Source organism: Syzygium oleosum, unplaced genomic scaffold, assembly GCF_021117445.2.
Source record: "Syzygium oleosum isolate NSW1041296 unplaced genomic scaffold, Sole_v2.1 Sole_v2.14, whole genome shotgun sequence".
NCBI lineage: Eukaryota > Viridiplantae > Streptophyta > Magnoliopsida > Myrtales > Myrtaceae > Syzygium > Syzygium oleosum.
In genome coordinates, this window is record NW_026607498.1 from 5,621,213 (window position 1) to 5,693,301 (window position 72,089).

The window sequence follows — 72,089 nt, forward strand, 5'->3', positions numbered from 1 at the left end:
ACATATATTATATTCTATCGTGGGCACTTTGAAAGAAGAAGTTGAAGGTGCAGAGTGTGGTCTTTGTGCCGTTCGTGTCCAGAGAAGAACTGAAGCACCGAATCGAGTGCTTGACGTGAGTCTTCGTGGAATTACATCCTGGTGTTTTCTTCGTGCGTGAGTGATTTAGCAGATTAAATCTTGTGGTAAGTTTATTGAGATTCGGTAGTGATCGAGTTTAATGGTACGATTAGCAAGATGAAGTAATCAGCAGGTATCTGTTGCAGGGAGACTTACAGAAGAGAATGCCAAGGTTTTTTATTGCTAGAGATCCACCAATGAGTCGCAACTGTAAAAAGAAGGAACCTTGCTGGCATTATGGACTCAGAAAAGCAATCCGCGAACGAATGCACACAGATTAGTATAACAAGGTTGCTTGTTTACAACCTCAGCTGTTAAAATACTAGGTGGATCGTTTACCGAACATATGCAGGCCATATAGATATGGAGATCATAGTAGAATAACAAGAGACCCGAAGCAAGCAGTCGAAAATATTCAGTATGGGCTGGTGTTAGAACGCTATTACATCCAATACATCCTCTATCTGTTAGTGAGATTGTGTTTGACACTGATATACACAAAGGAACAAGTAGAAGTATTGTGCCAGGGTGGTTATCTGTATATTAAGGTGGCAACGAGTATAAGTATTTTGAGCATTTCTCATTAACAGCAGTTCTGGATCTTCCCACTGCAAAATGCTTTTGAGAACTTTGTCTGTTCTTTTCCCCTCTAGGCAATCTGTAGTCTTGATAAATGTACTTCGGCTTGGTTGTCTATCATACGTTGATCATCTCTCATTGGCCGAGCTACGAGTCTCTTGTTATTCTACATTGATGAACATCCATGGCGCCAAAGGTGGAAGCGCATTTTCAAGAGAAGAATACAGTGAACTAGCTGCTTCATTCATGTCATTTAAAGGCATAGAAAATTACCTTACACTAGCATTTACATATTTTACATGTGCATTGTATCGTCAACATATGCTATAGTAACAGTCACACTCTCACTCACATGTACATGGCAAACATTATGCACGTACTATACTCAGATCAGGAAAAGGGGCTCAATCCTTCACTTCCAGCATGGAGGGAACTCACTGCTCCTCATGCTAGTGCCTTGGCGAGGAGAGGCGTCGCCCTCGAATGATTTCTCCATGGATTGGACATCCCAGCCTCCATCTCTCCAATATCCATAGTAAACTTCTGGAATGTGTGCAACCTTCTGATAATCCTCATCCTGCTCGTCTCTCACAAATTTCTTGACCAACTCATCAGGCATGTCAAAGAACTCAAGTACTTTGAGCTTGGTCAGATACTCAATGCCTGATGGCAGCTTCTCCAGTAGCTTGCAGCGCTGAATGATCAACTTTTCGAGGCAGGGCATTGCTCCTTCCTCCACTTCCACGGATCTGAGTTCGTCAAAATTGTCGAGACCCAGAATTCTCAGCTTCCTAAAACCTTTGGATTTGAAGCATAAGGTCTTTCCTTCGTAGACCTGGAGCAGCTCGAGATGCACGAGATTGGGCAGACTTTGCAGTGATACAAGTGGGTCATCCTTCAGCCGACTCCATCGTAAGTGCAACTTGACAAGACTATTGAGACTGGCTAACCAGTTTGGTAGTATCTCGAGACGCCCTTTCAAGTAGATCCTCTGTAGCAATTGAGGTGGAGATGTAAGGTTTTGCAGATCCAATATCTCGTCGTCCTCAACCGAAGCCACAGATATTGCACAGAGGTTGGTTAATTTCGCTATGGATGAGCACAAAGCCCTTCCATCTTCTTTCCTTAACTTCAGGATGCCCAACCTGCTTAACTGCGTCAGCTTCCCGAGCTCTCTCATTATGTTGTCGTTCCTCTCATCGTCCGCCTCTATGTAGCACAACTTTTGAAGGGACTGCAGAGCCCCGATCTCCGTGAGTGCCTTGAAGCCATACTTGTAGCACAAATAGGATATGTTTTCATACCGATACACCAAGAGATGCCGGAGTTTTTGCAGCTTCAAGATTTCAACAGGCAATCGCGTCACATTTGTATGCTTAAGATCTAGTGTCTCTAGGTTCTGAAGCCTCCCTATTGAAGTAGGAATTGTTTTAACTTCGGTGTGCCTGAAGCTTAAATATCTTAGGAAGTACCAGTCAACAACTTGAACTGGGAACTTTGACAAAGGTGTGGCTTGCATGTCTAAGACATTAAGCAATTTAATGTCACACCCTAGGACAAGGTCAATGAATCCCCTGTCTACACCGAACATGTATAGTGAGCGCAGATGAGAAAGTGACCTGTTTTGCTGTGCAGCTTGCAGGCTGTTGTGCAATGAAAGGCGGCGAACTTTATCTGGCCACATGTCGGTCTGCTCTTTGGCGATTGTTGCAAAGCTTTGATCTCTCGATTTTGAAGTTATTATTTCGACGCTGAGAGAGAAAGCGTAAATTTGGAACAACTCCAAAGAGCTCGAAATTTTATTCAATAATATCTTGTGCTCTTGATTACAAGACGGACATCTTATATATAGAGATATGACTCCTAATACTAATAGAAACCGAATAATTAAAGAAACTGCTGAATGGTAATATAGGAAGCGCCTTACTGGTAATATAGGAACTGCCTAAATGATAATATAGGAAAAGCTACTCTGGTAATATAGGAAAGCTGCCTAAATGATAATATAGGAAAGCTGCTTGAATGGTTATTTTCCCCAAAATCGGAAAACTGCGAGATTTCCGGTGATTACGGCGATCACATTGTTCAAGATAATCACGGGTTAAGCTGTTCTACATCATTCCCTCCTCTTCGGGAAAAACTCGCCTCGAGTTATGATCAGGATAGAGGGTGTATCGTAAGCATGATACTCAAATAAGTCTGCCACATTAAATGTAGGGGAAATGTTGAGATCACCGGAAGTTCAACTATATAGGCATTATCGTTGATCTTCTTTAGGATGCGGCAAGGACCAATCTTCTTGTGCTTGAGCTTTATTATAGGTACGTACGGGAAAACGCTCCTTTCGTAGGAAAACCATTACCTCATCGCCTCCTCAAAATTTTCAAACGTCGCGTTTGTCAAGCATCCTCCTTATACTTTGAATTACTCTTCGGTCTCAAAGTAATTTTAGTCATTTTCCACACAAAAGAATACGTATTCTCCCTAGCTCGGTGTATAGCATCAACATCGTATTGCCATGGTCGACCCGTAAAACATGACACGCATCCATCTCCACGGCATCACGGACAATAGTATCTTGATATGATTTTCCGATTGAAATAGGCAAACGGCATAATTGGTTTAGCTTAAGTTCTCTGCTCCCTTGCGTATCCACCCGATCGTGTAGGGCGCGGGATGCGGCTCCGTCTTTAGTTGCAAGTGATCCACCAAGGCCTTTGACACTATGTTCTCTCCCGAATATTAAGTCGCAAACCATTAATGTACCTAGCGGTTTGTTGTGCCTCGGACTCATCCAGATTATTACGAGCGGTGAGTCGAAGGAACTCTTCCGTATAAGCTTGGACCGATCTATTCGATTGTCGGCAATTTTGGAATTGCTGAAATAACGATTGCTCATAGTCCGTTGGGAGGAACCTCTTCTTCAACTTGTTTCATCGACCCCAAGATCGAATAGGAGCCTTGCCTTGTCGACGTCGCGTCAATTGAGTCTGTTCCCACCAAGGTGAAGCGCCACCTTTCAACTTGTACGCCACAAGTTTCACTTGGCGATCTCGTCAATATCCATAGCGTCGAAGAATTTTTCAACCTCCCAAAGCCGTCAAGGAAATCTTCAATATCCAAATTCCATTGAAAGTAGGGAGATCTACCTTTAGTTGATCGCTCGGGATCTCGTCGATATCCTCCTTGACGTCGATTCCCACGAACATACTCCTCCGGAATCCCGGTATCGGCGACCACCACGAATCGCATCTCCTGGAAATCATCGTCTTCGTCTTCCGTATCCTCGACATAGTCTTGACGCCTATGTCGGGGAATTCCTCCACGCCCCATAGCATCTTCGGGATCACGAACGATAGGAATTCGCTCGGCTGGAAGAACGCCCGGGCGCATGGTTTGTGGACAAACGCTGGATGGCATCAAGGATCTCTTGAAATCTCCGATCGGTTTGATCCACGAACCGATTGAACTCGGCCGCGTAATAGGCTCGTTCTCACGGCCCCCAGCGAGCGGGAGATTGACATTCACGTTATTCACCATCGTCACAGGAGAAACCTGCTACGATATCAAATGGCCAATGAGAGAGAAAGTGTAAATTTGGAACAACTCCAAAGAACTCGAAATTTTTATTCAATAATCTGTGCTCTTGATTACAAGACGGACATCTTATATATAGAGATATGACTCTAATACTAATGGAAACCGAATAATTAAAGAAAGCGCTGAATGGTATTATAGGAAAGCATCTTCTTGGTAATATAGGAAAGCGCCTAAATGATAATATAGGAAATTGCCTTACGGTAATATAGGAAAGCGCCTAAATGATAATATAGGAAACTGCTTGAATGGTTATTTTCCCCAAAATCAGAAAAACTGCCGAGATTTCCGGTGATTACGGCGATCACATTGTTCAAGATAATCACAGGCTAACTGTTCTACATCAATTTCCCTCTGGAAATCATGGATGCGGCACAACTTGACCCTTCTGTCGGTTGTCGTTTCGGCCACTTGCACTAGGCTTCTGTTCAGGAGCTCGCTGAAGTAGTCCGTTCCAACTTCTTCGAGTGTCTTGCCTTCCTTTCTCTCGACAAACCCTTCCGCTACCCAGAGCCGGATCAGTCTCCTGTGCTCGATCAGGTGACCCTCGGGAAATATACTCAAGTGCAAGAAACAGGACTTCAGGTAGTACGGCAAATCGCTGAAACTGAGCAAAAGCACCCTCTTCAAGTTCTTGAGCCTGTCGTTTCCGTCAATCTCGGCACGAAGGTTGCGTCGTACCACATCCCATTCATCAATCCTCCGTTTGTCTTTCGCGGCCAGAACACCACTGATGGCCACGATTGCCAGCGGTAGTCCTTCACACTTTCTCAAAATGTACTTACATATCTCCTCCAGGTGGGAAGGGCAAGAGTTCCCCTGAAATGTCTTCCGACAGAAAAGCTTCCACGACTGTTCCGGATCGAGTGGTTCCATGTTTTTGACCAGCCCATTGAACTCCTTGCAGGAGGTAGATGCCAGATCAGCATTCCGGGTTGTGATGATCACCCGGCTTCCGTGCCCGTTGTTGGGCAAGGCATGCTTGACTGCATCCCATTCTTTTATGTGCCATGCGTCATCAAGGACGATCAGGTACCTCCTCTGAAGAAGAAGGTCCTTGATGATCATCTTCAGCCAATGGCTATTCATAGTGTTGGCTCCTGGAGGGACTGGTTTCCTGATCACCCTCATTATCTGATCAAGCATATCTTTGAGTAGCTCTTCGATCTTGCAGGAGCGAGAGAGAGTGATCCAAGCGTACACTGCAAAATGCTTCTTCACAGAGGGGTCTTCATAGACTTGCTTCACCAGAGTGGTTTTGCCCAACCCTCCCATTCCCACGACGGAGATGACCTCCCGCCTGTGTGCCCCGTCAAGTAACTGCCCAATCAGCTCGTTCTTCGGCTGCTCAATGCCCACTACATCAGTTTTATCTAGAAGAAGGGCATTGCCTCGGTGGTCCTGCCATGTGTTGTCCAAGCCAGTCGAGCTCGGATCTTGTTGAGCCCTGCTGAATTTGTGGCGCAGCCTCCGATGCCCATCGCATATGCCCTTTACTCTGGAGTTGATGCGCTGTATCTCGGACGTGACACGGTATCGACCCTTCAGGTTCTTGATGCAGCAGGACATCCTGCTGATGAGGGCAGTGAACCCGACTCCGTGATCGTGTCTCAGGACCAGCGAGAACTCATCGAGCGCATCCTCCATGTCGTAGGCTGTGTTTCTCAACTGCTTCACCCACACTTTGACTTCCTCATCGCTTTCCTCGAGGGAATCTGCGACCCTGAGGAAGGCTCGGACTCGCTCCAACTCTCCTCTCACTGAGAGGGCTTCTTCTCGAACGCCTGTTAGGAACCGCACCTCATTCTCAAAGAATTGTGCGAGCTTGTTGAGTAGGTGAGTCACTGGGCTCTCTGCCATGCCTCTACTCTGGTGGGTGGTGGTGAGGTTTTTGATTTATGTAGTGCCTAGAGGCTGTAGACTGTGGTTGCAAAAGTTGAGGCTTTCACAGTGTCTCAACCGTTGAACTGCTTTACTCTAGTGAAACTTATATTTATAGCTTCTTTCTGTGGGATCTATGTCTGCTCAGCACATTGTACAAGTTTGGGTTTATTTTAGTGATATCCCTTTTAATTTTGCATGATCCTGTTAAATATTTCTGCGTTTGACAGCAAGCTATTTAATTTTCTTGTTTCATGTAGAAAAGTCTGCTAAGATTCATAAGATCAATCGTCTAGTACTTTAGTCATTTGTAGTTTCATCTTATCTGAATAAGCTATTTGTCAGCAGAAGTAACTTGTATAACGCTGTCTAAATATTATATTTGCAATGATAAATCACGGGAAGTTTCCATGGAACTTTCGACTTTTATTTTATTGGAGTAGATTCGTATCTGAATCCAGGAACAGCTAATTCAGATGTGTTTGTTGTGAGTTCACAATCATGGCATCTTCTCCATGTAGCTTATTGAAATATATTTCAGCTACCAATTCCTGCTTGATCACAGCATTATGTCGACATTAATTTTTCTTGAAAAACTTGCATTGCAAGGTATAAGAGATGATTTTGAGTAAGATCGACAGAGAAAACTTTCAATCACTTCAGAATATCCTGATGGTCAAAAGTTCATCAGAATCAGGACTTCAACACCAGAGGCCAGGACAATCCATCTGTGCCTGAACATTCAAGTGAAATTCGCGGATTTATCACTGAGCATCACAAATGCCAAATTTATTTCTTGACCAGGTTACCTTAAGGGAATTCAAGCAACATTTCATAGCTAGGAAGTAGAAGAATGAATCAAGCAGTAAGGCGATGAACAAGCAAATGAGCTCAGATTATTCGTGAACTTCACTGTACACTGCTCTGATTTTTCCGTGGCGTTACCCTATCGCATCATCTCAAATATGAAATGGTCAAGATTGCATACAAATAACCTGTTAATATAAATCTGTAGCCATATATACGTCTTGTTCTTCTACTGGGGAAGGAGAAGGGCCCGAATTTGAGTGGAAAAGCAACACCTATCGAATTAGAAAATGGACTATCATTGCGTATGAAGCAATTAACCAAATAAAGTGAAGAGTCACAGTTCAATCACTAAGGACAGATAGCATTAACCAATAGAGTGGCATCAGCTAAATCTTTATAAAACACGAAATTATGGCGCCTTTTCGATAAGATTAGAGTGGCTGTCGCCACTATTATGTGGAGTTGATTAGGATTCCATGAGGAGGAAAAGCTGGCTTTGTCACGCCACTATTCCAAGTCAAGACAGGAACTCCCTCCTAACAAGTTTTGAAAAACATGCAATTAAGTCAACAACCATTTGTTATATCCATATTGTTAGGTCACTGTCTCTTATTTTAGTGGAAGTATTTCGCTTTTGGATCAAACCATAGATCATACCATCAATGTTCTATCGATAATCTTGTATTGCTATTCCTATGCCTGATCAAGACAAAGGAAAGATTGCAGAGGAAGGAATTAAGATCCGACTGTCATCGAATCAAATCGAAATTAACACATATACACATACATAATAGGGAACAGGAGGGACCAAAGATGCATAGGTTGCTGTATCTGCTTCTGCAATTTGTTAAACTATGCTTAAACAGTGTCAAATTATTTTTGTCGTGCAGAAACTACACGTTTAAGTTTGAGTTATATTTCATGTATATTCAAATTTGGCCTCGTAAACCAAATTTAATCATGGATGTAACATGAGTTAGGACACAAGACTGATTGAACCGGGTTGTCGATCCATTGCTAAAGTTTGAGATTACAGCAATATATCGTTGATGTAGCTATAACGAATTCCATTTTACCTCGACGCGTGCCGTGCATTTCTCATTTTTTCGACCTCTTATTGCCCTATTTCGGCATCAGGGAACATGGAGGTGCTGGTGCAGAATCAAAGACTCCCCCAGAAAGTTTGTCCTTTTGACTGACCAACATCAAATGAGCATTTGGACCTCAAGCGAGCACCTGTGAGACTTTCAAACAGGGTGAATACATTCTTTCTCATATAAAGAAGTCAAAAATAAATCTGTCTCTATTGAATGGATAAGGGCAAACCTTTGACCCTGAACTTGATCTTTGATGGCCCCATTTGGAGACTTTGTCCTTGTAACGAGCACCAAGTGTTGTGGATAACTACAATTTAAGAAACAGAAGCTAATTTCCTTGAAGTTTCATAGCTGTTCTGGAGATGGAGCTTACTAGTTACTATAGGAGATTCGGGGGATTTCGCTATCATTTACCTGCGAATAGCATATCAACTGATTATAACCAGAGTCATCGTTTATGGTCCAGGTTTTGCTGACATTTGGTAGTTAAGTTAGTTATCTTGTGTGCTGCAATCGATTGGAGGGCCACGTGTCGAAAAGTCAACAAGGGTTGTCTATCAATATCCTGGATTAAAAGAAAAATATGAAAGTACACGTGAACGCGAAAACACCCGGCAATACTTCCTCTATTCGATTACGTTCTCGCTCTTTCGCCTTCCTCGAAAACGAGGGCGCAATCATTTCTCGAACTTGTTGGGATCCGCTCGGACCTAATTCATCGTCGAGCCGCACATCAACTCCAGAAGTTCTGCTCTGATACTATCTATATTGGCTCAACTCGATTTTGTTGGATAACTTGGCACCTTAAAATATTAATGCTAGAATTTTCGACTTCATATGGAGTTTGTTTGCTAATTGACCAAAAACATTACTTTGCTTACTGCATTATTTATTCGAAGTGCCACTATTTCGATTTATGTTGTGTGGGATTGTGCTTGATAAGAATTTGCGTTATGCTATCCTATAAATAGGCACTGTGCACTTTGCAGTAAAGGTTCCTTGAACCACATAATATAGGATTAATATCACGAAAAACTCATAACTAGTACATCTACGACAAATTTATATTTAACTAATTTTTTTACTACCGAAAATTCCAAACTAGTACACTTGTGACAAATTTACTCCGAATTAATTTTTTGATCATAAAAAACCCTAAACTGGTACATTTGTGATAAATTTACCCTCTATTAGTTCCCATTAAATTAGATTAATACGACGAAAAATTATAAACTAATACACCCGTGACAAATAGAGAGTAAAACCCCAAGCTGGTGCACTCGTCAACTGCCACGTGTCATCCAATTCGACAATTTGACGGTTAAATTTAACGTAAACTAATGGGGGGTAAATTTGTCACAGGAGTACCAATTTGGGAATTTTTTATGGTCAAAAAATTAGTTTAAGGTAAATTTGTCATAGGCGTATCAGTTTGGGGTTTTTCGTGATATTAACACTAATTATTTATCATTGTTATCATGTAACTCTACTTTTATTTTTCACTATACAATTCTTCAATTTTTTGCAGGTTTACTTTTCTCTCAAAAGATGGTTTTTTTTTTTTTACCACATGTCAAAGTAGATCCAGTGCAGCTAAAACCAAATTTCTTGCTTGAGAGTGTTCGAATCGTTCTAGACCTTGTCTTCAAGATCCAAGATCGACTTCTTGCTCCATTCTCGATGGCAGTTATTTGTTTAACGCACGAGGACTACTGTTGCATCGAAGTTTCCTGGCATTTCTCCGACCCGAGTAATATTGGCGTAGACAGGATCAAGCTATCAAAAGGAATATTCAAACGAGACAACTTGAAATGAAAACCGGATAGAGATACTTCATTTACTTATGATACTCATCACACATGGATTTAACCTTATAAGTCTTGCATTTTATATCGGGGGAACAAGGCTTTAGCTTCTTATAAGAGTCATCTCGTACTGGATCAACTTCAATTCAATTACTTTATTTTTGGTATTAAGAGAAGTTCAATTTAATTTGCAGAAATGCCACTCAAAGAGGATTGCAACAAGTTTCCATGGTCTTTCGAGTGTTGGTTAAACCCGGCAAAACATATCAAATGTCGGCAAACATTCAATCAGCTCAGCAAGATTACAACTAATAATGATAACCCGATGTTGGGATTGCGTGAGTACATTCACGATAAAAAAAAATTGACTTCCCACCTAATTCTGTTTTTGAAATTGAGATCGCTTCCTCACGCATTTCGTTTGCTCTATCATAGGGATAATATCTGTTTTTATCAACTTAAGAATGTCAACTTAAGGAAGAAAAAAGACGAGGTACTTGCTGGTCTACACATATTCTCTCACCTATTGATTGGCTTAACATCACAAAATTGAAAAGGGAAGCTATCATCCGATGGCAATTCGTATCATGTCAAAAAGTTTGCTTCAGTAAATCGTGCACATTAAAAATTAGCGTCATGAAGATTCTGCGATTCACATCGGAATGTATTTTCCTTCATTTATGATTGAAGGAAAATTCTCTTCAAGCATGCCTACAATTAGTAGATTACAAGTTAGGATTATCACCCACAATACAAACTTAACCAATATCAAATATGAATGATGTCCATGTTTGTAACACACCAATTAGAGACATGTTGGGAGGAAAACATGGCCAATCATATTTTAACATGAGAAGTATTTGTATCAACATGCTACAAAAAGTGCATAGATTTCATTATTTTTCTTTTCCATCAACGTTCTTTTGTGTATTTTTTTCCCCGAAATGTTCATACTTATCAGTAACTTATAAAAATCATATTGTCAAAGAAAAATCAAAGTAGACAGTATAGATGAAGGGCTCCTAAGTTATTACGCACATATTTTAAGCCGTAGAAAAATTAAATTAAGTAAAAAAATTTCGTCTGAGCATCCTTCAAGCAAATCTATATCATGACTGAGCAAAAGTACATTCTTCCTGGTCTTTATCAAGGGAAAATGACACAAACAGTCTCTGAACTTTGGCCCAATATACAATTTGGTCTCTGAACTTTTAATTTGTTCAATGTAATTCCTGAACTTTATCCTAATATTCAATTTGGTCCCTAAACTTTTAAATTGTTCAATGTGGTCCCTGAATTTTTTGTGTATGTTCAATTTAGTCTCCGAATTATATGAAAATGTTCAATGTAGTCCTTCCATTAATTCAAGTTCAGGGATTACATTGAACATTTTCATATAGTTCAAGGACTAAATTGAACATGTACCAAAAGTTCAAATACCACATTGAACAGATTAAAAATTCATGGATCAAATTGAACATTAAACTAAAGTTCAGGGACTACATTGAACAAATTAAAAGTTCATGGATCAAATTACACATTGAGCCAAAATTCAAGGACTGTTTATGTCATCATCCCCTTTATCAAAGCGTACATCACTTGTCGTTCTCATCTATGTTTCTTTCTTGTTTTATATTCATCCTTCTTTTTCTCCGTCGTTTCACAACTTGGCAAAGCTCCCTTTTTTTTTTTTTTTTTTGGTCAAAAGCAAAGCTCCCTTAAAAGCCCAAATTTCACAGCCCATTTAGAAGTTGACTACCCATCAACCTCACTCAGAACAACAAGAGAATAAGTTACGACCACTTTTGGTAAAATGCGTCACTGATGATCCACGGGATCGCAGTTTCGATTCACATCGACATGTTTGAACGCACCGCTTTGCTTAACTGAATAACATTGCAACATATCACGTGTGGAATTTCTAACTGTTAGCATCTTGATGGGGTTGTGATACTCACCAATCTCACTTTTTTATGACGAGTAATATAAAATAGTTTTGATTTGCGGATCTAAGACCCTTATGCTAACTTTTGGAGGAGGGGCCGCTCACATCTGAAGCATCACACTCATTCAATTTGCTTTTACATTCAGAGTACATATGATATTTAACCAAACCGAAAAATACCATCAATTGTGCTTGCGGCATCACATCCCGCTTATATGTCCTCCTGCTCCTGGACATACTCATTCCGAACGATCACAAAACACACTCACGCATGAAAGTAGCAGAACTTCCCTACTCGCTGAAGATCGCAACCGACATCAGACAAAATAACAAGCCAATCTGGCCAACAGCACACGACGAACTTCTTTCGTAGAGCCACCTGTTCCATTTATCTTGAATGATTATTGCTCTTTCAGATCAACTATGTCAATACATATCATGCCGCCCGTTTCACAGCATCCAAATCCACGTAAAACTTCAGAACCAGCGCAAGTTTGAAGTTGAAGGCTCCTGTAGTGAATCTGTCAAAGCCGCACACACCGAAGCATAAATGGGCAAGGAACAATAATCATATTTGGGGCCTCTTTGAGTAGAAATCTTCTCCATGGGAAGCATTATTCATGTTTCAAGTCGGCCGCTCACAACCGTGTGACACAGTAGGGTCGATCACACGTATTTGACGAGGAGAGACCTTCCTGTCAAGTTTGCTTCAGGTCATGGGAAAGGAACCCAAGTTGGCTATTTCACAAAGAAATTGGATTATCATCATCCAAAGAAGATGCCGGAGGTATTCATTTCTCGAGTCTTCACACCAGCACAGCGGTCCCACTGCGACGACATTCCTGCGTTAGCTGGATTTGTTACTTCACTAAAAATTAGCTGTTTTTTTTTCTTTTCTATCATTGAAGTTGTAGAATTTGGCCAAAATGGGATGATTAGAGATTCGGAGTCGTTTGTCTTTATATATTTTCGCGAGAAAATTACTGTCTCAGTTTTCCGGCTAAAATTTATAGTGTCATTTTACTTTTCAAATATTATCAGATATTATATGTAAATTTACATGCCGATATTTATGTTTTTGAAAGGTTTCAGATCCTTAAGCATAAGTAAATGTGTAAGCCGTCAATCTGAAGAACAAAAGTGAAAAGCAAAGGTACAGACAAACAAATACATGGACACTAGCTTTATAGCCGAAGCAAACTTGGCAAGCTGAGTCTAACAAGATTTAACTAAACCCAATTCCAAACTAAGTGATGCTTATACTCTCAATTCTTTGTTCTGTTCGAAAAGTAAATATCTTTCATTGCAAAAGCAATCAATGTGGGAGGAGCAGCCCACTAGTGTCCGTCATCAATACAAGTAAAGCAGCAAAGAGCTACTTAAACAACTGAAAGCACTTGGGCAAGAAGCAAAAATCAATACTAAATCAATCAAAATCTTATCTTCCAAAGGTCTGCAAAAGCTTTTAACTTAGCTCCGAAAGTGTGCTCTTGCCATCCTGCAACTATTCCAACATGGAATGGGACATTGGCAACAACTCTTTGAGAAGTGCAGCTTTCAAGATCCAAGCAAGTTAAGCAGACCAGCCACCAGCTGGCCTGATGATGCCAAAAAACTGCGGAAAATGCTTGCTTTGAAAAGGAGCAGTGGAAGAACGAATGATCTTCTGATTCATCCTCCAGTTTGCATAAAACACAGCTTCCATCAACGCAACTCCATGTCTCAATCCTTGCAACCTACTGAGTAGGACTGGCCAGTTCATGAAAGCTATCTTAGGCGGATTTAGTTTCAACAAGCGAGACAATGATACCAACTAATTTTAAGTCCTCTGCATCTTACCAAATTCCATGCTGCAGCTGAGGTGAACTCCCCATCTGCCTTCTGAGTTTGAATCAGGAGATATGCAGCTTTGCCAGCCACAGAGTGCAGCCATGTATGTCAACCCACATTTCAGACAATTTCTCCAAGTCAAAATCACAAATTGAGAGCTTGGGTTGTGGAAGTATCACAAGTTTCACGTCTGATCATCGGTTGTCTTTAGAGCGTCACGGTTAGATTTGCTAGCCGTTGTGTCCACCTTGGTTTTCCTTTTAAGTAATTCAGTCATTACCTCATAATAGCAGCTTTCTACATCTCTTGGAAATCAGTGTGGTCCTTGCGTATTTTCAAAAATTGGGATTTAGTTCCCATAATTGCGAATATGATTTCTTGAATAGTGATAGGTCAAAGTAAAGAAGGCTAGAGTTGCAAAATGCAACTTTAATTAAGATTTGTCCATATTTTTAATGGAGGGCCTATGTAAAATCTTATCCAACTTTTTACCTTGATGAAAACTCACAATCTATAAACCTGCCCACCTTGGGTAATAACATTCGGACATGTGTGTGGACCTGCACTCTCGCTGTTAGTATTAACTATTAAGTAAGATCCGGGACGACATGTGGGGATTCAAATCCTTCACCTAATGGACGGCAGGATGAACATGAAATTATTTTATGGGGTATGAAATACCTATGCTTGAAGTGGTGAGGCTGGGCTCGGAGATATGCCGTGACTGGCCATGCCCAAGCCCACTAATAACCTACAAAGAACATATATATTAAAATCTCTAATAAACGAAGTTGAGCTTAAAGGGCCAAGTTCCCATTTGGGTCGGGCTTGATGGGCAAAAACTTGTACCCAACTATTTTATGGAAGATAAGCAAATGTACAATGTTTCATCCGTGACAGCTCCAATAGTTGTTCTTGACAGGACCTCCAAAACTATTCATACAGACTCAGCAAGTTACAACATGATTCCCCGCCACCAGAAGTTGGTCGCAAGACTGACAACTTCATTGGCCGAATTCAACGATTGACGAGTGTTCTTTCAAAATTGGTTGCAGGTAATCATCGAGAAAACAATGTCGTTGGATTCATAAATTATAAAAGGACAACAAGTATATAATTTTGCAGGCTATCTCTTCGATTAATTTCGGATATGGCCGGTAAACTACCTTGTTAAATTGTTTTGGTCATCTTTGATGATGTGGGGTAAACTTGGACAAGCCCTCCATTACCATTCAGCCTTACAAAAACAAGGATTAATCTTGCTGGTCGTCCTTAGCCAAATCACCATATGATCAACATCCTTTGAAACATTCCATATTTACTCAAAGATTTGGCCTGCAAAATACTTTAATTAATTTAATTAATACCCAAGTTCTCAATCATTACCTACAACCAATTTTTAAAAGGCAATTATTGATTCTTACAAGGAAGCCAAAAAAGAAAAAAAATTCATGGTAGGTAGCTCATTAACTTTGGTCGGCCGTCTCCATCTTCGTTCAAGATTTTTTACTTCTCTTGTGAAAGGAACCGTTTTTGGGACTTTTATTTGGTACAATGCGGATGTAAAGAAATCATAGCAAGATTCAGGTGCTGATATGTCTAAGTTTTCTTTTATTTCGTACTTGCCTCGTTGACGAGTGTTCAAGCTACTTTCGAGCACTTGAGATTTTCCTCTCTTCTCGAAGCAGGTCGTAGTATTATTCAGGAAAAATGTGATCAAACAGTCCGCCATCGTCTCCCCTCTTGCTTCTGACACCAGCTTAGGAACCTTTCGACAGAGCACGGACAACCAAATATGCAGTGGCAATTGTCGAAATCGAACAGACGTGTTTAACATGTATTTTTTTTCGCTATTGCGATGTTTTAGTCTTACAGTCACTGTTAATGGTATATAAGGATGTTTATGAAATTCAACAAATAAAGACAAAAAACCCTGAGTTTGAAACGTTCATCAGTCTATTTAACAGACAAAAGGAAGAAAAAATTATTAGAGATATTTAGGATAATTCTGATGGTATTATGTATCTTTTAAGATTGTGTGAATATCTTTCTTTGATGCGGCCGTTGCAGTTGGCATCGAAACACAACCATCAATGAACTTGACTAAGCGCTTCCTCATATGAGAGGGCTCTGCAAACTATGCGACAAAAGTACATTGGCTATCAGATGAGTTGAGATCAACGTTGACCGGAGGATATTAGGACTTATTGAAAAAAGAAAGAGAGAAGCAAAATTAGATAAGATGGACACTAGAGTGTGCACCGATGCACTTCAGGATCGACTTGCTCTAATACCAAGTTGAGAACAGGTACATTTGCAACGTTGGTCTATTTTCTGTTTTTTGGCCAGAAAAATGATCCAATTGACAAGCCTTCTTTTTAAAAGTTACAAATAACATATTATTATAAGCCAACACTTCTATGAATAATTGCTTGAGAATATCTCTAAGTATTTGAAAAATGCTTGACTTTGATTTACCGCAACTCGTACATTGTGATTTGATCTTGTCTATCCTCTGCAATAGGTTATCAAGTGAGATATCAGCATCTGTAACTCCATAAGCTCCCATGTACGCTTCCGGTCAAATACACAGAACTTACGTTTTCATTTTAATTTCGCAGATTTTTCGGCTGCTTCACATGATTATGCCACTGTTGGTACAATATAGATGGACCATTTTGTTGCTGTAATCTGAAAGCCTTCTGTCCTCCGTCGAGCCGGATCCTGGATGTGCATCCCAATCGGCCACTACACGTGCCGACAATCGCCTGACTGCGCCGCTACCTCCAGGCCTATTGGCTTCCCACACGGCCCATGGCACTACCCAGACATCGTTCAGTCACGTCAGTTCTGATGTCATTGGCAAGCAATTGCCTGCTGCCTGTACGCGTAGGGGTGTCAATAGGTCGGATCGGGTTTACATGATGCCCGACCCGATCCGATCCGAAATATTGGACATGTGTGCTCGATTCGACCCGAAACAAGATCCGAACAAGATATCACCGCACAATCGGGCCGGACTAGGTCGGGTCGGACCGTGTTTCAAATAATGAATCCTAGATTCTACTTTAGTCAAGTCTCTTCAACTGTTCCCACGCGCTCGTCTTCTTGCATCACCGAGTCCCATCACCTCCTCCTCCTCCCCCTTCCTCCACCACCATCGCCAGAAGACCATCTCTCTCCCTCCCCCCCTCCGCGCCTCGCCTCTCGCGATGTCGTTCAAGGCGGTCCGCCATGCCCGGCCTCCCAGTCCTCCTCCCACCAATCACAGCGCAGGCAACCATCCCGACGGCGGCGACGTGCTAGTGAATCCATGCCTCGCGAGCCTCCTCCTTCCTGCGTTACATTGCTTCGTCTTCCGAGCGTCCTCGTTTCTTCTTCTTCATTGTTTCCTGCTAGGGAAGTGGCGAATCGCGAATTTGAGAACGTGACAAGCATTTATGCTCCGTTCGTTTGGCGGAAAATATTCTCCCGGAAAATATTTTCCGGGTTTTCGGTGTTCGGGGCGGAAAACGTTTCGTGGGAAAATATTTTCCTTCCCTCTCACAAAATAGCTATTCTACGGAAAATGACTTCCGCTTCTTCAAAAGCGAAAATCATTTTGTCTTCTCTTCTTCAATAAGGTCGCACCGCCCGCCGGCCGCGCGCGCCCGCCGCCCGCGCCGGCCGGTCGCAGCGCGCCGTCGCCGGCGCGCTTGCGCGGTCGCGCGCGTGATGAAAAATATTTTCGAAACTTTTTCATATTGATCGCGAACACCGAAAAATTATGTTCGGAAAACATTTTCCAGGAAAATGACTTGGAAAATATTTTCCAAAAGGAGAATATTTTCCGCCAAACGAACGGGCCTTAATGATCGATTCAATTCCCTTCCATTCCATTCCATTCACTCATGTGATCTTAAAATCAGCTGCCGTTTTTGTCCTTTCCTTCTTCGGAGACGGCGAGAGGCTCAAATGGCGATGGTGGTGGAGGAAGAAGGAGGAGGAGGAAGAAGATCGGAACTCTCTCCCGTCCGCCGCCGTAGCTCTGCAGATCCCGCCATCCAAGGAGCCCCTGATCCATTCCCCCGATATTCGGCGATCCCGGGATCTCATGTCCGCCTAGCATTCCCTCGAGGTCTCCCCTCAACGGGACCGCGAGCCCAGCGCCAACGCCGCGGACGCTGCCTTCGCCAAGCGGGGCTGCTGCTTCTGGGTGTCGTTCCTCAGCTCCTCCTCCGACGACGAGGACCTGCCACCATAGCCCCGCCCCCTTCCCCTGCCACCGTAACCCCCGCCCTTGTTCCCCCCGCCGGTGCAGCCGCTCCCCTGCACCGCGGTGCCACCGGGGCCGGTCATGCCGACGGCCTTGGTGCGGTTGCTGTCGAACTCAAGTTGGATGGAGGACAGAAAACGCAGAAGAGGCGAGAGAGTGAGAGAGAAAAGTGGAAGAGAGGTCTTAGGGTTTCATTGTTTGGGTTATTGTTTGGATTGGGCTCGGGTACCCAAGCCCAATAAATCCAAACAATACCCAATTGTTTTTATTATTACCCAAACAAGTTGAGGCCCAACCCGACTCAATATGAAAATTTTCGGGTCGATTTGGTTCGGGTCAGGTCTTGTCTTGTTTGGCCGGGTTATTTTGACACCCCTATGTACGTGTACAACCATGTTAACTGAGTCAGTGAACAACATCAATCGCTAATCCTCTGGGTTCACATAAATCCCACTCACTGAAAGTAAAACTAAAATCTCTCAAATGAAAGATATTGGGATCTTAGCGCACAAAAACATTTGGAGCTGACCACATTTGTGTGCTATCCTGTAAGAAGTTGCAACAAGTAGATATACAAAGCTGAAGAAAACGGAACAACCCTACACATTCTCTCAACATTTTTCATATTCTCTTATCCAGTTAACCTTATTCCCCTACTTTCTTTCCTTTTTTCCAAAAGTAAAGATGCGTTTGGTTCAGAATTTGGAGAAAGCGATTGAAGAAATACAAAGGCCTTTAGCCTAAAGAGATTTGGTGAAATGCAATTACCGTTTGATAAACATTAATTGAAGAGTGCCTTGGCAAGTAATTTTGGAGAGCTCCCCAAAATCCTCCAAAAAATGAACCAAACGCCATTTGCATTTGGCCAAACCCCTTTAGAGCCCCAGAGCCCCTTCCAAATGTTGAACCAAACGCATCCTAAGTTATTTCGTTGGTTAGCATAAGAGGGAGCACTACACCCCCTATAAGGCCAAGGCGATATCAACAACACACAAGCACAAACGAACAACATTCAAAAAACAACTCAAACTAACAAATAGCCCAAGTGCAAGGACTATCATCTGACAGTACATCTGCAAACCAATTTCTACGACAAACGGATAATATTCATCACACAGATTTTCTTCAAACTGACGATTAGCTTTTCAAATACATTGCTACTGTCAGTCCCCGATTCGTCTATTCCTTGCAGGTTTATGTGATCTACTGGTTTACAAAAAGAACTTCCGAGTCTCTCAGTTTTTTAGTGTTAATTGATGAACTGGTCACTGTTCCATTCGGCATAAAAATATCTAAAAGAGACTAGACACTTCAAAAGTTCCTTGGCGGCAACTTTTCATCTTTGGCAAACTATGTGGTAGATCCATATTCTGCAACGGCGACTTACGAATCTGCTGAAAAGGGACAAGTACATATGTTTGTTACTAAGAAATATGACTTCCACAGTTTTGAAAGCTATATTGAAGGCTGCATTGGCTGTGATACTTTTATAGCTGCGTTTGTTTTGCGGAAGATGAATGACTTAAAAAATATTTTCCTAAATATGATCAATTGCATTATTCACAAAAATGAAATAACGCAAAATATGTTTATTATTAACGAAAATGTTTAGATATAGACTATTGTTGATAATGAAAATATTTGCAGTTAATTAATTTTCCTAAACTGCATAAACAATTATGTCTTAGATTATATTTTTCAAATCATTGATTAACGTGAAACAAATGAATCGTAAGGAAAACCTCCTTAACTTATATAAATCTCTTCTTATGCAATGAAACTGCATTGAGCCAAAAACTAAACAAATACATATAGAAGCCTTTTATGCGATTGAATGGATATATTTTTAGCCCTAACTTCAGAAGTATTTATGGGCTCAACCCATATAGTTTCGAACCTTTACAATTTTGCAGGCCCAGTTGACCCATTAATGCTATTTTCATTAATTTCTACACTTTCGAAGTCTCTTTATGGGCCCATGCAGTAGTGACTAAGCAATATAGGCCGGAGACCATGAAGCTTAAATCAAGCAAAAGAGTCCAATTACTTCCAACTTAAAGGGGTGATACGGTCTTTAGTCATAAATGAATATATAAAAGTATTGAAGATTTCAAATTAGTGAATGGAGGAAAGGAAATTAGAAGATGAATTAATCCATGAACAATCAAGTGTCTAAATCAACACTGACTTATTATCTCTTGTGTGCAAGGGAGACAAAGTTTATCAACGAAATGAGGACAGCAGCATGAGGAACACTTGGAAAGCCCATGGGCTCCTTTTGTTTAGGATCTCATTTCCGGATACGCTTTTGAGTCATCTTGTGGAACCGATCTCATCGCATTGGGATCGAGGGTAGTAATTTTTATCATGCCATGTCATAGCGTTCGTCTCATTAATCGGTGTGTGCCGATTTCTAATAATTGAGGCTTGAGTAAAAAACATGGCCCAATAGGATCAAATATTGGTTCTTGTTGAAATATGTCAATATGCGTCTCTTGTCTATATCGATGTAATCATATTTGCGTCGAGTCAGATACAAAGCTTCTCTCAAGTGACAAACTGATGTTATCTCATCTTAAGTGCAATTACTTCCCCTAATTGTATGGAAAACAACTTGTTCTTCACTGACTCAACCGCTTCTTTGTTTTAGCATTAGTTCCTTAACTTGTGGCATTTATGATGGCATTACCCGATGGCAACGGTGACAGTGATGACGAATGATACATAGTTGAATGTAAAAAAAGATTTTTGTTAACAAGTGCTCCAAAGGCAATAGTTAAAACACAAATTCCATAGGGCAGCTCCATTTCGTAATCCTATCAAAGGTTTGCAGCCTACTGAATCGGACTGGCCAGTCAATGAAAGCAATCTTAGACGCATATGCTTTCGACCAAAGGAGACGACGATGCCAACTGATTTTAAGTCCTCTGCATTTGACCAAATCCCATGCTGCAGCTGAGGTGAACTCCCCATTTGTCTTTTGAGTTTGAATCAGGAGATATGCAGCCTTGCTAGCCACAAAGTGCAGCCACGTACGTCAAACCCGCATATAAGACATTCTATAAGTCAAAATCGCAAGCCGAGAGCTCAAGTTATGTATCAACCAATTGTCTTTAGAGCGTCGCTATTAGATTCACGAGCCTTTGAGTCCATCTTGATTTCATTTAAATGCATACTCTGTTTAGACTGGTCCATCTTTTCACGGAGAGCCCATAAAATTGTGTAAGTTCACTTACCCAACTTTTTGCCTAGGTGAAAACTCGCAATCTATAATTCCTCCATCATTGGGGAATAACATTTGGTTATGTGCGTGTACTTGCACCGGCACTAAGTAAGATCCAGGACAGACATGTTAGGATTTGAATCCCCCACCCAATGAATGAAAGGATGAACATGAAATTTCTATGTCGAGCTCGAGGCAGGGTCGCATTACATTTCTATGCTCGAAGTGGTTGTGCTAAATTGGTCGAGTTCCCATTTGGTTGGACTTGATGAGGCCAAAACTTGTGCCCGACTATCTTATAAAAGATAAGCAGATGGCAATGTTTCCTCCGAGGCAACTTCCATAGTTGTTTTTGACAGGACGTATGGAACTATTAATATGATCTGCAGCCAACAAAAGTTGGTCGCAGGATTGAAAACTTCATCGGGCAAATTCAATGATTTACTCGAAGTCCGATCATGACCAGGGCTTACTAGCCTTCTCATGTATTCAGGAAAATTGGTCGAGTTCACATTTGGTTATTACATCTTCAAGTTTAGTGCGTAAAGTGAGATTCCACAGTGATTTAAGTCTTCATGAAAATTAATGGATTTAGTCGCTCAAACTTTCTTCCTAAAAGACGCGCTTAAATAAAGACCCTCGGTGTAATGGAGCAAGTCCCACTTCTGAACAACCAGACACGACTAGATAATGTGATCCCTTGCTGATCTTGGCAACCCATGCTCGTCAATTGAGGCAACACCAGCACTGGGAAAACAGAGGCAGGGAACCACACAAGCCACGAAATAATCAGGCCCCCAAGTAAAACCTTCTCTCTCTCCTTGTGCTTTGCTAAAAGTTAGCTTTCACTGACTTAGTCCTTTGCAAAGGCACATGTACGATGCGTCCGGAGTGCTCATACGTAATGGTATCATCAACCCATCTAGAGAAGCCACGGTCTTCGCGCTACAAGCACAAAATGCACAAATTGTCTACTTGCAGCCCGTGATCGAAAATAGGTTTATGCCCTAAATCTCCAAAGATGGGCAAACTTCACTTACCCCATGCCTTTTGCAGGGAAGAAACTGCCTCGCAGCAAGAAAGGAACGCTGTGATCGTCACGATGCGCTTTTTACCGTCGGGATGAAGGGATATTCGGAACAAGATAGTCCCAATTTGGGAAATTTGTTTTTTAGAATTCTTAAAGTAAAAATCATAGGATATTTAATTCTTAAAAAAAAGGAAAAGACAAGACAATGCTCTGTGAAATGACCAAGACTAATAGTAGGGACCATTAAGAGATAATTGGAGGGGGGGGGGGGCTTGGGGGTGTTGCTGTGGTTGTCGGTGGCGCAAATTTCAGCATGTCGTCAGCCAATCCTTGCGTCCATAACTGGATGCCAATCATGCCACCAAGCTATTGATCTCCCATCACCAGCAGTATTCTCAACTAATCTACTCATTCAATCGAACACTTCACAACATCAAATTCAAGTTTTGCTCTCTGCACAATGACGCACAAAAGGTTGCACGCATGTGAAGCATCAAGCTTATTTTACATTCAAAATGAAAACGAAACAATAGATAACCACACTCGAAGAATACCGTCAAGGGTACTCACTACCACACATCCCACACATATGTCCTCCTGCACCTGCAGGCTGCAGCTGCACCTGGACATCTTTATTCGGAACAATTACAAGACACACACAAGAAATAAATAACAAAGCATTCCAAACTTGATGAAGACCACATCTAGCAAAGTACGCAGACAACGAATTTCTTTCGTAGGGCTGCTGATTCCATCCGTTTTGAATGACTTTATGCTCCATTAGATCAACTATCTGGACGCATATCAAGCTGGACTTGTGGATATGCAATCATCATGCCCATCTAGTATTGCCGTTGCTAGTGCCACTGCAACAAAAATCACAATCCTCAGCTTCAAATCCATTATAAGAGTTTACGACGGTACGTTGTGTAAATTTGAAGCTGCAGGCTCTTGGATCCTAACTATCGCCAACAGCAAAAGCATAAATGGTCGCATTTATACGGAAACCTATTCTGTTTCAAGCAGCCATTCATATATCAGGTACATGTACAGAAGGAAGAAAGTGAAAACTAACAGAAAATCGTCATTGGGTGACGCAGTTATGAGTAGTTTGAAAGAGATACACTCATCTGAACATTGACCTGACTAGTTCTATGCGAGGATTTAGAGTTTATGTTTTTAAATTTGCTTCCACAAGCATTGGGTTAATAAAAAGTAAAAATTAACTAAAACATCATTTTTCTTTTTTCGAAAAAAAACAAAAAGGTTTGTATTGAGATTAGTCTTGCAATTATTCAGGCAAACATACCTACACATTTTCCTTTTAGCTTTGAACATTTAGGCGCTATCTTAAGTGCGTTGAACACCATTTGTAATTAACCTAGGAAAATGACAGGTATATAAAGCTACTGGTAATAAGGAAACAAGAACAAACAACTACCAAAAGCTCAAGAAGTAGCAAAGTGAAAAACCGCATATGCAATTGATGTGGTTTCATTTCAAGAGGCAGATCCATTACATTCTGTTTCTTCGAAGGCGAAATATAAAGTGTTCCAACCTTGACCTCAGACAGGGCTGGGAATCTCCCATCAATCAAATCTAAACAACAATTGCTGAATAAGACATTATTGGACAAATGGAATAGGGATACCTGTTTATGCAGTGATTGATTTAATCTCATTAGCCTACTTGTCCTCCACATTTAAAATTTTAGCTCATCTTTAGTTGGAATATGGCTTACCTGGAGCCTTCAATGGAACTATTTCATGCATTGACGAAGCACCGAACGGATCCCTGTGCCCCGCGTTGGGAGCTGTTGGACTTCCTCTAGAGCTGGATCTTTCCATTCTTTAAATTTAACCTTCATGTGCTTGCGAAGTTCTTCAATGAATACCTTGATCGCCTTATCAAATTCCTCGGGCATACCATAAAGTTCGAGGCATTTCAATTTTGTGGGATGTGTGATAAATGGTGGCACTGTTGTCAATGAATTGCATTGAGCTAGGAACAACCTTTCCAGAGCCGGCAGTGCACCTTGATCAACTTGTATGGATTCAAGTTTGTCAAATCTATCCAGGCCTAAAAAGCGAAGTTTTTGAAACTTCTCTACCTCAAACCTCATGTCAGTTACATCAAATGCTTGTTCCAGTTCCAGATGCTCCAGACTCAGTAACTTTCCCAACTGTTGGAGTGCATCTATTGTCAATTCACTCCTCTTGAGGACCAATTTGACCAAAATATTAGAACGGAGTATCCACTCAGGTAAAGTTCCCAAGCATCCTGTCAAGTGAACCCGCTGAAGACGTTTGAGTGCTTGCCTCATATCTTTTTTTGAAAGATCTATTTTCGCTTCTGGTGCGGCAATTAAACGCAATGCTACTAGATTTGTCAACTTCTCAATGGAAGAGCAAAGACGCTCCGCATCTGTACTTTTCAGCATTGAGAGACCTAGCCTTTGTAAATTGGTCAGTTTCTTGAGTTCTTCTAGCAACTGTTCTCTTTCGTGTTGACTTCCCCCCTCAACTGCTTTTAGCTCTATCATGCATAGCTTCTGCAACAATGTCAAGTCTCCTAATTTTGATGGAGCCTTGACACCAACCTCTAGACTTCTGTTGGATCTGACAGCAAGCGTTGGATCCGCATCTGCAGCCCAACTTCTGTTGGATCTGGATACTAACAGATGGCGAAGTACTTTTAGCTTCAAAATACCTTTAGGTAATTCATCCACGAGGGTACCTTTGAGATCCAAACTCTCCAGATATGCAAGATCTTCTATTTCGTTTGGAATAATCTTTATGTCAGTACCCCTTAAACTTAGGTACCTAAGATATTTTGACCGGAGAATCTTTCGAGGAAAAGTATTCAAAGAAGCTGGAAAATACTTTTTTTCCTCCCCGGTCAAATATCTTTGAAAATCTAGCACCTTAAGCCTCTCAACCTTCTCCAATAGATTTTTCAAGGATGGTGGGTGCACCTTTTCGAAGAAATGTAGGGAGCGAAGTTGTTTGACGGACGTGCCATTATCTATTTCGCCCATAGGGCTGTGAAAGGATAGGTAACGTACATTCTCAGGCAATCTTTCTTCCGGGTCAGCAACAATCATCGTGAACGCTTCATATTTTAACTTGGAAATAATGATTTGATGCAGAAGGTTGTGAACGCGGCCGGTTTTGACCCTCCCATAACTTGTTCTCTTTTCCCGAATTACATTATGCTCCAATAGCTTTTCCAGGGTTTCCATTGCTTTTTCTTGAACCGGCTGGGAACCCTCCTGCTCAATAAATCCTTCTGCCATCCATAGCCGCGTCAATGTGGAGCACCTTATGGGACGATCTAACGGGAAGATGCTCAAGTACAAAAGACAATCACGGACATCATCGATAAGGTGGTTCAGGCGCAGAATTATCTTCCTTCCACTTGCGGCAACTACGTGCCCTCTGGATAGCAGTTTTTCCTCAAGCCTGCCACTCCAATCCGTCCATTGAACAGCATCGGGAGTGGCTGCAACATTAAACTGATTATTACTTTTCAGCAGCCTACAGGTCGCCAGAATCGCAAGTGGCAATCCTTGGCATCTTCTTAAGATGCGGTCAGAAGCATCTTTTAAACTGGGAGATCTGTCGCACTCTAATTGAAGATCCTCCATCTCCCGGTAAAGGAGAGAGCGAGAATCATTCTCGGAAAGGACAACATGCTCGAAATTATGGAGATCATATTGGGCCTTTAAATAATCCGGGGAGCTAGATTTTAGGCTCCTGACCCGAGTTGTGACGAGCACAGTCGGAGGATTTTCAATTAAATGACTCCGGAGGGACCTGAACACATCCGCTCTGCCTACGTCATCCAAGACGAGAACCCAATTGAACTTGTTGGCCGTCGAGCCGACGTTCTTCTTCATGTCTCCGAAAGCCTTTGCGAGTTGAATTAGGCTTCTTTGGCGGTTCACCTGGGTCAAAGTCCACATCGTTGTATTTGCCGCCATGAGCGCTGCCTCTGTATTGTCGGCCAACTCCCAGGGTCCTAAATCCATCCATACACAGTATTCAAAGTGACTCTTCACATTTTCATTGCGAAGCACGGCAGCCACTAGACTAGTCTTCCCTACTCCTTGCACCCCGTGCACGAAAATCATTTTCGGCATCGAAGATTTCCCTGTTAGGCATTGAACCAGCTTATTCATTGGCCCTTCGATGCCCACCAAATGGTCTGTCTTATCAAAAATGGCGTCGGATGATGACCCATGGCCAGCTGAGCTGGACGGCTGGGCATGGTTGATGGTTAATCCATTAAAAGTCTCTGCAGGAGCGGTTATCCCGAGATCAGCTGTGAAATCCTTCCACATCTGTTTGATATCTCTTGATTCAACAGTCAAAGTTCGCTTATTCTGGTGGTGGCGGAAGGAGGAAGCAGGACCTTTTCGCTTGCCCTTCGATTCACGTCGAAAGTCCTCGATAGCGTCTTCAGAATCAAAGAAAAACTCCCATATTCTCTTGATGTACGGTTTGAGCTGCTCATCGGTGACCTCCTTCGAGTAGGCTTCATTGAGGAGACGCCCCATCATTTCGTTAAACACCATGAGGATACGAAGCTCTCTTTCAGCATCTTTAGCCAGTTTCAATTCTTCTTGCACCATTCGCCATCCGCGAGTAATCAGCTCCACCAGATCACGCACCGCTGAAGTGTACGAGGAGGGATCCATTTTCCCCTTCTCTGGTTGGATCGCGGGGGGAAAAAGAGAGGATGAGAGGGGGAGAGGGGGAGAGGATGTAATAGTCGCCGATGGAAATGGCCCAGCTGGACCATCATGTCAAAAAATTAATTGTGTAATCCGGCTTTTAAAGTGTGAACATCATGTCAGAAAATCTTTTAAATGAAGTCCACTAACACATGCATGCAAAATAAGTTAGTATTAACATGATATTTAAAATAGGTAAAACGATCTGAAATCTATAGATTTTCGAAAAAATAACTTGGTATAAAATTAAATTTCTTCCATGCTTTAATTTTTTTTTAAATAACAGTGTGCTTTTGTTTGTTGGTCGCACAAGTCTACCAAACCACCCGCATAATTTCCATGTGTCAAGAGGGTTTGAGATTAATCCGTTTGTTTGCTAAAAAGTGAACTCTAAGAGTATACTTTCATCGGTTTTGATGCTAAAAATTCACTTAAATTGGAATGTTCACTTTGGAAAATAAGAAAAATAACTTTCTTTCTTGAAAAACGGAAATTAATTTTCGCACTCTCCCATGGCACACCATCCTTCATCGCTATCTTCTTTGTAAACCTTATTCACCCACTACCACCGCCGCACCACCGCTATCGCTGGCCACCACACTTCATTGAACCACCGCTGCCACATCATCACCATCTTCTTCATCATCCACGGTCATCTTCAATCAAAGATAAAAATAAAAAAATTGCCGCCACCATAGCAGTTTCCTTTTTTTTCGCAGCCCCTCTCATTGCCATCATCATCTTCTACGATCAACCATCCAAGACGCCGCCGCCATTGACCATCGCTTGGAACCACCATCAAGAATCCGCAGCCACCACCGTCCACGATGCCAAGGGCTATGAACCTTCACCACGACCTGAAACTGTCCGGGCCCGGAGACTCAATTCCGCGTATCATTTCCAACGCCACCTTTGTATCAAACTTTTTGGTTTCGATCCAATTACCGACCCCCATAAATTCATTACAATCTTAAAATTCTTATCTAGCGTTTGGACAGAAATCAAATTCCCACATTTGGTTCAACGCGGTCAAGAAATGATATTCAACTTCCTCCATTTGTCATGTTTAGAGAAAAATAAGAATGTCAATTAGATTCCACATGACATATAAATTTTCTCAAAAAAACGTGGAATTAGATTACCTAATAATAAGGAAAAGTATACTAAAAGTTCCAAATCTATTGTACATTTATCAGTTTAGCACCACAATTTTTCGATTGCTTGTTTAAGTTCCTAACTTTCAAATTTCGTTCATTGGAGTGACTCCAACTACTCAGATCGTCTGAATTGGTGACGTGACATTATTTTAATGATAAAATTGTTGTTGCATTTTTGAATAATGCCACGTCAGCTATTCCGCAAAGCAAGTTGCTGATATATAACTTAATTAAACGAAAATTGAAAGTTAAGGAGCTTAAATGAGCGATTGAAAAGTTATGGAACTAAATGCAGCTATGTGCGAAAGAATTGGAACTTTTAGTGTACTTTTCCATTAACAATAGCTAGTTTTTATATTTTAATTCTACGTTCCTACCACCACACAACTGTCAACAGCCCAGATCCATCATCAACATCGCCCACCACCACTGGTCGTGGGTGCTGCTGCCGATCATCGAGTCCCCACTTTCATTGGTCGCCAGCCCATAGTCGCCGATCACCTATCGGTGTCGCCAGTGAGAAGTACTCTTTCATAGAAGATCACATTTCTTTTCTTTTCTTTTCTTTTCTTTTTTAACAATCCAAACAATTGAATGGAAATCTTATTCCACTGAATGATATCACTTGGAATGGGAAATTTACACGGGGATTTTTTGTCGTGGAACCAAAGGAGACCAAAATACTTTAGCAAGGTAGTTCAAATTAACAAATCACCCACAGATATCTATCAAGTGGAAAAGTGTCAATAGAAATTTTAACAAGCGATTCCTAGAAATATTGTGCATGCAGATTGTAATATAGTATATGAATTCGTGACATCTCAAGTCTCACACTAGTTTAGAGAGGCCATATTGAGTGATTCATAAGTCAACATATATCTTTAAATGGTCATCACTTTGTGTATTTACAAAGAAAACTTCTTTTGGGGTCTTAGCCAATGTGGAATGAACTAAGTCGTTAAAGATAGTATCAGAGCATGATCTCCTCTTGTAGACGTGTGGTTTGTGGATAGACTAGGTGCATACCCAATCCAGTAAGTGCGGGACAAGGTGCCACTGTAAGCATGCTTCTAGGACAAGAGAAGGTGCAGGAATGAACGAGGCCACACCTCATTTATGGGGAGTACTGCTGGATGATGTAGGCCGAAAAAAAGAGTAGTTTTTGGTCATGCAGTAAAGATAAGACATTATTTCTTCAATTATAGTGAAGATAAGAAATAATATAATGTGCTTAAGACATTTAAATCACTAACTTATTTGTTAAAACAAAAGTTATAATGTTTAAATAAGTTTCTTTTGGCACTGAAAAGTTTACTCCGTTTATTGACCGAGATCAGAGATGAGGCTCGTTATAGAGTCGACCCAAGGTGGACGGAGGAAGGTCAGCATTTAGTCCAAACGTTCCAAAAGATTAGTCACGGCCCCTCGCAATGACAGGAAGTTAGACAAGGATTCATTGACTGCGCGACATTCACAATGGATAAGATCGATAGATAAAGTTGAAGACAGTTGCTCGAACTGTCGGTGGATTTTTGGGGCCAAATATGGACGGAAACAATTATAAAATGGGAGAACTGCAGACGAATAGACAGGCACAAACTCCTGAAGGACAAGATTTTCTTCTTTCAGTGTCCTTGATTTCCTTACAATCTATTTCTAAATAACTCCTGCAATTTATTTCCACTCATTTCAGTTGTTTATTTACCTTTGCCAATCAAACACTTACTCTTCCCTATAGAATGATTTGTGTTGTCTTTAGTGACATCATTTCATCAATTTTTCAAACTTGATTATCAAGTTCTTGTTCCTCTCTTAGTTTACAATAGTCTACTAAGTTGAAGCTCAAGAACTGTGATGTTTGGTCAGGATGGTTGATTGATTAAAGGCGCGATAATTTCCATTGTCTCAAGTCGACAATTCAAGGAGAGTGATTTTTGAGCAAGAAAAATGCCTAAAAGAAATCAGAAATGTTAGCGCGAGTTATATATCACGAACGCAGAGAAGGTTACTTTCGTGCACCAAATCATTAGCGTACCAAAATTGGAACTCTCGTGCTAAAACTGCAAAACGCAAATCTCTGTTCTCAGAAAATTTGGAAGTATACGAATGAATTTCGAGGTCAAATCTCATTCTATTGAATGAGTAGAGAGAGCACAAAACCCGATTCACCATTTGATATTGAATTACCACAACTGATATTTATTCATAGCATATTAGCATGCTGATTTCTATCTATGCGGCAATTTTCGCCAAAAATTCTCCATTCATGAACAACTTCCCATTCTCCACTCTTCTGGTTCCTCACAATCTTCATGAACATCAATTGTAGTGATCTGTTATGACGAGATTGGGGAGTGATAGTTGGGACCAAATAGGTCCTAACAAAATGCAGATCTTGGAAAGCCTCTTGGATGGAAAAAGAAGTAGGATTGCACCAAATTGTACAAAGGAAGAGTGTTTCTAGATTGCATTTGTTAAATTAAAATTGACTCACAACATGCGTGTTTGGGTGCAACAGTATTCTTAAGCATTCGAATGCAATTGTTAAGCATGCTTAGACAAGTGACTACTTGGGTGAGTCACTTCTTCGGTCACAGATATTCTAAGGTTGCACCCTTCCATATTAGCAGTGGAAAATCTCGATTCATGAACAAGAAAATACTCTTAAACAATAGAAGTGGAAAATGCTCTAAAAAATTAGAAGTGGAGCCGCGATGAGAAATCAAAACACCTACTAAATAATAAATTTAAACTTTCTTAGGAAAAATTAGACAAACGAAACTCATGAACAAAATTTAGAAACTGGCAGCACACTCAACATCGACACAAAATCCACGGTGACACCGAGTTTTCGTTTCTACTCGAACAAGTTTTTTTTGAACAAGTTGAAGTAGATATCTTTTAGATTGATTCCATCAGTGCTTTCCACCTGATGGGAACAATGGGCTTCATCAGTGCTTTTTACCTGTTGAGAATAATGGGCTTCACCAGTGCTTTCCACCTGACAATGTTCCCAGTGGCCGGCCCTCCATCGTGTGAAATAGACTTCAGGTATGCCCTTAAATATTTGATAGTCATCTTTCTCATGGTCCGCCCGTACCTTGTCGTAGAATTCATGAGACATGTCAAAAAAAGTGAGCTTTTGGATATTGCGAATGTGTTCGATGCCAGAGGGCATCCTTTCCAACCATTGACAGCGGCTGATGGTCAGGTTTTCAAGACACGACATTGTTCCCTTCTCCAAACTCACTGATCTAAGCCCCTCCAATTCTTCAAGCAACAAAATCTTGAGCTTCCGAAAATGCTCATTCTTGAAATCCAATTGGCTTCCATCATAAGCCCGACGTAGTTCCAGCTCTACTAGATTCGGCAATTTCCCGAGGGTTGCAAGGAGATCTTCCTCCAGCTGACTCCATCTTAACATGATTTTTGTCAAATTATTGAGGGACGATATCCAAGCTGGCAACTTCTCCAAACGGCCATGCAAGTAGAGACGTTTAAGAGACTTGAGAGGTGAAGTTCGAGACTCGGACTCGGGAGGTGAAGTTAGGTAATCGAGATTAAGTATCTCGTCCTCGTCAAGCGCATGTACATTGAGGGACTTTAGCTCCTTTAACTTCCCAAGGGAAGTGCACAACGACTCACCATGTTCCTTTCTCAACTTCGTGATTCCCAACCTCCTTAATTTTGTCAGATTCCCAAGATCTTCCAATATGCTATTGTCTGATTCCACGAAACAGAGCTTTTCTAGGTCCAAGAACCCTTTGACGCTGCATGATGCCTTGAAGCCAATTAGGTTGTAACTCTGTGTCAGGGGGTCTTTCTCATGATGATAAATCAGGATGTGACGAATTTTTTCTAGTCTTTCGACCTTGGGAGGCAATTCAGTGACCAAGCTATGTTTAGCATCCAAAAATTCTAGACGCGTAAGCATTTCGATTGAGTCTGGGATTACTTTGATTGACGTATTCCTTATGCTCAAGTACCTGGCATTGGTCAGCTCGAAAAGTGCGTCTGGAACGACCTGGAAAGGTGCATCTGTTAGATCCAACACCTTGGAACGCTTTAACTTGGATGGAAACGATGGAGTCTCGGAAGTCTCCAAAGCTTCGGAAGTTGCTGTCTTATCCCCATTGGAGGAGACATCAAGCACGAATGTTGAAGAAAGTTGGAATTCTTTGTCTTTGTGCAAAGCCCTGATCAGTCCCTGGACAGATCGGTATCTTACCCTTTCACGGCCGTTGGCGCTGTCCTGACTAGTTATGGTTACGAGGTTGTGAATATCGGACAAGGAAACAATAATTTTTTGCACATGCTTGTCCACTCGGAATGTGGAGAGCTCTCCATCACTTTTTTTTTCCTCCGGATGGATGCACTTTCTATGGAGAAGATCAATGAAAAAAAGCTCTGCTCTTCTCAGGTCGCGTAGCATTCTTTCTGCAGCCCATAAACGAGAAACTCTTTTACAGCTGATCCGGCTATTTTCGGGGAAAATGCTCAAGTACAAAAGGCAGAATAGACGGTCGTCGTTACGAAGGATCTCCAACACTTGCTGGATAGGGTAAAGTTCAGGACCATCGGCCTCACCAGGGGAGGGCTTATCAAGGATCACCCCCAATACTTGTTGGATAACGTGAAGTTCAAGACGGAGGTCAACTGAGGGGATCCTCGCCTTCCATTCATCCTTTATTTCAGATGAGTTGGACCTCCACAAATCTTCCTTCTCGTGCAAGACGAAAGTGATTGCTGTAGGCAGTCTCTTACACTTGCTAACAATGAGTTCGCAAAGTCGCTTCGATGGAGAATGAAAACCATCTTTCAGGAAATCCTTCATATGGTGTGCCCGTGGCACAAAAGATAGATCCCCCAGTTGATAAGTTACGAATTCGCGGCCACACTGGTTGATTTGGCCATATTGGTAGACTTGGCTGTCCGGCGAACCCATCTTGGGTCTGGCTATGAAGATCACTCGGCATGTCTCGACTATACGCAAGACTTCTTCGAATTTTTTCCAAGTTCTCCCATCGTCTAAATTATCAACCACAATGAGGCATCTTGCCTTTTGCTGCAAGGAGAATTCATCGTCCGTCGCCCAAAAACTGCTGTCAAAGTTTTTGGGGAAGGCGGCCCTCTCAAAAATAAGTTGCAGAAGTATTTCTTCACGGATTGACTCAGAATCATTTTTTTGTGGAATGCTAATATAGGCGATGGTACTAAAATGCTCCCGGACATCTGCACACACCTCCCTGACCAAGGCCGTCGTCCCCGACCCTCCCTCTACCAACACATCCTTCCTGCCGGAGTCATCCCAAAGCAAATTCTTCAGCTCCCAAAAATGACTGCGATATGTGACCCCAGCACCTTCTCGGATCGGAGCTGAAACCCCTGGAGGACTTTTGGTGACAGAACTTCCTTCCCCTGTTTCGTGACGCCGTTTGGAGGCAGATCCCTTTTCCGATGCTTTATCTTCAATATTGGAGGCCGATGCTTTATCGTCAATATTGGAAGCAGATCCTTCTTCCGATGCTTTATTGTCAATATTGGTAGCAGATCCTTCTTTTCTCATGACGACCTCGACATCCCAGAGGAAGGTGGTGTGGTGGGGGAGGTCGTGGATGACGGCGTAGTGGCGGCCGGTGCAGAGGAAGCTGCCGTAGTGGGTGCGGAGCTTGACGTGGGTGCCCTCCATCATGGGCTCCCACTCGGTGGGCACCCACTCGGAGTCAAGGAGGGGAGGGGGGGATTGGAGGACCAGGCAGCCGGTCATGCCAAGGGGGGAGGGCTCGTCGGAGGCAGCGAGGTACTTCCCATAGCAGCTCTTGAGGCGGAGGACGGAGTCGGAGTTGAGGACGAACTCGACGGACCACCTGGCTCTGTCAGAGAAGTCATTGTCCCCCCGGGCGGCGGTCTCCTCGTCTCTCCACCTGGCTCTGTCAGAGAAGTCATTGTCCCCCCGGGCGGCGCTCTCCTCGTCACTCTGCAGGGCGGCGGTCTCCTCGTCACTCTGCAGGGCGTCGGTCTCCTCGTCACGCTCCAGGGCGACGGTCTCCTCGTCACTGGTCTCCTCGTCACTCTGCAGGGCGTCGGTCTCCTCGTCACTCTGCAGGGCGGCGGTCTCCTCGTCACTCTGCAGGGCGTCGGTCTCCTCGTCACGCTCCAGGGCGACGGTCTCCTCGTCACTGGTCTCCTCGTCACTCTGCAGGGCGTCGGTCTCCTCGTCACTCTGCAGGGCGGCGGTCTCCTCGTCACGCTCCAGGGCGACGGTCTCCTCGTCACTCTGCAGGGCGTCGGTCTCCTCGTCACTGGTCTCCTCGTCACTCTGCAGGGCGGCGGTCTCCTCGTCACGCTCCAGGGCGGCGGTCTCCTCATCACGCTCCAGGGCGGCGGTCTCCTCGTCACTCTGCAGGGCGGCGGTCTCCTCGTCACGCTCCAGGGCGGCGGTCTTCTCGTCATGCTCCAGGGCGACGGTCTCCTCGTCATGCTTCGCCACAAGGTAGCCGTGGGGGCTCCGTAGGCGCACCGTCTGGGCGTTGCGGAAGAACTCCATGCCCGGTGGGAGGCGGCTGCCGGCAATGGAGATCTGTTGTTTGCGGGAAGAGAAGAATTAGTTTATTTATTTTTGTATTCGGACAAGAGAGAGAGGTTTTCTCGGCGAGGTGTGGGATTTGATTGAATGAGTCCACGTTGAAAGACCCGAAAGACAATATGAAACGCCGTCAAACATGACTTGTGAGTGAGGGAGGATCTTCGGCCCACCAGGAAGCGCCCTTTGTCCTAATTTTGGAGTGAACAGGCGGTCTCTCTTTTGGGAAGTCGCGTCTCTCCAAGAGGCGATTTGAGGTGTTCCTTCCTTCTTTCTTTTTTTCTGCCCTCTTGAAGGATAATCTTGAATTTGGTCCTCGAGATTATTATTATTATTATTATTATTATTAGTTGATTATCAAACCTTTTCATTAGCACAACTAGGTCCTCTAGCTGATTAGCATTTACCACCGAGATGGTTGGCCGGTGATTTAAAATTCAGCCGTGCGCGTGTCCAGGTCAAAGAACTAGAAAATCTAAACACTTGCATTCTGGTTCCGTAATTGCAAAATTCGGATTGGTCATTTTACTAATTTACCGAATCGAAGAAATCAACGGCTTGTTACAGTTAACGGGCAAGGCCAGCGATGCCTAGAAATCTTGAAATCAACTAAAATGCTGCCATATAGAAACCTAATAATGGAAAAATAGGTACCATGTTTCTTATTACCGAAAAAAGATGCACAAACGGGAGATATATCTCGAGTGTTTGAAGCCAATTAAATCTTGTGATAAGATTTGTTAATTCTTTTGTGTGATTGAAATATTAATTCATGAGAAATTATTGGGCTAAACACTGTGTAAGTTATTGGGTGTAATTAGGGGCATGGAAACACTGTGAGTGTTCGAGTGTGATTGTAATCTCCGTTGTATTGCTTAATCTATAATGTAATTCTTTGATGCTCTCCCCTTGAACATAAGTCACATTGACTGAACCACGTAACACTAGTGCCTGATCTATTTTCTTGTTTTGTCTATTTTACTATTCGATCGCTTACTTCTGCAATAGGTCAATCGGCTGAGACTTAGGGACAACCCCATCAAATTTGACCGTAATAAGAGCACTGAGGGTCGATTCTTGACAAAGGTCTCCATCATCAGAATTCAAATCAAGGTCTTCAGGCATATTTGAAGTCATGATGCAGAGAGTGAACTAGATTAGATTGGATGGGTGACATCGAACTTTAGATGATCTAAAAATTACCACAATTCATTGTACTGTGATAGCAAGGCAGTGCTATATTGTTCACATATTGGGACTACGGCTATGGATAAGCAAACATCACATATTTGGATCATAAGTGGTGTAAAGTAGTTATAACTCCATCTAAACAATATGCGGAAGGTGTAGAACCATTATGAGTGTGTGTCAAAGGGGATACTGCATCTCACGATTAGTGATCTCCTACCCTCGTTATTACTCCCTTTCGATGCTTCAATTATCTCGACTGTTAATCCAAGTGAGACAGATTAGTTTGGAAACTTATAACTGAATAGATCAATGGTTAATGCTAAGCCCAAAGAAAAAATGGATTAAGATTTATAATAACTTGGCCACCACAGGGGAGCACATGTGGGGCAGATAATATTCGTCCCTCGTAACTCCTCTCCGCCCTTCATACTTAAAAAAATGATGCTTCATACTTAAAAATCGATCTAAAATAATTGAAGAATGAGGTAAGAAAAAAAAAAAAAAAAACTCAATTGTTCTCTGTGACACTATCAAAACTGAGTAAAAAGTAGAAAAGCAAAATTCCAAAATACGACCTAAGTTGAATGCATTTTCTGAAAAGAGCCCCAGGATGGCACTTGTCTCCATTCAACCCCCAAGCCTCCTCGCCGGTGATAAAATGCACCTCCTAGCAATCACGTGCTGATCATGCGCCCCTTTCTTGTCCTTAGGCAGGGCCATTTTTGTCCACAAAGTACATCCCCCAACTAAAGCCGCCCAAAAAATCCTCAAATTTCTAATTCCTTCACCACATAAAACCCTAAATCAATAAAAAGAGCCGGTGTCAATCACGTTCCCTTTTCTTACCATTGGATTTGGGCATTTTTATTCCAAAAGGACATTTCCCCTAATTAAAACTTCGAAAGAAAATCCTAAATTACCCTATTCCTTGGCCGGACATACACTAAATCAAATTTGAGAGAAGAGAACGTGAAATTGCGACTCCAATAAGAGCAATTGAACAACTTGACAATTCAATCGGACTTTAAGAATCAACTTGATCAGCTGCTCCTTATGACCGTGTAATCCGACCAGATCACCTCCTTGGGTCCGACCTGAATCCCCTGGAGGACTTTTGATGACAGAAGTTCCCTCCCCTGTTTCGGAATTGCCTTTTGGTGGCAGATCCTTCTTCCGATGCTTTATCGTCAATATTGGGAGCAGATACTTCTTCTCCTCCCTTAATGGCGTCTGGGTGTTTGCGGTGTTTTTCGGAGAATTGATCTGGACGGAAGCTGCTCGCCGCAACGTCTGCTGCTCTATCCCATACTGAACGCAGTGAAGACTTTATTCGAGCAGATCGTCTTTCCCTTTTCTTAGGGGAGTCACAGAGATTGCCACGTTTGCTGGATGAAGTGCCCAGCGAAGGCCCGCCTGGAGCCCAGGAGCCCTGCCGGTGAATTTGTGGAGAAGATGCTTCTTCTTTCTCATGGGATTTGTCCGCCATCTTTCCTTACCGTCACAACAATCCAGAGATCCAGAATTCAGCCGTTGTAGGTGCGCTGAATTTTAACTTTATATTCGGACAAGAAAGAGGGAGGTGAGGTGTGGGATAGATTGAATGAGTTTCCCCCGTTGGAAGACCCTAAAGATAAAACAAGATAGAGAGTTACATATGTCGTGACGGGCTATGAGTGTACGTGCTTTTTGAGAACACGCTTTGACATGGACAAGGACACTCTTTTGTCGCCTCAATAATCTCAACCGTTGATCCATGTGGATCATATCATCATCATCATCATCATCATTATTATTATTATAAAAACATATAACTCGATGGATTAATGGTTGATGCTAAGCAAAACGAAAAAAAAATGGATTAATGGTTGATAATAACTTGGACTCCGGAGGGGGCACTTATGGGGCAAATAATCTTCATCCGTGGTTACCCCTCCCTCTCCACTCTTTATATTTCAAAAAAATTGTGCTGCACAGGGAGGACAACAGGAGTGACACGTGGCCCTCTTTATAAGCGCCACATGTCATCTCTCTTTTTTTTTCCTCTTCCGCACATCGTATTACAAGGAAAATATTGAAAAATATGTAGATGGCATAGACAAGAAGGATAGTGTTTCACTCTTTTGAAAACCGTTTAATAAAGCTACTTGATAAGTCTTACAAAAATGACAAACACTTAGGAAAAGGAAGTCTCGCAATGGAATGGGTAGGTCATAAGAGCTTCATATTCAATATGTTTGTGGACAAGATCGTCAGGAAATGAAACGAAATAGTCCCAACTTCCTTTTCTTAATATATGAAACGAATTGTCAAAATTTCTGTGATTCTCGTATTTTGGAGTACAAGCTTCCCGCACGATACTACTTGTGTACATAGAGATGTAGGATGGGGGAAGTCCAAAAAAAAAACAAAAACAAAACTACTACAGTTGCAATTGTTTCTCAGAAAAATGAATTTCTCATTGGTAAAGAAGGAAGACAAGAATGATAGATATATGACATTCTCGACCATGTATCATAGGAAGAGGTATCATAAGACCAATATCATTTGAAAAATTACATGCAAAATGAAAACCAAAATGGGGAATTGAAGACACCATGGCCAAAAATGAAATCTAAGAAATACGCAGAAAAACAAAGGTTTCTTCTGTTACCATTTACCGATCGAGCATATATATGAAAGAAAAAGCATCGAAGTAAATAAAAGAGCAAGAGCAACTGTTCGATAATACAATTAAGTAGTATAGTACTAAAAATTGGAGATTCAGTACTTAATGAAATTAAACTTGTTTAGACTCCTTATTTAATTTTGACTTACAAACTTAATTAAATAAAAGGTCCACCTTACTGATAAAATAAGAAGAAGTATTGAAATTTTAAGGGTTGAAAATTAAATTAAAATGTTTTCAGATAATAAGTTAAGATTGATTATTGAATAATATTAGCTTCTTAACAAATACGAAATTGTAAATATCGTTGGCAGGTGTTAGGCTTTAAGCAATATAACAATTCATATTTTTATTCCTTTTTAATTGTTTTATTAAATGAATTAAATAACTACATCTGTACTTAAAAATTAAATGTTTTAACTTAATTGTACCTTTTTAAGTCCAAATTAGTCATAATTATCTAACGTGATTAATTTTATTAAGTGTTGAATATATTAATTCCCAACATTTTTGGAGTAATCAAACATGTCCTTAATGTAGTGACTAAGGGTTTGTTTGATAAAACTGAAAAATAAGTGGCGAAGATTTAAGCATTTAATTTTAAGCGTTGAACATAGACACAAAAAGTTACTTGATCGTAAAAATTGATCACTAAATATGATAAGTTTATTTACTAAAGTAAACATAAAAGTTGTGATTATTATTGGTAAGATTCTAATTCCTAGTAGTTATTTTTACTGGTGGACAAATTAAATAACCTTTTTTACTTACCAGATAAAGTGAACTTTGACTTAATTGCGTTTTTTAAATCTAATTAAGGCTATGCAAACAAGTTTAATCTCTTTAAATGCACAATTTTTAATTTTCAGTACTTAGTTAGGTTATCAAATAAACCCAAGGGAGGGCCTAGTTAGGACTTGTGTGATAAAACTAAGAATTAAGGACTCATTGGATAAAAGTAAAAAAATAAGTGATAAAAGGTGAAGTATTGAATATTAGTTGTGAATGTCTTTAAGCGGTGAAAATGTCAATAAAAATTATTTAATAGTAGATGAAAAAAATTGTTAGTTTATTAACAAACATGGAATAGTGAAGATTATTGCAAGGTTTTGATAAATAATTTGTAAGTTATCATTCAAACCAAAGGCAAACCACCAAAAACCCTAAACTATGTCTACTGTGATACATTTGCTGTAAACTTTTTTTTATTGATACAAAAATCCCAAACTTGTACATGTATGATGCATTTACCATCCGTTAAAGTTCTGTCCATAAAAACTATTAAAAATCTGCCTACATGGACATCGGAAAGCAAAAAATATTGACAAGTTTAGCGTTTTTTGATGTCACAAGAAAAAAATTATGGTAAATGTATCACCACAGGCATAATTGGGGTTTTAATGTTACAAAAAATAGTTTAGGACAAATGGTCACAGTGGGTATAGTTTGGATTTTTTGTGGCTTTTATTCCTTTAACAAATTAAGTAGGTCCTTTTTATTTGCCGTGTTAAGTGATTTTTTACTTTAAACACTAAATGTTTTAGGGTTTTTTAGGTTTTCAAAACTACTTAATGACAATAAGTGCTTAAAAGCTTGATCTTCAGAAGTCAAAAGTTCAGTTAATGTGATAAGTAAGGAAGGGATCTCTGAATCATTCAACAAAAAAGATTAATAGATGACAACTAGAATCTTGCCAAATATACTATTAAAACCTAGCAATAGTTATCGTTATTCTATATTTAGTAAGAGATAATAAATTTCAGCTATCGATTTTCAATTCTCATAAAAGAATTTTCTATTTCTATTTTTAGAATTTAAAATTATTAACACTTAAATTTCAGTACTTAAATGCTTTCAACGGGGGTTGTTTTGATAACTACATTATTTTTTTAAGTCCATACTAATTAAGGTTATCGAAAATTTTAACACCCATTTTGGCAACTTGAATCTTGCCAAATTGTTTACTAAACATACCAACAGCGGTCATTGCTTTTGTGAATGCCTATGATTAAAAGAGTTATTATACTGTTCACAAGGTGGTGGAGTCGGGAAAAATGTCAAAAAAGTCATAAACCTATTGCATTGATGACAATTTACTCTTACACCTTTAGTCTTTGTGCCAATTCAATTCTTCCGGCTAATTTTAGTCGGATTTTGCTGACGTGAACGCCGGCCGATTTACAAAGCACTGCCGGCGATGAAGTTGACAACTTTTAATAATATTTTAATATATATTTCGAATTTTTTTTAAATATTTTCTTTTCTTTTCTTTTTTTTTTCTTTTCGTTTCTTCTTCCTCCAGCTGGTCACTAGCAAGGCTTGCACTCGCCAGTGACAACGACGGCGAGCCTCGCCCAGCCGCTGGCGAGGCTTGCCTTGCCCTCGCTAGTAGCTGGGCCAATGAGGCTCGACCCTCGCCAAATCCGGCAAGGGCGAGCCTCGCCTGCCAGCGCGAAGCCACCCTCGCGACCATCCGATGAGGTCAAATGATCGTGAGGGCGGCCTCACACTAGGCTGGCGAGGGTCGAGCCTCGCCAGCCATGGATGAAGCCTGACCTCGCCAGATCCGGCAAGATCGTGCCACTCCCAGATGCTGGTGAGGGCTCGAGCCTTCGCCAATGGCCGCAAGGTACTCTTGGCTAGGCGAGGCTCATCCGGCCCTGGCCTCCAGCCGGTCGCCAGATCGACAATTGGCTGGAGGAAGAAGAAAGGGTAAAAAAAAAAGTAAAAATATTTGAAAAATATTTGAAAAATATTAAAATATTATTAAAAGTTATTCACGTCATCGCCGGCGGTGATACATAAGCCAGCCGGCATCCACATCAGTAAAATCTGACCAAAATTAGGCGAAAAGACTGAATTGACACAAAAACAAAAAGATTTATTACTGAATTGGTACCCAAAAAAAGGTTTAGGACTAAATTGGCATCAAGACAATAGGTTTAGGACTTTTCTAACACTTTTCCCCGATGGAGTCCAATCAACAAACACGGTATTTTCCTACACAAATAATTTCTTAACTTTGACACAATATGTAATGTGATCTCTCAAATTTTAATTTGTTCGATGTGGTTCCTGAACTTTAGTCTCTTGTTTAATGTCGTCCCTAAATTTTTAATTTATTCACTGTGATCCTTGAACTTTTGGTACATGTTTAAGATTGTTACTTCTAACAATAATACATAAAGAGTAATCGGACACTCAGGTACGGCTTCTTCTGCTTTTCTCTCTGGAGATCTCAATCTTAAACTCATACTATCTCTCTCCCCTGAATTTCCTTTATTTCCAGTGCTAACTTAAACATTGGAGGCCAAATCCATGCGCAATACCCGGACATCCTGTCCCGTTTGTCGTGGTGAAGACCAGTTTTCCTGTGAAATTGCAGATAATTAAGAATAATGTGGAAGATAAGAGTTGTGGAATTTCTAATATATTTCACTTTATTGATAAATAATACAATAGGCTATATATAGGCTTATTGTATAACTATTTAAGGTTGTAACATAAACATAATACCAAATATAATCAATCAAGAATATGCACTATCAAAGGATATATCTGCATAATCCTGAAAATATGCATAATCAAGTATATCATAATATTGCCAACACATATCTATCTTGTGGCTCTCATTTCCAGCTTCAACAGATGTTAGTTGCATTTAACTATGATTGTAAAAGGACTCATTGCGCTTTAGAACCTAGGAAGACGATTCTTTTCCCCTTTTTTTTTCTGATTAGTTGCAACTCGGCTTCTTATTTTAGTGGAGTTCGTCATACAGCTTTGACGCACGGATGACTACTGCCAAGAAACAGTCATACAGGGATTTATGAAGAGCCGCGACAAGGAGTAATAAAATATTTGCGTCTTGGAAATTTTCTATGTGGTCGACAACCTTTACCATTTTCAAGTTGGTTGTAGGAACAACTTATAAAACAACTAAATATTAAAGGATGGAAGATTTTGGCTGGCTGATCATACAATTAAGAACTGTGTTGGCCAAACAATTAAAAAAGGGGAAAAAAAACAATGAAGTAGCCGCTCCAGTCGCTAATTGCTTGTTTTGGTCTTGTACCTTGTAAGCATACGTATTTATTTTGTTTTCCGACAGAAAATTCTATGATTGAAAGTAGAGAGGTCAGAGATGCACCCTGGCCGAATCACTAACCCCGGTCGAAGTTGGAAAGTCCACTGGAATTATGTTCGTATTGAATGGTCGAGGACATTTCATGCGTCTGCCTCACTGTTCTCCAGAGGGGAGCACTATTGCTTTACAAGTATATAGTTTTGGTGAAGTAACTAGTGGGGTAGGCTTATTAGTTTTTCATCTTTTTTCCAGCCAGACCAGACTTATTAGTTGTCCCAGCTTGGATCGATATAAAATTAAAGTCTGGCAAAATTTAACAATACTCATACATGCGTTGCGGATTGAACAACTCGTAGAAATAGATACTTTGAATGCAAATTTAGTAGATCAAGTGGTCGAGAAAATGTTTCATATATAAAAAAACGGGTGGTTCGTCAGGCGAAATTTTTTTGAAGGAAACCACTATGCAAAAAACGAAATTAAGCAAGGGTGCTGGCCAGGAAAAGGCAAAGAAGTAAGAACCCAACCAAGGAAATCCGAAGCTGGCCAAAACAAAACAAGGAAATAAAAATCTGGCCAAAAAAAAAAAAAAAACCTAAACACAAGGGCAGACACATGTCTATCTAAAAAAATTGAAAAATGATGGAAGCAAAAAAACAAAAGGACATCAGTAGCTCTCATTGACACTATAAAAGCTGAGTAAAAAATAAAAAGGATTATCCTTATTGGTAATTTCCCCGTTTTGTCCTTCATAACGGGAAAATTATCAAAAAAGTCCTAAATTTATTATATTTTTGTCAATTCACTCCTAAATGTTTTAATTGTGTCTATTGAGTCATAAACATTTTCACGTGTTTTTAATTAAATCCATTCGACCAATTTAACTGAAAAATCGCTGACGTGAACGTTGACCGTCCTACGTGGCACGATCGGCGCTAATGTGGATAATATTTCTTTTAATTTTTCATTAATATTCGTCTTTTTCTTTTCCTTTTCCTTTCTTTTCTTGTCTTTTCCTTTTTTTTAATTAAATCCATTCGACCAATTTAACTGAAAAATCGCTGACGTGAACGTTGACCGTCCTACGTGGCACGATCGGCGCTAATGTGGATAATATTTCTTTTAATTTTTCATTAATATTCGTCTTTTTCTTTTCCTTTTCCTTTCTTTTCTTGTCTTTTCCTTTTTTTCGTTTTCTTTATACCACTATGGCCGGCGAGGGTTCCTCAACGGCCACTAGGCAAGGGCCACGAAGCCCTCATCAGCCACTGAAGAGGGCCGCAAAGCCCTAGACGGCAAGGGCTACGATGCTCTCGTCGACCGCAAGCAAGGGTCGTAGCCCTCTTCGACCACAATAAAAAAAAAGTAAAGAGGGAAAAGAAAAGAAAGGAACAAAAAGAAAAAGAAAAGAAAATATAATAAAATAAATCAAAAATCAAAAAAATTAAAACACTATTAAAAAATCTCTACATTACTATTGGTTGTGCCACGTAAGACGGCCATCATTCACGTCAGCGATTTCGGCCAAAATTAGTCTGATGGACTCAATTAGCTAAACATGAAAATATTTATGACTCAATTGGCACAATTAAAATGTTTACAGCTTTTGCAATAGGTTAGGATTTTTTTTGGTAATTTTTCCCCTTGTTCCTCCTCTCCACCCTTTATAAAGACAAAAAACCATAAACTATATCTATTGTAACACATTTACTCCAAATATTTTTTTGTTATACAAAAAACTCCAAACTTATAATCCAAACTTGTACCAGTGTGAGACATTTACCCCAAACTTTTTCTTGAGACACAAAAAACCCAAATGTGTCACATGAGTGCAAGTTTGGGGTTTTTTTGTATCACAAAAAAAAGCTTGAAGCAAATGTGTCATACGGATATAAATTTGGAGTTTTTAGTATCATAAAAGAAAGTTCAGGATAAATGTGTCACAATAGGAATAGTTTAGGATTTTTGGTGGCTTTTTTCCAAAAAGAAAAAAAAATGAAGCTTCATGGGAAAATGACAGAATGACATGTGGCCCTCTTATAAGTGCCACATGTCTTCATTTTGTTATTTTCCTGGCCGTCTTACAGTTGAGATTTATTAACAATGCGTAGACTCATCATAATAATGCTTTGTTGTTTTGATTTAGTTAGAGAAAAGCGAGCAAGATAGTCCCATGATGTTTTAGAGAGCGACAACTTGATATTGACCACCTAACTGTTGCTTGGAAACCGAATAACTTGCTCTTCCACTCCCAAGGAAGTCGCCGCCTCTTAATATTGCTTCCATAGGGTTGCCTAGTCTTAGGTGACGCGTTATTAAACAAAAAACCTTCAGGGTCATGGTCAATACAGCTACGTATTAATGCAATATAATCTGCGTAAGATTTATGAAAATCTACAGTCTGTGTCATCTAATTTTGTTCGTGCGCATTATCAATTGTGTCTCATTTCATATCATCAATAGAACATTTGAAGGTTTAGTATGCGACATCATCATTTAATTCCATGAACTGCAATTTATGAAATCAATTTACCTCATTTTATTTCATAGTTTTCGAGAAGGGTGTTCATCATGGTTTCTCGGACTCGATATGTTCCCCCAATTGTGACTTGAAGTTTATTCCAGATTTTTTTAGTTGTAACACAAGAAAAAATCTTGTTAAATTCAGACGAAGGGAGAGAAAGAGCAGTATAGCAAATGCTTTGCTTTAGCATTGTTTAGCTTTGGGAGCTTGTCTCTCCTCTAAGAATCCTCTATTAGAGCTGCAGCAGTAGTAGCAGCAACTACAGCTGGTTGTTGGTTTTGCCTATTTGTTGAGCAGGAGCTCTTGCTAGCACATCAAGTCCATTGACAATGACTTCCCACATGAATAGATCAGTCGCTTCAATGTATGTTTGCATGCGTTGCTTCCAATGTTCGTAGTTGGTTCCAACGAAGTATGGAGGCTTGTTAGGCGCATGAGAATAAATAGCAAGAAAGCCATCAAGGTTAGCCATTCAAATAATTCTTTATGCTTAGAAGTAAAGCACTTCAGATAACAAACAATAAGGCTCTGGTACCAATTATTGAAGCTAACAATACAACGTAGAAAGGGGGTTAAATATGTTGAGCGAAGATATTAAAACTCTTTCACGAAATGACACAACAATAAGCAAGCTATATTTTGTGAGATGCAGATCAACGCGTCTCATGATCGTGAGCAGATAAAAAGACAATGAATAATGAAGATAGATCACACGGCGATTTATAGCGGTTCTACTTTATATCCAAGCCTACGTCCACTCTCTAGTTAACAACTTTAACAATGGCTGGATTCCACTAGTTACCAGCACTGCAAGTTACAACTAGCAAGTCTTGTTCATTTCACAAGATAGATTACACTATGAGGATATAATCACTACACTTACACTTGTATAATTGACTATCTACTATTACAGTGCTAAAGCTTTACATTAAGATATCAAATAAAGAATAGAGGGGATTTTTTAGTTCAAAGCACAACTGCAATATGTCTCGTGTCCAACCTCTCCCAAGCTTTGTCGATCCTTATCTATAGAAGTCTTCAATCTAACTGTTGGAGACCTCCAGCAAGACCCAACTAGCTGTTTGAGAGTAGGCAGAGGTTCGTGCTAGAATTGGGATTGCCCATACAATGGCTTCTTCTGACTTTTGCAGGTTGCAGCTGTCATTTCACTCAAGTAGAAACTTGTCAACTATTTTTCAGATATCTTTCCCAAATTTTTAGCTACGGAACCCAGTCTTGTAATGGCTCTTTTATGTACCATCAACGGTCATCTTCAAACACATATCTCACCATCATGAGTGATAACTCTTCATCAGGATGATCTGAAACTCATCAGCAGCACATGCATATTATAAGCCAGTTGATTGATGATCTTCAATGACGATACCAATGAAATGACACGCAATGACAAGATTAATGATCCCTCCACCTTTATCAATACCCAAAGATCTCCAAGGACACTAGGTTGACTTAGGTACTTCTAGGTCACCATGAGATACCCCTCACATTGGTGCTTGTTCACCTAACCGTCACGCTCTATTTTCTCGTCTATGTTGATACAAATGAATCATTGACATCTGCTAAACTAATTCATCGTCTGCACTTACCATAGTAAATATTAGTACCAAAGATAGTTTAGCAATCATCAAAATTCCCTAGGGATGTTTACCCAATAATTATATTGGCTTATTCTAGCCAAATCTGCCACCGTTACTTCAGGTATCGATCTATAACATTGAGAATGAAACTTCCTTTCCATCTTATTCCAATTATAGATCGAGTTGACTAGCATATTAGTATGCCAAGTGAAAGTGATTTTTGATAAAGACAAAAGAAACAACATAAGTCTTAAAAAATCATTTATACCTATCTTACCAAATTGAGCCAAAAATCGACAAACATGTTCGACGGTTGAGTGGTCATCTTCGCAAGTTTAAGAGTTGTTATGACCAAAGCGGAAACTGCAACAAAATTAAAACTTAGAAGAATAAAAGAACACATAGATTTACGTGAAAAATCCATGCGAGAAAAAAATCACGAGAAGAGGATAAGCAAAATCCACCATGAAAATTCAAGGATTACAAAATGTGGCTCAATAACAAAAAAACTCTTTCTGTCTTTACTTCTTAACCTAATAATTTGAGAAAAACAATATTTCATATTGCTCTCAAGCCCATAAAATTTCAAGATATACTCAACAAATCTCCATTTTGGCTTGAATTATATAAAGCACCAAACAATCTTCTCCTCCGACTAGAGTAAAACTCAGCTACAGCAAATATTAACCAATGCTTGAATTTGGCAATAAGCAAGGGCTTTGTCAACATATAGCTAGACTCCCTCTATGAATCTAGAAACAATTTTCATTGTACATAAAACTATTGACATGATTTTAATCTCAATCTCCATAAGCTTGTCTCCAAGAGTTTCCTCATCACCGATCGCCGTCACCGCCATCACCTCCTTCCTAATGAGGTGGGTGAAGACCCTCACACAGTGGTCTACCACGGCCCTAGCCGGTCACAAGTGAGTTCCTACTAAAAGATCATTGCACTTTTGAGCCTAGGGTTTTGATTTATGTTTTTTTTCCTTATTAATTACTAATTGATTTCTACTAGTCTTCTTGATTTAATGAAGTCCATCGTACAGCTTTGACACACGAATGATTACTACCAAGAAGAGATTGTATGGGGACTTCTGAATAGACTTGGAAACCTTTTAGCTGGCGCAAAAGCTTTGATCCTTGATCTTGGCCGAAGACAACTACGAAAGTCTACGTTGGCGAGAAAATGAAAAGAAAATAAAGGAAGTCAGCTTCTCCAATAGCCAATTGCTTGCCTTTGGTCTTTTATTATGTCGCAAGTCTTGTTCCTTGTTGGCTAGAACAGCAATGGGAGAAACGTGAACAACCAACAATATTTCCATAATCCGATAATGACTTCTTACCATCAAAATAAATAAAATCTCCTCATCCGTATCAGGTTAAATTTTATTTTATTTTATTGCAAAAATATGTTATGCAAATTGACAGGTCAGAGGTGCATGATGCTTGAATCACTTAAATTAGTTGCAGTTCAAAACAAATAATTAGTGACTAGTGATGCAGACTTATTATATTTTTCTCTCGCTAGCCAAATTGGACTTATTAGTTATCCTCGGTCTAGATTGATTGAAAATGAAAGTCCAACAACATTTAATTATGATCCGTCGACACAAAAGTAGACCCCCATTACGGCCAAGGAATAAGGTAGTTGGCTCCCTAGCTCTTCACGCGACTAACTTCCGATCAATGATTGTCCCATCAACAAAACATTTCAAAGACGCAATTCTTCGATTATTCTTCTCATTTGCCCTTCTGTCACAATCTCTTGACTATTTATAAATTCCTATGCGATTTTTTTTTTCCAAACGGTAGCCGTGCATTTTGAAACTGATGATAATTAATTGTATCAAATTGCCCAGTAATGACAAACAAGATCGGATTTAGTCACACTTCAACAAAGAACCGAAAATATTGATGGACCTCGACCTCCTATTCCAAAATCCAATTTTATATAGCAAAGTCCGTCGATATATTAACAAGAACAATTGTTCTTCTTGAAATTATTGATATGTCATTGATGTTGATCGACCTAAATATTTTTGGGATAGATTTTTTTCTTTTGAAAAATGTTAAAGAATGCCGCTAAGGCACTTGTTTCAAGTCATTAGTTATGTTTTGGAAATATTAACTTTTTTATCTGAAGCATGTCACATTTTTGGATAATAGGGGAACAAGACTAACATAAATATTGACGAATTGAGATGGACCACAATGGGGGGTTTTTGCTGTCTGATCATACAATTAAATTATGTGGAGTTTTGATTTGATGTTGATCTTGGCCGATAACAACTACGTAAGTCTGTGTTGGCCAAAGAAGAAAAAGAAAAAAAAAAGGAAGAAATCTGCGTCTCCAATCCCTAATTGCTTGTCTTGGTCTTTTGTTATGTTGGAAGTCTTTTTCCTCGTTAGTTAGAATAGCAATGGGAGAAACATGAAGAACACCAAGACTTCATTATCCGATAACGAGTCTTCACCGCCCAAAAAAAAACAGAAAAGAAGATCTCCTCGTTGGTATCTCAGATTAAACTTTAATTTTATTTTGTCAAAAAATAAATATTATTATGAAAAATAGAGAGGTCAGAGTTGCACACTGGCCGAATCACTTAGACCAGCCGAAGTTCACAATGACCAAGACTTACACCATAATAAAAGACCAAGACAAATAATTATCAATTAGTGAGGCAAACTTATTAGTTTTTCTTTTTTGGCTAGATCAAACTTATTAGTTATCCTCGGCCTCGATCAACATACAATGGATGTCCAACAAAATTTAATTGTGATCAGCCAGCAAAAAAACAAACTCCGCTTATGATCGGCCGGCAAATAACTCTTCGCACAACTAATTAGAAAAGTAAATAATTGCCGATCAATAAAACATTTCCAAGATGCAAATATTTAATCATTCTTCTTGTTTGCCCTTCTGTCATAATTGCAAGAAATTTCCATGGTCATTCAAGTGTTAGCTGCATTCCGGGATAAACACGTGAAAATGTCGAGAAACATTAAACCTGCTCAGCAAGATTACAACTAATAATAATAATCTGATTATTAATTGTGCTTTGGTAATATTAGCCGTTTTATTTGAATGTCGGTTTCTTGGAATATGCTCCATTTCGATTTTCAAAATTGTGTTAATAGTGCCTTTAGGGCACTTGTAAACAAGAACCTCTTCTTCTTTTCAACTATGTATCAAGAGCCATCACTATTGCCGTCGCCGCTGGTTAACTCCGCATGCATGCCACAAGTTAAGGGACTCATGCTAAAACAAACAAGCCGTTGAGTCAGTGAAGAATAAGTTGTTTTCCACCCAATTAGGGGAAGCAATTGCTGATAACACAAGAGAGCATGAGTTGGACACTTGAGAGAAGATTCGTAGCCGGCACGACACAAGCAAGACTCAACACGTATTGGCATGTTTTGGCAAAAACCAATATTTCATCCTATTGGGCAATATTCTTTTTAGTCATGCCACATATTATTAGAGACTAGCACACACTAATTAGTGAGACGAGTGCAATGACATGACAAGATAAGAATTGCTACCCCTAATTGCAAGAGATTGATTCAAACGAGATGAGTGAAAAGTATATCTGAAAATGAAATACTAACGAAGTGTTCCTCACGCACCTATCCTCATTTCATTGAGAAAACTGTGTCCCCTCTTGCACACATCCGACTCCTTAAAAGAAAATCGATGCTTCCTGCGCGGAGGATGACAGAGTGACATGCAGTGCCACGTGTCCTCACTTTTGTTATTTTCCTGGCCGTCTTTCTCTGATATTTTCCCACTACATCACCAAATTTTCATTTTAAAAAAAGGAAAAAATCTTATAGAAAATTTTCATATCTCGTTATACAAGGAAAAATATTGAAAAATATGTAAATGGCAAAGACAAGAAAGATCGCGTTTCACTCTTTTAAAAACCTCTTAATAAAGTTACTTAATAAATCTTGTAAAAATGAAAAAATCTAAGGAAAGGAAATCTTAGAATGGTACGGTATGGGTCGGTGATAAATCTCACCTTAAGCTTCATATTCGATTTTTACTGCGGATAAGATAGTTAGAAAATTAAACGAATAGTCCCATCTTTCTTTTTCTAATAGGAGAAAAGAATCATCAGAATTTTCGTGAATCTCGTACATTGTCGGACACGTTTCCCGCACAATATTATTTCTGTGCATAGAGATCTAGGAAGGGGAAAGTGCAAAATCAAAAGTTACTACAGTTATAATTCGTTTACTAAAAATGAATTTTCTCATTGTAAAAAAAAGGACAAGAAAGATAAATATGTAACATTCCCAATCATCTCGAGTATCGTAGGCATAGGTATTATCAGACCAATCTCACCTGAAAAAATACACGCAAAATGAAAATAAAAAAGGGTAAAGGACATGTTGCGAACGACACCATTGACGTAGGTAAAACACTAATAGAAGACACCATGGCCAAAATGAGTTCTAAGAAGTACACAGAAAAACAAAGGTTCCTTCTATTACGATTTACCAATAGAGCATACATATATCAAAGAAAAGCATCGAAGTAAATGAGAGAGCAAGAGCAACCATTTGATAATACAATTAAGTACTAAAAGTTCAAGATTTGATACTTAATAAGATTAAACTTGTTTAATATCCTTAATTAGTTTTGACTTTAAAACTTAATTAAATAAAAAAATCCACCAGCTTGATAAAATAAAAAAAATTTCTGAAATTTTTAAGAGTTTAATTTTAAGGGTTGAGATTGAAAATAACATTTTATTTGATAATAACTTAACATTGTGTATCGTATAGTATTAGCTTCTTACCAAATACGGAATTGTTAATATCATTGGTAGATTTTAGGCTTTTAGCAATATAACAATTCATATTTCTATCCTTTTAAGATGCATTTTCTACTAAATGAATTAAGTAATCACATCCTTACTTAAAAATTACATGTTTCAACTCTTTTTTTTTTGGATCGAATACATGTTTCAACTTATTCGAACCTTTTAGGTAAAAACTAGTCATAACTATCAAACTTAAATTTTTTAAGTGCTGAATATATTAATTCCCAACATTATTGGAGTTATCAAAAATGTCTTTAATGTGGTGACTAAGGGCTTATTCGATAAAACTGAAAAACAAGTGCTGAAGTTTTAAGCATTAAATTTTAACCGTTGAACATAGACACAAAAAGTTACTTGATCATAAAAATGAATCACTAAATATGATTAGTTTCTTACTAAAGTAAACATAAAGCTGTGATTATTATTGGCAAAATAATTTCTAATTACTATCAATTATATTCGCTAGTGGACAAATTGAGTACCCTTTTTTTCTTACCAGATGAAGTGAATTTTTGACTTAATTGAGTCTTTTAAATCATCACAAATTAAGGCTGTAAAATAAGTTCAACCTCTTTAAATGCACAACATTTAATTTTGGGCACTTAGTTAGGTTATCAAATAAACCAGAACGGAGGGGTTACTTACGGCTTGTGTGATAAAACTAAGAATTAAGGACTCATTTGATAAAACTAAAAAGTAACTAATAAAATTTTAAGTATTGTATATTAATTGTGAAAGTCCTTAAGTAGTGAAAATGAAAATAAAAAAACTGTTTGATACTAGATGAAAAATAAATTATAAATTTTTGTTAGTTTCTTAACAAACATGTAATAGCGAACATTATTGCAAGGTTTCGATAATTAATTTGTAAGTTATCATCAACCAATCAAGTAAGTCCTTCCTTATTTAACATGTTGAGTGATTTTTGACTAAAAACAATCGATGTTGTATGGTTTTTTAGGTCTTCAAAACCACTTAATGACAATAGGTGCTGAAAGGTTAGATTCTCAAAAGTCAAAAGTTTAGTTAATGTGATAAGTAAGTGTCACACCCTGAATCCGGTAGGAATAGAGATAATGACATGGCTGTCCTTCTCTTTACCTAAGGACGCAACCTCAAAGTCAAAACAACATACCACAGTTTCAAATCACCTTTCACAACTCAATTTATCAAATAGAATGCATTTTATAAAGCCTTTCACAAAACCATACATATAACCTTTCATAAACCATACTCAAAGTCAAGAGCTTTTCGTAATTCTTCCACAAATAAGTTTGGAAACCCAAAATATATAATACTCCTCAACTTCGTCCATCAAACAGAATGTATATTTCCACCAAACATTTCTCACACAATTACGAAATTCATTTCATAAACCAATAACATTTTGAAACGTCTTTCAAAAAACGTTGTGAAACCATTCACAAATAACCAAAAAATAGTACTTGCCCGATCCAGATTTTTATGTAATAAAAATGCTATTCATAACTCATAATATATCACTTTCGAAATACAAGGTCACAAACTCAAAGAAGAGATAGTACTACTCACCTGGGAAAGCCCAAAAACTAAACAATGAAGCTCACTAGAACTTACGATCTCGTATTCTTATCAATTAAACGAGAATCGACGTTAAAATCTAGTGACAACCGGTTAACTACCTCATTAATTTGTTTTGGTCAACTTCAATGATGAAAGTTTTGGCTATTTCTACCAAGGTCCAACGATCTCTACTAACCTCGAGCGTGGGCCACCCTCGCGTGGGCGGGCGAGGGTTTCTCTCGCCTGAGGCTAGCCTACAAGCCCGGTGGTGGCCGGCTGGGGAAAAAGGAAAAAAGAAAGTGTGCAATCATAAAGTGCTCCCAAACAGCCGAAGAAAAAAAAGAAAAAAAAAAAGGAAAGAAGAGAAAAGGAAAAAAAGAAAAAAGAAAGAAAAGAATGAAAAGGGAAGAAAAGAAAAAAAGGAAAAAGAAAAGAAAAATCAAAAAAATAGTAAAATATTATTAAAAAATATCCACGTCAGCGCATGTCGCTCCATGTGGGACGGCCAACATCCACTTCAGCGATTTCCGATCAAAATTGGCCTGATGGACTCAATTGGTAAAGCACGGAAAGGTTTAAGACTCAATTCGCAAAATTGAAAAGTTTAAGACTGAATTGGTAAAAGTATAATAATTTTAGAAATTTTTGGATCATTTTACCCCAATTTTTATAATGCAATTGGCAAAAAAATAATTTGAGGTATATGTGTCACACGGGTATAAGTTTGGAGTTTTTGGTGTCACAAAAAAAACTTAGAGTAAATGTGTCACACGAGTACAAGTTTAGAGTTTTGGCGTCACAAAAATAAATTTAGGGTAAATTATCACAGTGGACATAGTTTAGGATATTTGGCAGCTTTTTCCATAAAAGAAAGAAATGAAGCTTCATGGGAGAATGTCAGAGTGGCAGGTGGCCCTCTTACAAGTGCCACGTGTCTTCATTTTGTTATTTTCCTGGCCGTCTTTCTCTGATCTTTTCCCACCTACACCACCAGATTTTCATATTAAGAAAATAAAATAAAAAATCTAACAGAAAATTTTTATATCACGTATTACAAGGAAAACGTTGAAAAATATGTAAATCGCAAAGGCGCGAAAGATAGCGTTTCACTCTTTTGAAACCTTTACTAAAGGTGCCTAATAGATATTATAAAAATGAAAAATCTAATAAAAAGGAATGGGTCGGTGATAAATGTCAAATTAACAACTTCAAATTCAAATATTTTTGCAGATAAAATAGTTAGAAGAGTAAACAAATAGTCCCCACTTTCTTTTTTGCAAATATGCGAAAAAATCATCAGAATGCTTGTGAATCTCGTACATTGTTGCACATGCTTCCTGCGCAATATTATTGTAAACATAGAGATATAGGAAGGAGAAATCGCAAAATCAAAAGGAAAATGCCACCATTTCGATACCGTCGTTACCAAGTAAATGACGGTCCCTTCTCCTCGTTTGGTTTTGCAATGGGTTACTAGAAAATCTGATTAGCAGGTTTGAGAAACAATCCAGGTTGCTAAAGTGTAAGCACATTTTTTAAGGCTATTTTCGGAAATACCATACTGTGTGATTTGCTAATTATTATGCGCGTTTGAAATGATTGAACTGTCGCGGTGAGGAGTGGTGAGTTGTCAACTGACGCCACTAACCTAACAAAAATCAAGAACAAAGTTATTTGAAAGACGCAAAGAAAAAACAAAAAGAAAAAATACATTGTTGAGATTTATTAGCAAGGCATAAACTCATCATAATAATACTCGTTTTGATTTAGTTAGAGAAATGCTAGTAAGATAGTCCCATCACGTTTTAAAAGAGCGACAGTTTGCTATTGATCACGTAACTATTGTTTGCGAACCGAATAACTCGCTCTTCCACTCCCAAGGAAGTTGCCACCTCTTAACACACGATATAGCTTCCATAAGAATATTTAGTCTTAGGTTATGCATAAGTAAACAAAAAACCTTAAGAGTCATGGCCAATACACCTACGTTATATGTCCGTAAGATTTATGAAAATCAACAATCAATGTCAGGTAATTACGTTCAAACACATTATCAATTGTGTCTCATTTCTTATCAATAAATAAAACATTTGTGTAAGATCCTGAATTCGACCCACTTTCGTGATCAATGAAATGGATGGTTATTTCTCATTTCGTTTTAGTGAGTCTCGCCCGGAACTTATCATTCTCGGGATATTGACCAATAGGGAATGGCTAACTAGGAAAACGGTACGTGGACCCAAGAACTCGACCGTGAACCGAGCCCCGATTCCGAGAAACGACGAGGAAATATTTTGGGCCAATGTGGGCCGATCCAAGGAGAGTGACGGATTTGGTTTGGCCGACGACATATGATCGGATCGCGGGTGATTCCGCACGACCGAGAGTACGCGTGACGAACAATCCCGAACTCATTCCGAACGATCGCGACCGCCGGAACTAGCGATAAATTCTCACGTTTTCTAGGAAATCGAGACCGTCACGACTCGAATAATCCTAAGTCGATACACGTAACTCCCTAAACAGCCGCCCGTTAGTGAGAGACGCTAAAATCGCATTTGAGCGAAATTAATCGTGGAATTGAATCCGGACTTGAGTGTCGAATTTCACGGACGTACGCAACTATTTTGTAAGGACAACGTTGTGTAAGTGTGGCCAATTATATTTGGGATCGGTAGAGTCGAAAATTAAAAATTTGGCTCGGGAACGGAAAATTACCGTTTTGCCTTTGGACCCTAAGTGCTAATTCCGAATTTTGGAAGGTTAATTTTGGCCTTGTTCAGCCCCTTGGTGACCGAAGTTATTGGACAAAAATGCCTCCCATCACCCTTGTTATTTCCCAAATGACCCTTGGATATTTTGATCAAGACTTAATCTTGACCCTTGATTTTGGTGGGATGTGATTGATCTTCAAATGTTGGCCATTGGATCATATTTTAGTGGAGTGGGTAGGATGGGAAATTTTAGTGGATTTGGCCATCAACCCCCACTCACCAATTCTCACAAAACCTCTCTCAATCTCTCTCTCCCCTCATTCTCACCATCACCATCCGACCACTCCTCTCTCTCCCTCACTCTCGCCAACTCTCCCTCTCCTCTCTCTTGCGTGGAACCGCCGGAACAGCCCGCCGCCGCCCGCCGGTGCCGCACACCTTGCGCCGCCCGTTCGCACCACCGCCTCGCCTCGCCTCGCCTCACCATCACCACTCAACCAACTCTCCCTTTCTTCCTCCTCATTTCGCCGTCACCACTACCACCTCGGACCAACCTCACCTTGGCCGCATGAAGGCCAGCCCGCCGGAGCACCACCGTCCGTACACTGCCGTCGCCGGTCACGCGCCGCCTCCGCCCGAGCGCCAGCACCACCCTCGTCTGTCCCTCTCCATTTCCGCGGCACCGCCACCATCACTATCGCCCCTTGGCTGTGTGAGATCAGCTGAGAGCCACCGCCTGTTGCCGCCGCCGTCCGCCGCCATGAGGACCGCCGGAGCGCTGCCGCTGAACCGGCTAGGACTAGCACCGTCCAGCCCATTTTCCCTCATGTCCAGCCACCTTAGGAGCTTAGGAATTTAGGTGAGTACAAACCCTAAACCCTAATTAGGATTATGTGCACTTTAGACAAGTTTTAAGGGTTAATTTAGAGTATTTTAGGGGTTGTTAATTGGCTGTTGATTAGGCTTGATTATGTGGTGATTTTGGTGATTTAGTACGATGATTTAAATGAGATTCGGTGGCCTAGAATGGACTGGTTGTTGGCCCATCATTGTGGACTTGGTTTGGGCTAATATGTGGATTAATTTGGGTGCTATGTGTGGACCGTGTAGTGGCTGGTTGTGTGGTGAATTTCGGGAGCTTAATGTGATGATTTGAAGGTGGATTAGTGGCCTAGAGTGGGCTGTATAGTGGCTGCCCATTATGGAATTAGTTGGGCCTTGTTTGGTTAATATGTGATTTATGTGTGAAATGCTTAGAGTGTCTTGATTGCCTATGTAGTGGCTGAATTGTGCACAATTTATGATTGATTATGTGATGCCATGTTGTGTGCTTGGTGTGGCCAAATGATGAGATACTTGGTGGGCCTTAAGCATGCGTAACTCTATTGGCTCGTGATATCTACTAAGCGTGTGGCCAAGTAAAATCGAATGCTTAATGTGGAGATTACGAATGCCGAGTGTGAACATTATGGTCATGAATGTGCATATCGAGCATTGGCATAACATGTGCATCATGTGAGTGTGCACGAATGACTTGGGCATGTGATCACCTAAATCGCCCTGATGAGTTTTACGTGGAGTTCAGATAATAACTGGTGATATGTGTACGTGTGATCACATAAAACCCTGATGCATTTTACGCGGGGTATTAAACCTGTCCTGATGCGTTTTACACGGGACGATGCCCGGACTACCGGAAGATGGCCAACCCGATGCGTTTTATGCGGGTTGTGTCATGAGCCTGATGCGTTTTACGCGGGCCGGAGATCGATTGAAATGTGATAGACCTAATGCATTTTACACGGGTCGGACCTGATGCATTTTACTCGGGTCGGTGAGTAAATGGAAAATTGCAAGTGTGCAAGTGTGCAAGTGTGCAAAAATGCATCGATGAGCATGAGCATGAGTATGAGCATGAGAATGTGCATGACATGCGTCGTGACCAAGTGATATTGCGCATGTGTCATGGTTGGGTTTTGCACTATTATTGTTATTCTTATGTGCCTAACCTGCAGGGTCAAGAATATATTTGATTTGGGCCGAGGGCCTAAGTCGTTTGAATGTTGCATTGTGTGTTTGGTTTATACTTGTCCGGAGGTGCATGTTAGCTTAGTTTAGGTTTAGGGGGCTTACTCGCTGAGATTTATTCTCATTGTTGTTTAAACCCCACTTTTCAGACCCCCAACCTTGAGATGGCAGAGGCACCGCTTCGTTTTGGGATCCCGTATCGCATAGAACGATCGGTGACCGAATACCCCGTAGGGAACGGGGAGACTTATGTTAGGTACTACATTATAGTTTGGGTCGATGAGGGTGGGCCACCGTTCCGGGCTCATCCTTATCTCGCTTGGTGTTTTCGAGACCGGTTCGGCACCCACGGACCCCTTAGGACCTTTGATGTCCCGTTCGATGCATTAGGCCAGTCGGATCCGCAGGCCATTGATGGAGAGATCATGAGCCTCGCTATCACGTTCGAGGAGGATTCTGACCCTCAGCCAGTCGTCATCGGGATGGATACCGAGTCCGAGGGAGAGGAGCCGATGGAATGGGAGTCTGGCATCGAGCCTGAGCCGGAGCCTATGGAGCAAGAGCTTGAGCCAGAGGATGATTCCGGGGTGGAGTCAGTGGAGGCCGAGTCCGAGCCGGATTCGATGGATTCTGAGTTCGAGTTGTCTAACGACTCGTCCGAGTCCTCAGGATCCGACCCGGACTGGTTGCCCTAGGTTTAGCCTTAACCATAGTTAGGTAGGGCCGATACTTTTTGAAAGAGCCCTTTTTAGAGATAGTGCCTGACCGCCCGAGCCACCTACCCCTTTTTAAGTTAGTGGTTGTTGACCCATTTTTGGTTGGTGTATATGCCTGTCTTTGGATATTGTAAATCCCTGTTATTAATGCAAGTTGTATTTATTGCATTTAATCTATTCTTGATCATGTTGTTTTATTATGTACGGGTGTTTTGTTGCTTCCGCATATGCATTGTTCTTTGTGTTGAGTTTTGGGTCGGCGACGCGTCATGGTACGTCGCACTTGAATCGACCTCGGTTGGGTTGTCGCGTGCCGTAGGGTTCGGGGCGTGACAATTTGAAGGTTCAGTATGCACATCATCATTTAATTCCATGAACTGCAATTTATGAAATCAATTTATCTCATTTTTATTTCTTTTCAAACTAATAGTTATAAAATTGTTTGTCTTGCCCTTCAGAATAATTTTGGATATGCTATTACAACGGGACTTGAAGTTGTATCATATGTATAAATAAGTATTCATCTTAGGCTTTTAGCAATATAGTAGTTTATATTTCAATTCCATGTTAAATACATTTTTCATTAAATTGAGGGAAAAATATTCTTCTGACATTGGACCAATGTGCAATGTCATTCTTGGATTTTTAATTTGTCCAATGTGGTCCTTGAACTATTCCTAAATGTTTAATTTCGTCCTCAAACTTTTAATTTGTTCAATTTAATCCTTAACTACTCATAAATGTTTAATACCATCTTTCCATACTATTCACAAGTTTTTATAATTACACTATTGTCCAGATTTTAAAAAATGTTTTCACTTCATTCCACTATTTCTATTAAAAATGTGTAATCTTTTTTTTATTACCTTTTTACCTTTTTGGCTTTTATAAATATTATGATAGTTCCATCTAAGTATATTTGAACTTATGATTTCTAAACCAGTAAAAGTATAATCTCATTTGGACTTATATCGAATTGATATTCCTACTATTTTAATAATAAGTGTTTCATAAAGATATCTCAATATGACATTTATTAAATTTAGTTCCTACTATATATAATTGTGCTTATATTAATTGAAATCTTGTTCCGAATTTTAAAGATAGATAAAATCTTTAAGTTTTTGTGTTTTGCATTTTCTAAATTAAATTTAGTTAGATGTGTAAGTTAGGAAGTTAATATAGTAGGAATATCAACCCAAGGAATATCAACCCAATACTTCTCTAAGGCTGTGTTCGTTTGCGGAAAAATATTTTTCCGGAAAACATTTTTCGCGTTTTCCGGTGTTCGGGGGCGGAAAATGTTTTCCGTGGGAAAACATTTTCCTTCCCCACCCTCAAATCCTTCATTATTTTGAGGAAATCATTTTCCCTCAAAGTGAAGGCAAAATTGCCCATGGGAGGGAAAATGTTTTCCGTGGGAGAGGAAGTTGATCGCCGGTCACCGCCGTTGGCCGTCGGTCGCCGCCCGCCCGCCCGCCCGCCGCCGCCCGCCCGCCCGGCCGATGCCGTCGCCCGCCCGCCCGACACTGCGTGCAGCCCGCCCGCCCAGCCTTTGCCGCCGCTGCACGCCGCTTATCAGCTGCCGAATCGACCGCCCGGGCCCGCCCGCCTGACGCCGCCGCCGCCCGCCCGCCCGGCGTCGTCGCCCCGCCCGCCCGACACTGCCGCCCGCCCGCCGCCCGCGCCGCCCGCCGCGCCGTCGCCGCGGCCGCCCACCGCCGCCCGGTCGCCGCAGCGTGCGGCCAAGCCGCCCGCCCGCAGCGGCCGCCCCCTCGCCCACCACGGTCGCCGGCCGCCGCTGCCGCACTATGGCTGGTCGCCGGCCGCCGCCGGCCGGCGCTCGCCGACAAAAATATTTTCCTAAACTTTTTCATATTGGTCGCCGAACACCGGAAAATTATGTTCGGGAAAACATTTTCCAGGAAAATGACTTCCGGGAAAATATTTTCCAAAAGGAGAATATTTTCCGCCAAACGAACGGAGCCTAAATGATGTTTCACTTTTACCAATATAGTGATCAGAAGCTATGATATACTTAAATAGAAATATTGTCCCATTTATAAAAGAACAAAAACGCAATACAAACGATTGCATATTTTTGGTTGATATAGATAATGTATTAAAATAAAAAGATATTTTAAAATCGAGGCAATAGTGTAAATATGAAAACTTATTAATAGTATGGAAAGATGAAAGTGAGCATTTAGGAATATTTGAGGGAGTAGATTAAACAAATTGAAAGTTTATGAACCAATTGAACATTTAGGAATAGTTCGATAACACCATTGAACAAATTAAAAGTCTAAGGATGACATTGCATATTAAGTCAAAGTTTAAAGACTATTTGTGTTATTTTCCTAATGAATTAAGTAACCAAATTTTTTACTAAGAAAATTATATGATTTTTGTCATCTAACCTTTTAACTTGAAATTTGTAATAATTATCAAACATGCTAAATTATATTAAGTGCAATATATATTAATTTTCAACACTTATTAGAGTTATCAAACATGTCCTTAATGTGGTGACTAAATGTGACATTCCGAATTTCGACTCATTTTTGGGATTTATAAAATGTGTATTTCATCAGTGTGCTTATAATAAAATCTTGCCCGGAACTGATCACTCTTGGGTTATTTTTAAATTAGAGATTTCGCTAGAATCACACTCGATCGAATTTGGCCGTTATTTAGAGCCCGAACTTTGGTATCGAGTTTTTTGAAGTTTCGTGACGAATTTAATTGGACGGTGTCGATATTATTGTGGCCAGCGTCAATATTGCCTGGGATAAGTGAAAAGTGAAATTTTGACTGGGTGCGGATTTGGACTAGTAGACCTCCCTCGTAGTGTGTTTTATTTGAATATCTTCTGGTCCTTTTTCCTAATAATTAATTAGAATTTTCGTGGACCGTTAGATCGATTTTAGGCTCGAATCGTGACCGTTGGATCGCACTCGAGTATAAATTTTGACTTTTGTCCCCTCTCTCTCTCTCCTCCCCCTCTGCCGCCCTTTATCCCATGCATGCAGACGTCCCTTCCCCCCCTTTTTCCGCTCACGTTTCCTCTCTCTCTCTTCCTTTCTTATCTTTTCTTTTTCTTTCTTCCTCTTCTCTTCTTCTTCTTCTTCCTCTCTTCCGCCCCCGACTGCTGCTTCTGCTCGCTGCGCCCGACCGCCGCCGCGCCGTCCGTCCTGCTCGCTACGCCTAACCGTCGCCGCGCCGTCCGTCCTGCTCACTGCCCGTCCCGCCGTTCGCCCCCAAACCCGACTGCCCCTCTCTTCCCCTCCCCCCGTTTTCCTCTCCCCCGACCCGGCTGACCTCCCCCTCCTCTCCGCACCGTAGCCATTGCCGCTGCTCATCGCCACCAGCTCGTCGCCGCTAGCTCGCTGCCGCGTCGCCGTGCCAACTCACCGGGACCAGTTCCCCGCCGCGTCACCGTGCCAGTTCGCCGGGACCAGCTCGTTGTCGCAGCTGCTCGTCGCCGTCGCCACTGCCGTGCCGTTAGCCAATCGGCCAGCCAGCTCGCCGGCCAGCCAGCCCAGCTCGTCCCAGGCCGTGCCCGAGCTCACTTAACCCATTGCCCAGCCGTGCCGAGCTCGCCTAGCCCGTTGCCCAGCCGTGGTCGAGCCGTCCCAGCCGCTGCCCGTCTCCGCCGTGCCCGTGCCCGCATACTTGCCCGCGCGCCAGGCCGCTCGCCCGGTCGTGGCCTAGAGCCCCAGGCCGTGGCCGAAGGTGTGCCGAGCTGTGGTCAAGCCCCGCGCCCGTCGTGCCCTCGCCCGCGCCGAGTCGCCACTATTCACCCGGGCCATTTTGAGCCCGTGTGGATTTTTCCCGGACCAAATTTAGGTAAGTGAAATGGGTATTTTTAGATTTGTTTAGGATGTGATAAGTACCGATTTAGTGGTTAAACTTGGGTTAGGGCCAATTTATGAATGTGGTTAATTGGTAGATTGAATTGCAATGATTATGTGGCATGTTTAGTGGTTAATTTATGTGGGTGTGATGATCGGATTGTCGTGACGTTTATGGGTGAAATTGACGTGTGATTGAGCCGACTTGAGTGTTGAATTGGTGGGCTAGTGTGATGAGTTTGTGATTGGAATTGGATTTGTACGCCGTGTGAGAATGGCGAATTGTGATGTGGTGTATGTGCATACGAAATGTCCAGTGAGGGACGGAGCTCGGATTGGTCGGAGGGCTGACCTGAGGCGTGTTGACACGGGTCGTGTGAAAGTGTGAGATGTCGAGTGAGGAACAGAGCCCGGATTGATCGAAGGGCTAACCTGAGGCGTGTTGACGCGAGTCGTGGGAAAGTGAGAAAAGTCCAATGAGGGACGGAGCCCGGCTTGATTGGAGGGCTGACCTGTGGGGTGTTGACCCGAGTCGTAGAAAGTTGCTTGGCCACGCATGCGAGTTGAGTGTGATTGAATTGAGTGAATATACGTGTGTATATGGTGTCCAAATGATAGCGATGTGTTCATGAGTTATTATGATATTCATGTGATTTGACTAATGTGCAGAGTTGGCGTGTGAATCGTGGCGAGGTAAGTATGTTTGTGTGGAATTGAATGTGTTGGCTGTTAAGTCGCATGTTAGACTCGTCTGGGTACGCATTGGCCTAGGTGGGGTATAGGTTATCTGCTTATTGAGATTTATTCTCATTGCTGTAATGCAAACCGTTTCAGACCCTCGACCCTGACCATGAGTGATCCGCCGAAACGTTTTGGAATCCCGAGGCATATTGAGCACTCGACGGTAGAGTACCCCGTAGGAAACGGGGAGGCCTATGTTAAGCATACCACGGTGGTGTGGGTAGATGTGGGTAAGCCGGAGTTGCAGCCCAATACGTACCGGGCATACTATTATCGGGATTTATACGGAGTCTATGGATCGCTCCGGCATTTTGATGTTCCGTTTAACGGGGCAGGCGAGTGGGACCCCTCAGCTGTTCTTGTTCTCGATGGCGAGGTCCTGCACCCCGGAGATTCCTCGGTAAACCCTAGTCCTGAACCGGAGCTCGTACTCGAACCTATGGCCCCTGCAGACCTCGAGCTTAAAGAGGAATTCGAGGAGTTCAAGCCCGAGCCCGAGCCCGAGCCCGAGGAGGAGCCCGAGATCGAGGAAGAATTTGAAGAACCAGAGCCTGAGTCTTAGCCTGAGGAGGAGCCTATGGTGTCCGAGCACAAGGAGGAGCCGATCGAGATCGACTCGGACACGGAGTAGGAGCCTTCAGGGTCTGATTCGGAATTGAGCACCATAGGAGTGTTTAGGTGCTAGCCTAGAAGCACTTTTTGGTAGAACCCCCTTTTTGTGCAATTAGTTTGTCTACCCGGTCACCTGTCCTTTTTTTATGATGAAGGTGGATGCTAACCCTAGAGGCCTAATGTATGAATATTTGTGATCTCAAGCTAATGTTATGAGTTTATCGATTTGTGCATGTACTATCCCGTTGTCATTATTAATTGTCTGGGTTGTTTGATTTCTGCTTCCGCTTGCGTTTGTCTTTGCATGTTTTGTTTGGGTCGGCAACGCGTCCTGGGACGTCGCAATCAATACGGCCATCGAAGGGGTGTTGCGAGCCCGTTGGGGTTCGGGGCGTGACACTAAAGGCTTGTTTGATAAAACTAAAAACAAGTGTTGAAGATTTAGCCAATGAATTTCAAGCTTTGAACATAGAAACAAAATATTATTTGATCATTTAAATTGATCACTAAATATGATTAGTTTCTAACTAAAGTAAACATAAAGTTGTGATTATTACCGGTAAGTTTTAATAAATGGTAAGGTTCTAATTACTGTAAGTTATATTTGCTAGGGAACAAATTAAAAACCCTTTTTTACTTACCAAATTAAGTGAACTTTTGACTTAGTTGGGCCTTTTAAATCAACACTATGTAAGGTAATATAACAAGTTTAATCTCTTTAAATTCTCTATTTCTAATTCTCGGCACTTGATTAGGTTATCAAATAGACTGTCATGGAGGGGTTACTAAGAGCCTGTGTGATAAAACTATAGGATTGATTGGATAAGTGCTAAAAATTTAAGTATTGAAAATTAATTGCTAAGTATGGAATAAGGACACTACAAGTGGCATAATTTTCGTACGGTGCTCACTTAAATGCTATAACTTTTTTTTCGACCACTAAAGTGACACAACTTCTAAAAAAATGTTCATTTGAGTGTCACAACTTTCAATCGACACTTAAGTGCCGAATTTTTAAAAAAATGTTCATCCAAGTGCCGAAAATCCAATGTGACATGATGCTTGTGGTGAACATTTTTAAAAAGTTATGTCACTCAAATGATCGATTAAAAAGTTAAAGGGCACTCAAGTGATTGGATAAATAGTTATGGCACTTAATTGAGCGCCGTACATTAGTTATGGCACTCAGGTGATCGAAAAAAAAGTTATGGCACTCAAATGAGCATCGTACGAAAGTTGTGGCACTTGTGGTGTTCTTATCCCTGCTAAGTATTTATGTTCTGCAACTGAAAACAAAAATTATTTGTTGATAAATGAAAAGTAAATACTAAATTTTGCTAATTTCTTTGCAAACATGGAACAGTGAACATTATTGCAAGGTTTTGATAATATAATTTGTATCTTCATTGCAATTTTATCATTGAATCATTCCTAATTTACTGTATTGAGTTAACATTTAATTAAAACAATCAATGTTGTATGGTTTTTTTAGGTTATCAAAAGCACTTAATGAGAATAAGTACTGAAAATTTTAATTTTCAAAAGTCAAAACGTTAGTTAATGCAACAAGTAAGGGAAGGATTATCTAATTCATATGTCAACAAAAAAATTTGTCGATGGCAATTAGAATTTCGCCAAAGCTAAAGCCTAGCAATAATGACTGTTGTTGTATGTTCGGTAAGAGATCAATAATTTTTATTTTATTTTCAGTACTTAAAATTATTAATATAAATTTTCATTGATGAGTTTGTTTGATAACTATGTCATTTGAGTCTTTTAAGTCAATAGTAATCGAGTTATTAGATAAGCTTGCTCATTAGGTGTTGAATTGTCAAATTTCAGCACTTATTTTTGGGGAAAAGTGTCAAAAAAGTCATAACTTTTTGCATTGGTGCCAATTTAATCCTAAACTGTTTTTTGGTACCAATTCAGTCCTAAACCTTTTGCATTGGTGTCAATTCAATCCTAAACCTTTTTTTGGTGCTAATTTAGTCATAAACCTTTTGCATGTGTGCCAATTCAGTCATAAATATTTTGCATTAGTGCCAATTTAGTCCTAAACCTTTTGCATTGGTGCCAATTCAGTCCTTTGACATGTGAATAGCTATTAGCTAAAAGGACTGATTTGGCACAAATGCAAAAGGTTTATGACTGAATTGTCACCAAAAAAAGATTTATGACTAAATTGGCACCAATGCAAAAGGTTTATGACTGAATTGGCACTAAAAAAAGTTTTAAGACTAAATTGGCACTAATACAAACGGTTTAGGACTTTTTCGATACTTTTCTCCTTATTTTTGCAGCTAGGATCTTGCCAAATTTTTACTAAAACCTATAGATAGCGGCCATTAATTGATGTTTGGCAAGAAATTAATTGTATTCAACTAAACCAGATACTCAGAAATGTACACATGAACCGAAAACTTCAAAAGTGTAAGAGATTTTGTGAATGCCTGTGATTAAAAGAGTTACTATAACTCCCCATGGTTGGGAGTCTAAATTCCACCACGGTTGGAATAAATTAGGCAATTCAAACTAATCGGTTAATTGGCAGCATAGACGGATACGGGAAAAAATGGGTAAATTTTGCATAGTTTCCAACTTTAAGGGCATATGCCTCACTGGGTTTCAGCCTTTATTCGCATCTTCAACTTTTAGGGGGGAGGGATTTGAATTAGATCTCTCCCCTCCCTCTTTGGTTGTTTTTCCTTCTATTTTCTCTTGTTTCTTGCTTTACTCTCCCAATCTAGAGTTCTGCTCTCCCGATTTTTGATCTGGGAGGTTTTCTCTTCCAACCATTTGCTCAGGAAAAAAATTGAGTACGTTTATCATGTTTGTCTTAATGCATATACTTTCTACAAGGAACATTCAGGTATAATATATTGGGATAAGTGCATTAGAAGTCCTAAAACTTGTCACGAAGTGCAATCAAGTCCTAAAACTTTTAAAAAGTGCAACCAAGTCCTAAAATTTATCAAATTGGTCCAATCAAGTCATTCCATTTATTGCACTTTTTAAAAGTTTTAGGACTTGATTGCACTTTCGTGATAAGTTTTGGGACTTGATTACACTTTTTAATAGTTTTAAAACTCCATTGCACTTACGTAATAAGTTTTAGGACTTCCAGTACATTTATCCCTAATATATTTGTAGTCCACCATCTTACTTACATGAATAACTATGAGATCCTTATACATTCTTTAGAGAAAAATTTCTCTTTTAGATAAATGAGTTATTTGAATATTACGAGTTTCATGAACATTTTTAGTATATTTGTTTTTCCAAATTAGGAGTTTTTTTAATCTCAAAGAATTTTGTTGAGCAATAATTGTCAAATTTATTAATTCTAATGCTTTTCTATTCATTCCCTTCTATCGATTTTTTGTATTCTTAATGTGAGTTGTAACGATATGGATATCTTACAATTGTTTCGACAAGTATGGCAAGCTCTAAGTCCTTTGGTCAATTATTTGTAAAATTATACGTACATAGATATAATGATTTTGCAAAATTATAGAAAAAAAACTTTGCTGATTCGAGTTTTTTGTTTTTATGTTGCTGGAAACTGGAGTAAAATTTATATGTTATGTGTAGAAACAAATGTCATCGTTGCTATTGTATAGAGCATTTTTATCAACACTAATAAAGTGGATAAATTATTCATTTTTCTTTTCAGTAAAGAAAGTATGTAATTGAATTCATTTAGGGTGCGCATGAATACCATTCTGTGTCCGGGAGCTATTTCTGAACAGAAATGATTTTTTTTTATTCTGTGCCCGGAAACAATTTCTGAGTATTTTAAGGCGTTTGATAACTGTCCAAAATTTCTATTCCTAGAGTAGAAAAGAACAGAAATGCGTTTGGTAACTACACAAAATTTCTGTTCCCAAATAATATTTTAATAATATTTTGAATTGTTTAATTTTTTTTTTACCCATTTTCTTCTTTGGCCATGCCGGTCACCGGCGACCGGCCACAGCCCAGGGCCGGCGAGGACGTCACGGCCCTCGCCGGCCGCCGGCGGAGGCGAGGGTCGCCCTCGCCGGCGAGGGCGAGGGCTGGACCCTCGCCGCCCGGGCGAGGCCGAGCCTCGCCGTCGGCCGCGACGGCGAGGTCGGCTCGCCTGAGAGCCGGGAGGCTCGGCCTCGCCCGATCGGGCGAGGCCGCTCGCCCAGCGGCAAGGGTCCAGCCCTCGCCCTCGCTCTCGCTGGCAGCCGGCTGAGGGCCGTGACGCCCTCGCCGGCCCTGGGCTGTGGCCGGTCGTCGGCCCAGACCAGGGAAGAATAGCACAAAAATAAGAAAAGAAAAAAAAGAAAAAGAAGAAAAAAAACTGATTCTCAAAATTGTGCCGAGAAACAAGAAGCAACTTTTTTTTACTTCTTGTTTCTCTTCCAAAACTGTTTCTTGGCACAAATTTTTGCAAAAATGTGCCCAGGAACAAAAAGTTTACCAAACGCATTTCTGTTCCCAAACTATTTCTAGGAACAAAAGAACAGAAATTTTCACTATTTGACACGTTACCAAACGGGCCCTTAGAGAAATAGGAGATTGGTTATTACGAAAGTAAAGACAAATAGGAAAAGAGAGCTCTATCCATAGGAAGATAATCCAATTTATATTGGCAACTTAATCAATTAGTTTTTTTTTATTTATCTGTCATACTCTAATTCTCAACTCACTTTCAGACTTTTATTCTGCCTCTTACAAAGCGTGGAAGTCGAAACCAACATCTGAAACTATACATCCCCATTCCCCACCTTCCCCTTTTCAAGTAGGAAGGGTGGCCACTAAGACAAACTTCAATGGTTACTTAATCAATTAGTTGAAACTGCCAAATTTGTCTCATCGATGGTGGAATAAATGACAGTGAACGTTACAACAACTCAAGTTAAAATGAGGTCGAAATACAAAAATTATTGACGACTATGAGAATAGCTCTAAACGACTTCAAAACGACAAATTTAAGGGCTTACATGGAGTAAATTACATACTTTTGTTTTCATGATCTACACCTCATCTTGATTTCACTAATTCATGTCAAACTTATATACAACTGAGCGATACTTCGCATCTTCAAAGTTGCTTAGTCGGAGTCGATTGCAGAACGCTAAATCCACGCAGTGAACATTCTTACTGCTGGTAGATTTCTTCTTTTCTTTTTTGATGAAATCACCACAGACAAAAAGGAAAGATGACAAATTTGTACTCAAACTCTCCGTTAATACAAGCTAGGGATCGCAATCCATATAAAACAACACTGTTGAGGATGTGATACTTTTCTTTTACCAACATGTTACAATGGATAATAATATTGAAATGTGTTCAAAAGCATCATGTTATTTAAAAGTCTAATTCATGTCACATAAGTCACGCACAATCGCATTCACAACATCTCACATGTGCTCCAATTATTACGAATGCAATCGGCCACAACCGAACCCCCGTCGGCGCTTTTGACATGACCGGGCATCGTCCGGCCTCGTCGGGCATAGCAACGTGTTGACCTCACTCACGACGGCATCCAATCAAGGGCCTCGTTCCGAAATCCATCCTCAAACGGCATTCGAAATCCATCGGTAACGAGTTCTCTTATGTGATCACATGCACAAACAATCACTCATACCGGTTCTTATCTCCGCTTTAAGTCTGTGCCAGAGCCTCAGAGGCATGCAACAAGTGTATATTATGACTTACCGGAACCGAGTAGATAGAGAAATGCCAAGCAACTCGGAGCGTGATTTCAAGCATCCATAATCACAAATAACCAACAACACTTCATTATAAATCAATATTTGCAAGACAAGCACTAAAATCATTCATCAACGGTTCCGAGCAACCTTCTACAAACACATAACTCAACCATAACAATTTCTTGCAAAAATAGACATGCACATAGTAAAACATAATCAAATAACAACGGTATCTCCTAATCTGACCATCAAGTGGCAAAATTAGACTTTCGTTATATCTAGTCATACACATGATAAGGATATACTAATTCCCGAACCTCAAATCCAAGCAAATCATGAGCAAACCAAACAAAATTCATACAGGAGCTTCTCATGAAAATCACGGAACCAGAACATGCCCTACATCCGAACTACGCAACACAACGTCCTATCCAAGGGTTAGGGGATCTACTTATAAAACCAGGGTGAGATCTACAGACGACGACGAATGGCAAACGAACGGCGAGCGGCGGTGAGGATGGCGTGCGGTGGTGGTGATGAGGATGGCGAGCGGCGGGCAATGATGGTGGCGTGGACAGTGAGCGGCTAAGAGGGAGGGAGAGAGGGAGAGCGTGAGAGAGAGAGGATGAGAGAAATGAGAGAATGAGAGGGAAAAGGGAAGGCTTCCTTGAGTTTGAGAGAGAGCAATAATACAAGGACACTTGAGGGCTATCCTAGGCTAGTCTAGGCTTGCAAGGCTTCTTCAAAATTGCTTGGATGGAAGAGGACAATAATACAAGAGCTCATGAGTGCTAACCTAGACTAAGGTTGCAAGATCTCTTCCTTGCCAAGCCTCATCTTAGGTCATCATCATTTATCTTTTAGAGACAATTAATGAGGGAGAGCTTGAAGAGCAAGTCTCATCTTAGTCTCATTAAAGCCTATACTTTAGGGCACTATTTGAGCACATGGCATTAATGGGCAAGCTTCCAAGTGCCATTAATGAGTTTGAATTGGGCAAGACAAAGGCTCATTGGTTTCCTCCTCTTCTCTTAGGTGTGTGGCTTCCTTGGGCCTCCAATTTTTTGCTCACTTCCACTTGTCCAAATATTAGGGGGCTAATGGTAATTACGGGGCTTAATTAAGCGTCGTTAAAAAAAGATTATCCCTTAATAATCCAAAAATCGACACTCGTAACTGGATCGAGACTTGTGGCTAAAATCGATTGGAAACGGTTCTGACGCGGCCCACACAAGAGGGTGGCTTTGAGGGGCTTCGCGCATGCGACCCATGGTCTAATCCCACTATCGGCGCATTGATGCATTAAACCATTCTTTGCATCCGAGATAGGGGTTCAAATTGAGGATGTCACACCCTTCACCTCAGGGAAAATTATTCAAAAGATCATCAACCTATTGCACTTTTACTAATTCAGTCATAAACTGTTTAATTATGTCAATTGAGTCTTAAACTTTTTCACATTACTAATTGAGTTCATCTAATCAATTTTGGCCAAAAATCAATGACTTCGACACCAGCTATCCTACGTAGCACCGCTAGCACTAACGTAGACAATTTTTAATAATATTTTAATTTTTTTTGAAATTTTTATTAATTTTTTTCTTTTTTCTTTTTTTTTCCTTTTCTTCTCGCCTGATTGGGTGAGGACAGCCCTTCATCAGATCAGGTGAGAGTGACCCTCGCTAGCCAATCTAGCAAAGGAAAAAGAAAATCTAAAGAAGGAAAAGTGAAGAAAAGAAAAAAAGAAAAAATTGATTAAAAAATTCAAAGAAATATAAAAATATTTTTAAAAATTGGTCACGTCAGTACTGGCTGTGCTACGTCGGACGGCCGGTGTCCATGATAGTTATTTTCCTATCAAAATTGGCTGGATAGACTTAATTGGTAAAACGTGAAAATGTTTAAAACTCAATTGACACAGTTAAAAGGTTTAGGAATAAATTGGCAAAAGTACAATAGGTTTAAAACTTTTTAGACAATTTTCTTCTTCACCTCATCACTGATAGACCTGTTAAACAGGTGTGTTGGGTCGGGTTTGGGTTGGGTTATAAATGGTCCAACCCAAATTGACGCATTAACCCATTTATAACCCATTTATTTGTAATGTAAATATCCCGACCCATACTCAACCCGACTCATATTGCTAAAGCACTTATATATTTAACCAAATTTAGGAAAACTTGTTTCTTATGACTTTTTTAAAAAATTATACTAGTAAAACATTTTTATACAATACAAAGCTAGTGAACAATTTTTATAATTTTTTTTAAATTGAGATTTTGTTTGTTTCTCGAAAAATGAAACATTTATAGAAAATATTTTCCATGAGATCATTATCCAAGAAAATAAAAAAAAATTTGGTATTTAGCTGAAACTTGAAAATGAACTAGAAAATATTTTTCGATATTTGGTATATAAATTTGATTTGATTTTACTTCGTGCATTCATTTTAATAATTTTTATTATTTTTTTAAATTGAATTTTTAATTTTTTTCTTTTTTTCTTTTTCCTTTATTTTTGGCCAATGGCCGACCACGGTGATAGCCAACGACCGGCCATAGGTGAGGACAAGCTCGTTAGAGGCCGGCGAAGCTCAAGCTCCCCAATCTGGCGAGGCCGGCCTCAAGCGAACCTCAAGCTTGCTCG

At 40.4% G+C, this 72,089-nt stretch overlaps 3 protein-coding genes across 3 annotated transcripts; all 3 read right to left on the reverse strand.

Annotated features, from left to right (window-relative positions):
• Nucleotides 1-939: 939 nt before the first annotated feature.
• On the reverse strand, nucleotides 940-6,301 carry LOC115691843 (disease resistance protein RPM1-like). The gene is made up of 2 exons (XM_056317672.1): nucleotides 4,631-6,301; nucleotides 940-2,450 (listed from the first exon to the last, which is right to left on the reverse strand). The coding sequence occupies exons 1-2, from the start codon at nucleotides 6,154-6,156 to the stop codon at nucleotides 1,112-1,114; spliced, it is 2,865 nt and encodes a 954-aa protein (XP_056173647.1). The 5' UTR covers nucleotides 6,157-6,301; the 3' UTR covers nucleotides 940-1,111.
• Nucleotides 6,302-22,582: 16,281 nt separating this feature from the next.
• Nucleotides 22,583-26,954, reverse strand: LOC115691840 (disease resistance protein RPM1-like). The gene is made up of 2 exons (XM_030618573.2): nucleotides 23,914-26,954; nucleotides 22,583-23,038 (listed from the first exon to the last, which is right to left on the reverse strand). The coding sequence occupies exon 1, from the start codon at nucleotides 26,869-26,871 to the stop codon at nucleotides 23,932-23,934; it is 2,940 nt and encodes a 979-aa protein (XP_030474433.1). The 5' UTR covers nucleotides 26,872-26,954; the 3' UTR covers nucleotides 22,583-23,038; nucleotides 23,914-23,931.
• A 3,967-nt stretch (nucleotides 26,955-30,921) lies between these two features.
• LOC115691860 (disease resistance protein RPM1-like) lies at nucleotides 30,922-34,889 on the reverse strand. Its single transcript, XM_056317967.1, has one exon. It carries the CDS (start codon nucleotides 34,609-34,611, stop codon nucleotides 30,922-30,924), a length of 3,690 nt encoding a protein of 1,229 aa, XP_056173942.1. The 5' UTR covers nucleotides 34,612-34,889.
• Between the last annotated feature and the right edge of the window lie 37,200 nt (nucleotides 34,890-72,089).

What these genes read in the sequence shown, in the direction of transcription:
- LOC115691843 (XM_056317672.1), bottom strand. Translation starts at nt 6,156, where the DNA reads ATGGCAGAGAGCCCAGTGACTCACCTACTCAACAAGCTCGCACAATTC. An exon ending in AGGGAAATTGATGTAGAACA is followed by an intron (nt 2,451 to 4,630) that starts GTTAGCCTGTGA and finishes TTTCTCTCTCAG; the next exon opens with CGTCGAAATAATAACTTCAA.
- LOC115691840 (XM_030618573.2), bottom strand. Translation starts at nt 26,871, where the DNA reads ATGGATCCCTCCTCGTACACTTCAGCGGTGCGTGATCTGGTGGAGCTG.
- LOC115691860 (XM_056317967.1), bottom strand. Translation starts at nt 34,611, where the DNA reads ATGGAGTTCTTCCGCAACGCCCAGACGGTGCGCCTACGGAGCCCCCAC.